Consider the following 72,089-nt stretch of genomic DNA (forward strand, 5'->3'; position numbering starts at 1 on the left):
TCTCTCTCTGTCTCTCAAAAATAAATAAATGTGAAAAAAAAGATATAAATTTTAATTCCAAATACTTTTTTAATAGATAAAAAAATATTATTCCACTGTCTTCTTGCATCCAGTGGTACTGTTGAGAAAGATGAGGTAAATCAGATTTTTCTTACTTTGTAGGAGATTTATTCTTTTTCTCTGGACTCTTTTAAAATATTCCTTCTACCTTTGGTATTCTTAAGTTATGGTGATTTGTCCTACTGTATAATTTTATCTCTAGCTTTTAGTATACTATGAACCCTTTCAAAAGCCATAATTCTATTCAAAATGATTAATGGTGTGACTTATTTTTCTATTCATTAGTAAGAATTTCATTACTGAACAGCTATATAGCTCCATTATACAGTTTTTCTCTTTTTGTGATGTTGGTAGCCACTGGTGGGTATTTGATGACTAGAGTCATTAATCCATTGTGTCCCAAAATGCTGATATTGTAATTGTATAATTTCCTTGTCATTTATCTGCTGGGATACTTTTATTAAGAGAGTCTTCCTCTCAACTATTGTACCAGTAACATTTCATCTAAGAAACACAGGTTATATACTTAATTCTTTAAATTTATTTACTAGTTATCAAACATTAGTGAATTTGTTCTCTGTAACTCTGGTAAGGTGGTTCAATTAATTCTTATAATACCATTATAAACTCCTGGATTTAAATATTTGATGGGTGTCAATACATTGGAATTCTTCTTCATATTAAATCTCAGAGAATATCATTTTTGACAAGAGAAGGACTCTTCAAGTTGACTTCTGAGTATTTGAGACCTGATCCTAGAAGTATTTGATAACTTCCTCGCTATTTGGAATGATTCCAGGTTCCTTTCAGGTTCCTTCCCCCAAACATGAAATCATCCATTTTAATGAGAAACTTGTCTCTCTCTTAGTGGAAAATAGCGTTTCAAGACTACAGCCACCATGTTAAGGAGGGTCAATGCTCAGGGGAAGAAGCTGATTTAAAATTTTGTTAATTTTAATTTTAATGTTTTTATTAAAAAATTTTTTAATGTTTTATTTATTTCTGAGAGAGAGAGAGAGAGTGTGAGCAGGGGAGGGTCACAGAGAGAGGGAGACACAGAATCTGAAACAGGTTCCAGGCTCTGAGCTGGCTGTCAGCACAGAGTCTGACAGGGGGCTCGAACCCACAGACTGCGAGATCATGACCTGAGCCGAAGTCAGACACTTAACCAACTGAGCCACTCAGGGGCCCCCCCAAATTTTTTAATTTTTAAAAATTAATATTTTATGGATACCTACTTTTAAAATTTTTAAATGGCAGGTATCTTTTATTATAGATCACTGCTGATAAATAATATGTGCTTACTAACTACAGACACAAGCCAAATCCCTACTGGATACAAGAAACACTTCCTTTCCCTCTGATGAGCAACATCTTCACTGATGGCCTGAAACCTCGACAATGTCACTATTTTCTGTTGTCATCATTCGGCAATTCTCTCCATTACCTGACAGCTCCTAAAAGTAATTCTAGGCGAGAGAAAAGTAATTTGAAGAGAAAACGGAATCTGTTTAAGGAGTAATCAAAACAGACCGAAAACTTTCAGTGAGGTCATTTATTATTTATTTATTTATTTATTTATTTAGGGAGTGATAAAAACTGAAAACTTTCAGTGGCGACGAACACTACATTTGGCTTTCTTCAAAACAATCGTACCCTATAGCTAAGCTATGAGGTCATACTGTTCGGCCTAATAAAATATTACAGCTTTAAAAAAACTTCCCGTGAGAAGCTGCATCTTTAATAGCTGGAGAAGTTCAAGGAAGACACCGTGTGTCGGTCTCAGAGGGCGGCGGGGGTGGAAGGAGGCTCTCCCGCCCAGTGGCCGCCATGCACCCGTGGTAGGAGGAAACAGGCAAATGTTGAGACAAACCCTCAACGCTGCGCCAAGGACTTGGACTTCGCATGGCTCTCTCAACTCTCTTACGCTTCCAAGTTCAACTATCAGTTGCCAGTATTTGAGGTACAGCCACGTGAGTCTCCCTTCCTGGTTTGGTGGTGTTCTAGGCATCGCCACAATACGCAAGGTGCTTCAGTGTGTCAGGTTGGCCCGCCGGATGTGCGGGTCAGCAGTAACGGGGTCAGCGGAGGCTGCGACCCATAAGTTCTTGATTTCCGGCCTTCTGCCACAAGACAGGAGCAGGCTGCAGTGCATTCTCGGTCTTTTCATAGGGGTGTCAGGCTTTTTGGGGCGCCTGGGTGGCTCAGTGGTGAAGCCTCTGACTTTGGCTCAGGTAATGATCTCAGTTTGTGAGTTCCAGGCCCTCATCAGGGTCTGTGCTGACACCTCGGAGCCTGGTCCTTCAATTCTGTGATCTCCCTCTCTCTCTGCCCCTCCCCTACTCGTGCTCTGTCTCCCTCTCTCAAAAGTAAGCAAACACTTTAAAAAATTAACAACAACAACAAAAAAGAGCATCAGACTCTTTTGGCACAACCTGGCCCTCTTTTGCCAGTTACCTTCCTTTTCCAGGAACCCCAGTAGCCCTTCTCAAGAGGTCCAAGGATCTCTTTTCTTGCATGACCTGAACCGGTTCCTGTTTCAGAAGCTTCTCTTCTTCTACAACTTGCTCCCCTTGAGGTTACCAGCTTCTCGTAACTAGTCGTTCTCGTTTTGTTCCCTTTTCAAGTTCCAAAGACCGGTGAGCCACTGCATGCCTGCTTTCTGAGACCACGACGTGGAACTTGGCTTCAAGACCCTGATGGAGAGTGGCTGCTCACTGACGGTACCCTTCCCTCTCTTTTTCTCTTTCTGGGATTGCCTGGACCGAATCCTACGGACAGCAGCCCATCCAGCACTGACCAAGAGGGAGTAATTCCATCTTCTTCCGTTACCTCTATCAGGCCTGGCATTAGGCCAGATATTCCAATCTGGGGGGTCATTTAAGTTACTCATAGAGATGAACCCTCTGGCCAGGAGTGCCTGCCCTGGGTCCCTTTGTACCACTGTCCCTGGGGTCCTGGATACATACTTTTAACTCAAATTCAGGACTGACTTTGCACTTTAAAATTGTGATGCAAACGTATTTTATTAGCATAGCAATATTAATTCTTTTTTCACACCTTTCTTTCTTATACTAAGCTTATCCAAGACGGGGGTGCTTAAATTGTTTTTTTTTTTAAAAACAATTGATTCATTATTCATGTGTGGGACGGGTTTTCGGTGATTCTGTGCAAAGAGGCTACCAGCAGGTGTAGGACCAAATTTTTTTTCTGGAGCAGTTAAAAATAGTTTATTTTCATTTTCATAGCCACTTTCCTCAAAAAATTAGTTAGTTTGTTTGTTTATCTATTTTGAGGAAGAAAGAGCACAAGCAGGGGAGGGGCAGAGAGAGAGAGGGAGAGAGAGAATCCCAAGCAGGCTCCACACTGTCAGTGCAGAACCCGATATGGGGCTCGAACTCACAAACCGTGAGATCATGACCGGAGCTGAAACCAAGAGTCAGATGCCCAACCAACTGAGCCACTCAAGCATTCCACAAAATGACTTAATACTGCAAAATTAAGTTTATTAAGTAAATTAATTAAATTGGAATGTTTCTATCATTCTATATAGCCCTTTGTTCTTGATGCCATGCAGCCATTCAACTTGGAGCCAGTAAAAACCAAAATTGAAAGCATGATCTCCAGGTGACCCATAGCTAGTGAAGTCTCCTTTATTCCCTAATGAATGGATGGTTTGGGATCCTATCTCCCATCTCTGTACTGAAATTCACAGAGAGTGTGTCAAGTTGAAGAGAGTTGATACAGTTCCAGGTTACAGTACACTGTGGTGAAACTATGGGTGGTGTTTGGTGTTCAGGTTTTTGGGTATCATTTCTGTGAAGAGCTGCTGAAATGGGATCTTTCTTGTCCCAGGAGTCAACGTAATAGATACTAGATACCAAAGTGAGTGTGAAATCGAACACAATGAGTGTTTTCTAAAACGGTAAGATCTTTACATACATTATTTCACTTCAAAGTCACCGCTGTATGAAATGTGAATCATAGTAAGTACATTTTACTATTAAGGAAAAAATATAATGCCAGGTGGCTCAGTGGGTTAAGCGTCTGACTTCGGCTCAGGTCATGATCTCACCAGTCCATGGGTTTGAGCCCCGTGTCGGGTTCTGTGCTGTCAGCTATGAGCATGGAGCCTGCTTTGGATTCTGTGTCTCCCTCTCTGTCTGCCCCTCCCTGCTCATGCTCTCTCTGCCTCTCAAAAATGAATAAATGTTAAAAAAATTTTTTTACATTTTTTTAATAGTCTATTGTCAAGTTGGTTTCCATATAGCACCCAGTGCTCACCCCCACAAGTGCCCTCCTTCATGCCCATCACCCCGTTTCCTCTCTCCCCCACCCTCATCAGCCCTCAGTTTGTTCTCAGCAGTCAAGAGTCTTTCATGGTTTGCCTCCCTCCCTCTCCTCCAATATTTTTCCCTTTCTCTTCCCCTCCTCCCCCATAGTCCTCTGTTAAGTTCCTCCTAATCCTCCTATATGTGCAAACATATGGTATCTGTCCTTCTCTGCTTGACTGAAAAATTTTTGTTTTAAAGAAAGAAAAATATAATGCCGAAGTGTTGGTGTCTTGCCCAATATGTCCAGCAAATTGCTGTATATCTTCAGGCCTTAGCTTAAACACCAGTCTCCATAATTTTATGATGACTGCTATCTTAGACGGGTGCTCATCTGCTATTCTTTATTTATAGCACAAGAGAACAGAAATGGTGTGAACTATGAAGTTAGCATATAAAAGTCATGGAAACATTCCTTGGGGAAGCTGAACTACCACATCTAACACATTATTTTCGTAACTATTACAGTGAAAGGCACGAGAGGCTTGGACTTCAACCTGTTATTTGTACAGGGGTTTAGGGTTTTAAATAAATCAAGATGATTAGAAATCATCAGGATGATTAGGTGATTACATGGCCCTTTTAAGACAGTGTGGTTTCTCTGAGTCATGTGCTCTCATACTACAAGTGACGTTCAGAGTTGTCCAGAGCTTCCTGTTAATTTGTTTTCTGAGAATATAGAAGACGGCTAAAAGTAGAATACGCCTTCAGTTCCCCCTAGGGTCAATCTAGAATATAATGAACAGTGATACGTTTCACTTGAAAGAAATCAGATCACGTGTGGGTGGGAGGAAGTGAACAAATTGTAAAGGTGGTTTTTTGCCTGCATCTCTGGAATATAAATGATCTTGTTGTCATTCTTTCCCCCACAACTTTTACTTAATTACTAAGATGATTGCTTGATTCTTCTTTGTGAATTTCCCAATCAGTTCAGAACGGGCTAGGTCGGTTCTTGAAGCACTGCAACCCTCGGTGGAGTTCAGAGCTGAACTTGCCCAGGGTATCGGTGAGTGCTCACTGCTTGGGAAACTGATGGCCTAACCTGGGCCTATGACCCAAACTCTGGTGGTTTGTTGAAGGCAGCTCTACAGGATGCAATCATCACCAGATATATCAGGAAAAGGTGTTCACTCTTCAAGTTAATTTCAGACTGGTGTCTTCTTCAACTTTAAGATGAATTTATGTAAGAATCTCAGGACCCTTCTTTATGGGGCCAACTGCATCATGCATCTTCAGAGTGAAATAACTGTAGGATGTGCAGGGATTTTCCCAACTAATTTTTGGTGGTACTTCTTTTTATGTGTTTATTTTATTTTTAAATTTACATCCAAGTTACTTAGCATATAGTGCAAAAATGATGTCAGGAGTAGAATCCAGTGATTCATCCTCTACTTATAAGACCCAGTGCTCATCCCAACAAGTGTCCTCCTTAATGCCCCTTGCCCATTTATCCCATCCTGCCCCCCACAACCCCTCCAGAAACCCTCAGTTTGTTCTGTATATTTAGGAGTCTTTTATGTTTTGTCTGCCTCCATGTTTTTGTATTATTTTTGCTTCCCTTCCCTATGGTCATCCGTTTTGTATCTTAAATTCCACATATGATATTTGTCTTTTTCTGACTAATTTCGCTTAGCATAATACCCTCTAGTTCCATCCACGTAGTTGCAAGTGGCAAGATTTCATTCGTTTTGATCGCTGAGTGACACTCCAAGGAAGATACCACGTCTTCCTTATCCATTCACCCATTGATGGACATCTGGGCTCTTTCCATACTTGGGCTATTGTCGATGGTGCCGCTATAAACATTGGGGTGCATGTGCCCCTTCGAAACAGCACACCTGTATCCTTTGGATAAATTAAGTTTTGGTGATACTTCTAAGTAATGGCCACAACAGTATTTTGTGCTGGATCTATTTGGCAAACACTCATGTAGGCTGCAGTGCTTAGACGCTCAAGCTTATATGGCAATACAGAATTTAATGCGTAATTCAGAAAACAAACAAGCATTGTTGATAGAAGGTATGTCTAGCCCAATGCCTCATCAGATACTCATTCAGGAAACCTGCGTTGCAAACCTATTATGGGAACGTTTTTTCCTAGGTGGGGACGAGGTAGCCAAAAATCAGAGCTCCTGTTCACATACATATTAGATTCTAATGGGATGGGAACAGTAAATAAACAAATAAATACATCACGTATCATAGGATAAATGCTTTGGAGAAACATAGAAAGCAGGATGAAGAAACAGAACGTAATGGAGAGATACTGATTTGCACAGGCTGACCTAGGAAGCCTCTCTGTTGAAGTGGCATTTGGGTAGCAAGTTCAAGCAGAGAGAAAAACTGAGCCAGGCAGCTTTCTGAGGGAAGGGTCCAGGCTAAGTCATCTTGAAAACAAAGACTCTGAATCTTGAGAATTGTTTAAAATGAAATGCCAATGGAATGGAGGTGTTTGCAGGGAGAAGGTCCCTGAGGTAGAGGGGCCAGATCACGTGATACCTCGTAGGCCTTGAAAAGGATTTTTACATGTTATTCTGGGCGAGATAGAAAGCCAGCGAAGCCCTTTGAGTTGAGGAATGTCAAGATTTCAATTTACCCCCTTTTTAAAATAAATTTTCCAGGTATGAAGAAACGTGCAACTTAAGACTGTTTCAGATGGGAACCCAAGAGCTCATTTTTGGACATTGTGAGTATGAGTTCCCCATGAAGCTTTCAAGTCGAGATGTTAGGACTTAAGTCTAGAAAATTAAGGCAATGCTCTGCCTTGCAAAAATAAGAACTCAATCTGTATTTCTAGAACGAATAAATGGATAGATGAGTATTATTTCTCTCTTTAAAATCATCAGTGCACATGGCGTTTCCCTCAGGAGGAAAGAAGGCTTCAATATACAAATTTTAGAATAAAATGTATAATGGTTTCTAACAATGACTCTGCTCAAGCCTGGCCCTGCTCCTGGATAGAGATTATGAAATACAGTGATTCCAAGTGGAATAATTTTTATATTGACTAGATGGCCCTTGATGGCAGTGACTATATAGTATTAATCCCAGTGCCTATCTTATAGCCAACACCTAAAACTTTTTGCTAAGTAAATTAATCTTTCTCCTAACTTGTGCTTTTTAAAAATTTTGTATTAATAGTTTATTGTCAAGTTGATTTCCATATAACACCCAATGCTCCTCCCCACAAGTGCCCTCCCCCATCACCCCCCTTCCCCTCTGCCCCACCCCCATCAGCCCTCAGTTTGTTCTCGGCATTCATGAGTCTCTCATGGTTTGCCTCTCTCCCTCTCCCCCACCATTTCCTCCCTTCTTCTCCCCCACGGTCCTCCATTAAGTTCCTCCTAATCCTCTTATACGTGCAAACATATGGTATCTGTCCTTCTTTGCCTGACGTATTTCGCTCAGCATAATACCCTTAAATTCTTGTGCTTTTGAATTCTGCAGAGAAACTTTTAGCATTCTCTAAATATTTTAGTATTCTCTAAAATAATCCCCATTTTATTGGCTTTTCATGAATGAAGCAATTTTTAAAATGTTTAAAATTTATTTTATTTTTTTAAAATTTATTTATTGGGGGAGCATAAGCAGGGGAGGGGGCAGAGAGAGGGAGGAGAGAGAATTTAAAGCAGGCTCTGTGCTGTCAGCATAGAACCCAATGGGAGGCTTGATCTCACCAGCTGTGAGATCATGACCTGAGCCCAAATCAAGAATCAGATGCTTAACTGACTGAGCCCCCCAGGCACCCTGAATCAAATTTTTTTAAATGCAATTTTTTTTTTGTTTTCTAAAATTGAGGTGCTTGTGTAATTTAGTTTGTACCTATGAGGTTCAAAAAGGGGAATATCTGGGTGCAAATCACTGTTTTTGTTCTATGTTATCAAATACAAAACAGAACTTTTAAGGAGAAAGGTGTAACTTGATTAAAGCAAGAATCCTTACTTATTTAAACAGTTTAATGGTCTGGTACAAAGTGATATAATCTAAAGATGTTGAGGTGTCTAGACCATAATGTCAGGGTGGGTACATGTAGGAAACAATGTGTTTTATTAAGATTTTTTCATTTTCTTATAAGTTGGTGTTTACAGTTGTAACATAGAGGGCTTTTTTTTTTTTTTAAATTGAAGTGAATCATAAAGATGAAATTACCTCACTCTGCAGTAAAATCCAATAAGATAAAAGTGCCATACGTTAAAGAGATGTGTGATCCAATGTTTAATTACTCCCTAAATGGTTATATGTTGGGGACATCGGGTGGCTCAGTTGGTTAAGCATCTAACTCTTGATTTCAGCTCCGGTCATGATCCCAGGGTCGTGGGATTCAGCCTGTGACAGGTTCCACACTGGCATGGAGCCTGCTTGAGATTCTCTTTCTCTCTCCCTCACCTTCCTCTACTGCTTGCACGCTCATTCTCTCTCTCTTTAAAAGAAAAAAAAATATTTCATACTGTCCTTTGTCCAGTTGGCTAATAATATGGATGTGCAGGGGGTTAAGCTGAGCCTTTTCATTTAATCTAATTAGTCTTGTCTTTTATAGGAAAGAATAGATTCTGAATATGTAAATATGACATATGTGTCATATTATTGAGTAAAAAACTAATATTCTCTGCTTTAGAATTTTTATATAATTTTCTGCTTTATGATTTTATATATTTTATAATCTCTAACTCCATGGCTTTTGTGAAATGTAGAGTAGAAATGAAGTAGAAATGAAGTCAACCTAACTGGCTAGGCAAGGTAGCAGAGCCTCGGGTGTGTTGAGGATGTTTTCCCAAAGCACTGTTTACTGTAACAATTACATCTCTGAAAAAAAATAAAAAATATTATTATTCTAAATGTTTATTTATTTATTTTGGAGGGGGGGGACAGAGAGAGGGAGAGAGAGAATCTCAAGTGTGCTCCGTATTGTCAGCATGGAGCCCAACCTGGGGCATGAACCCACGAACCGTGAGATCATGACCTGAGCCCAAATCAAGTGTCTGACACTTCCCTGACTGAGTCACCCAGGTGCCCTGCAAATACATTTTTTAATATTCATTCATGCTCAGTTGCTTCTTGTTACTTTCGGCCCACCTAGCTGACCTTTTGGGATTTTGATACCTGATTCTGTCACTTTCTACTCTGCTTTCTGACATCTCAAAAATCTGACTTCTATACACCACAGCAAGTAAATAAGCTAATTGTAAGTTGTGCATATTTTCTAGGAAGATTTTTGCGTAATAGGAAACAGTGAGATGAAATAGGATGTTTAGGGCCATCCTCCTTAGCTCTTCGCTATCTCGTTTCTTTTGGGATTTGTCCACAGAGAGCTTAGTAATCACACTTGTGATTACCTGATTCTCTCTTCTTTTGTCTTTACTTGGTCCAGGCTATCAAATCCAATTCTGTCTCAAGGATTCTGAATATGAACTATGAGACACAGGGCCTGGTTTTAGGAATTGAACCTTGTGGATGGCAGAGCCCTAGGTTTAAGATCCAAATACACTGTGTCTGTACTCCCCCAAGTTGCCTTGGGTCACACTGATGGAAACCTGGTTGTTCATCTCCTTGGATTCTGTGAAATGCATGAGGAGCCATCTTATACACTTATTTTTCTTATAAAATTCTTATTTATTTGGCAAATGAAAAACCTCAACAAAATATACAGGTTATCCAGACAATAAAAAGTAAGAAAAGAACAACCTAGGAAGGATTAGAATGGAATATAAAAATATATAGTGGTTTGGGGGAATAGTTACAACCTTAACATGGAAGTGAAGTATGCACTTGACTGTAAAAGAAATATAAGCGTGTCTAACGTCTGTTTCTTATGGATTTCATCTTCAGTGCATAGACCAGAGCACTTATGGAAAGAAAAGCAGTTTTTACTCTTGGTCTAGACATAGTCACTCATAACCGGTTTTGGTTTACTCTGGCCTGTCCCATCTCGGAGAAGCATGTTGCCTCACATTAGTGCTCTTTACTCGCTTCACTAGAGAGGAAGCTGTGGGTTCCCGTTGAGTCACTGCATTGTTGCTGTACTTTCCATCCTGTTTGCCCATGTAGGTTTCCTCACCATCGTTGTTGGTGCATCTTTCCTCTCTCTGCCTCTTGCACACTCTTTTCTCCTTCTCCTTCTTCTTTTCCTTCTTCTTTCTTTTATCATCACTGTCTGACTTCCATCCTAAACAAGTCCTTATTCCTTGTTAGTCTTTAAAAAAATTTTTTTAATGTTTATTTATTTTTGAGAGAGAGAGAGAGAAAGAGAGAGAGAGAGCAGGGGAGGGGCAGAGAGAGAGGGATACACAGAACCCGAAGCAGGTTCCAGGCTCTGAGCTGTCAGCACAGAGCCTGATGCGGGGCCTGAACTCATGAACCGTGAGATCACGACCTGAGCTGGAGTCAGATGTTCAACCAACTGAGTCACCCAGGTGCCCCTCTTGTTAGCCTTTAAAAAAAAAAAAAACTACACTATTTATTCTATTAGTGGCTTAAAAACAGTGATTGAGTGGTTTTTTTTAAGTTTATTTATTTATTTTGAGAGACAGCACGAGCACGAGTGGGGGAGGGGCAGAGAGAGAAGAAGAGAGAAGGTTCTGTGCTGTCAGCACAAAGCCCGATGTGGGCTTTGATCTCACAAACTGTGAGATCGTGACCTGAGCCAACATCTGGAGTCAGACGCTTAACCAACCGAGCCACCCAGGCACCCCTCTATTTTTTTTTTACCCAATACAATGTCTTTCTCTTCTTAGAGGACTGTACCCTAGTGGATAACAGTATGGGCTTAGGTGCTGTATTACCTAGGTCTGAGTTCCAGTTCTAGCATGTTCTGTGTGGGAGCTCGGGCAAATTTTTAACTTTTCAAAGAGTTGGATATGTTATTTGTAAAGGGGGAGTATAATGGTACTTACTTGATTCTATGAAAAGTAATCAAGTTAATTTCTCTTGAGTACTTAGAACAGTGCCTGGCATTTCAACAAACATTAACTACTGATGTTTTAGAGGTATGTTTTTTTTTTTTAAATTTTAAACGTTTGTTTATTTTTGAGAGGGGAGAGAGAGAGAGAGAGAGAGACAGAGCAGGAGTGGGGGATGGGCAGAGAGAGAGAGGGAGACACAGAATCTGAAGCAGGCTCCAGGCTCTGAGCTGGCAGCACCTTCTTCTCCATGCTGTTCCAGGTGCATCCACCAACGTCAACCTCCTATACACTCGGTCTGGTGTAGTTTCAGAGTCAACCTGAGAAATCCAAAAGACATCAGCTCCTCTAATTTGCAGGCTTGAAATTAATTTTGCTCTTGACAGACCTGATATCCACAGTGCAAAGTACTTTCATTGTCTATAAATGTTGAAATTCTCTACCTACCCTCCTACTGTCTGTAGATGTACCTATTTTTTGACCCATTTAATATAATTGGGTTTCTGCCTTGGTTTTTACACCCACGACTCTGGTTTCCATTTCCTGCTGACTTTTGGGCCCTGGGATAAAACTTTCTTAAGTGACCAGCAATCTTATCCTTTCCAACCCTCTCCTCTAGCTGTTCTCTGTACCTAAAAGCGTGTATTATCAAGACTGTCAAGGGCGCCTGGGTGGCTCAGTTGGCTGAGCATCTGACTTCGGCTCAGGTCATGATCTCATGGTTTATGGGTTCGAACCTTGCATCAGGCTCTGTGCTGACAGCTCAGAGCCTGGAGCCTGCTTTGGATTCTGTGTCTCCCTCTCTCTCTGCCCCTCTCCTGCTTGTACTCTGTGTGTCCCTCTCTCTCAAAGATAAATAAACATTAAAAAAAAAAAAAAAGGCTATCAGTGCTGTTACTTGTCCGAGTTCAACGACAACCATTGGCTTGAACATTCTCCTGCAACTGAGTCTTGACTCCAGAGTGTGACTTCCTCAGAGACTGACAATGTCTTCAACCACGGCTGAGTTAGACGTGCTTTCTGGACATCGTGTACTTGATCCTTCATTCTTATTGCTGTGTTCTAATGCACTCAGAGAGGTCAGTTAGCTTTTGCCAATGTAATACTCTAATCTCTTGAACTGACTTATATACTCTTACCCGTATTGGTAGCATGGAGTAGTAGAAAGAATGCAAACTTTGCAATCATAAGGGTCTATTATCAAATGAAATATGCACAAGATGATAATTCAAATAGTACAAAAGAGTTGATGATGAAAAGCAATAGTCTATCATGTCATCCTTTCCTATCCTGGCTCCACTGTGCAGAGGTAGATTGTTTTAGCTGTTTTCTCTTCCTTCCTTCCTTCCTTCCTTCCTTCCTTCCTTCCTTCCTTCCTTCCTTCCTTCCTTCCTTCCTTCCTTCCTTCCTTCCTTCCTTCCTTTCTGGTGATGTTTTCCATGACTCTAAATATCTCTGTTTTTGAACATTATAATCTAGTACTCTTTGCTCTCCTAATTCTTTTATACTTTCTTTCTATTTTCACTTTTTCTCTCAAATGTTAATGGTTAAGTGATGAGCATCCCTTTGTTATGAATTTATTGGTTACTTTTGCAAGTGTAAATAGTCTTTTTGTCCATTTTTTGGGTATATTCCTACTAAAAGAGAAGAGATGCCCCTGCTCCTCATCTTTCTTCCCATGTTTCCTTCCTGTCTTTTCTCAGTCAATTTGCATTTGCTTGTTTCATTTTGTCGTTTAAGTTTTATTTTAATTCCAGTTAGTTAACATACAGAGTACTATTAGTTTCAGGTGTACGATACAGTGATTCAGTGATTCCATACATCATCCTGTGCTCATCACAAGTGCCCTCCTTAGTCCCCATCATCTATTTCACCCATCCCCTCCCCCAAACTCCCCTCTGGTAACCACATGGTGAGTCACATTTTTAATTTTACCTTGTCAAGGTTGTTGGCTCTCACTTTCTACCACAGCTATGATCAAGTGCCCATGTTCTGTACAGAGGCTAACTCTAGTCAACAGACTTTTACATGATCATGACTCTTTTGGGCCAAAAGATGGGCTAAGAGTATGCTTCCTTCTTTATAGGTCCCACGTCTCGATTGTTCTGTTTGCTTAGATTCCGTTAGGTATTTTTTTAAAGTGTTATTTATTTTGAGAGAGAGTAAATGAGTGGGTGCGCCGAATGAGCAGGTGCAAGAATCCCAAGCAGGATTCATGCTGTGAGCACAGAGCCCGATGTGGGGCTCAACCTCCTGAACCATGAGATCAAGACCTGAGCCAAAATCAAGAGTCAGACCCTTAGTTGACCAAGCCACCCAGCTGCCCCACCGTAAGTTATTTTAACTCAAACTGCATTTTAATTTGCTTCCTAATTGGACTCTACTTTCTCCTGTAGCTTCTCCCCTTGGTATTGCTAATTGCTTTTTCTTGGATAACCTATTTCTGTTATGCCCTTATTTTTCAACTCATCTAATTAGTGTGTCTCTTGCATGGAATTGAGCTTTAATTTGGCTTTCTCAGAGCCCTCCATCTGCTGCCCTGTACAGGAGCCGTACTCTTCACAGCAACCATCCAAGGACTTCCCTTACTGGCTCTCCTGGTTGGAGCTACTGTTTCTTGTATACCGTGCCTTTCTCTTTGTTGCTGTGGGTATAGCTCTCAGTCTGCAAACTTAAATGTGCAAATAATTTCACATTAAACAATTTTTTTAACCTTTATTTATTATTGAGAGACAGAGAGAGACAGAGCATGAGCAGGGTAGGGGCAGAGAAAAGGGGAGACAGAGAATCTGAAACAGGCTCCAGGCTCTGAGCTCTCAGCACAGAGCCCCACGCGGGGCTTGAACTCCCAGCCTACAAGATCATGACCTGAGTCAAAGCCAGACGCTTAACCAACAGAACCACCCAGTTGCCCCAATTTCGCATTTTTAAGTAAAAGTAAATCTGATCCTGAGACTCTGGCGTCCCAGCCTGGTGGGTAGAAAATTCAGTCTCAGTCATGTTGGGGCTTATTTTCCCCTTACTGCAATTACGGGAGGATCCAAGGAGCTTATGTGTTGCCCATTAAAGAGAGAGGAACTCTTAATCTTGGGTGCATCTTCAGTAGGGTCACCACTGCTTGTCCCAGTGTTCAAGTCTGTGTGGGATCTGGGTAGTGGATGGCATCAGATTTTCTGTGACCACAGTCCAGTTTCCCTGGAGGAACTCAACCATTATTCTCTGAGGCCTTTCCAGTTTGGGGATCTTAGTCAGGAGGCAGTGTATACATTCTCAGGGTTACCGGAATTAGACAACTTTTGTTCACATGGAAGTCTTTGGAAAGCTCCCCTCTATCTTTTTATGTTCCCTTTAATCACTCCAAGTATCACCATCTTCTGAAAAACAAAGGGGGAAAAGGGATAGTGTTCATTACGAGGAATTTTCTCTTTGGCCCTGTCCCACAAACCTTCCCTGAGGTGAGAAAACATACTCCTGGTGACCTATGAAGGTATAATATCATTTAATTTTAGTAAACCAGGTACAGTGATAAGAAGTCACATGTCAACTTCATTTCTTTCCTTTGAGGAGTATTTTTTCTCTCTGGAAGAGTTTAGGTTCCTTTCTTTGAGTCTGTGAGCATTAGTTTGTCATTTTTATGTTTTTGCTTTCGTAACATTATCGTAGGACAAAGAATGAGAGAAGTATCTTGTAAAACACTGAGTCTCGGTCACATTTGAAAGGGACCCTGTTTCACCTAATTAATGAGTCATTTACTAACTATGCAACCTCGTATTTTCTTTAAATCTCCGGGCACATGGTAGGGAAGCGAGCGGCAGACAACTCCTACTCAACTTCTGAGTCATCCCTTCCTTCCTCCTCACCCCTGCTCCAGCCCCAGCCTGGGTTATGTTCTCCCATTTTTCTTCATCATTATCCAGTAATTCTTCCGGGGCAATATTAATTAAATATATAAGCATTGGTTGAAAATGTTTTTCCCTAGTGCTGTGTCCACACTAGGAAGGCAGATAATTTGGACCAATTTTGCCCAGTGCTCGGGGAAAGTCCCAGGTATATAACAGGTACATTGTGGAATTAGTGAAAGAAGTAGATGCTTTCTAAATATTTGCAACTAGGGGCACCTGGGTGGCTCAGTTGGTTAAGTGTCAGACTTTATTTTTTAATGTTGTTTTTGAGAGAGAGAGAGAGAGAGAGAGAGAATCCCAAGCAGGATGTCAACTCAGAGACGGCTGCATGGAGCCCCAACCCTTGAAACTGTGAGATCATGTCCTGAGTGGAAATGGAGAGTCAGAGACTTAACCAACTGAGCCATCCAGGCACCCCAAGAGTGGGACTCTTGGTTTCTGCTCAGGTCATGATCTTACAGTTTGTAAGATCGAGCCCCTAAGTCAGGGCTGTGAGGCATGGAGCCTGCTTGGGATTCTCTCTCTCTCCCTTTCTCTCGGCCCTTCCCCAGCTCTCTCTCTTTTTCTCAAAGTAAATTAATTAACTTAAAAAAAGATTTGCGACTAATCGAGTGATTCATTTTGATTTCCATCCCCTTCCTGGCTTCTTCATGAGGAATTTCCCTGGTACATTTATTTCCTATATATATATCTTTTTCAGGTTCCATCATTAGAATGAGTCCAAATACTTTGAAGGCAACAAACTGTTTCTTTGCTAAGTTATGACCCAAGATTTGAGGCTGAAATGTGTCTTTCACTTTAGAGCAATAATTCATCTATGAGATACTGCAGGACAGTATGACAAAAGCCATTAAAAGGAAAATGGCAGAACCGAGAAACCCGTGGTGTGGAGGAGATTGCACAACCCCAAAGAATGCACAGCTCAGAATTTTCTCAACTAACAGGCTTTGCAACAGTGCACTGTGAAGTTTTGAATAGCGCATTATTCTGGATCCTTTACCCTAACAAATCTCTCAGATTTACATTCCATAGACTTATCTCCATTTTGGGCCTGGCTGCTGCACGTTACTTTGCTTATTTGAAAGGATTCTCTGATGAAGATCCTTTTTTTAAAATTTTTGTAAATGTTTATTTATTTTTGAGAGAGAGAGTGAGCAAAAGAGAGCATGAGCGAAGGAGGGGCAGAGAGAGAGGGAGAGACAAAATCCGAAGCAGGCTCTGGGCTCCGAGCTGTCAGCACAGAGCCTGACGCGAGGCTCGAACTCACGACCAGTGAGATCATGACCTGAGCTGACGTGGGACACTTAACCCACTGAGCCACCCAGGCGCCCCATTGGACTCCTGATCCTTTTAATAAAGAACACATATTGGGGCATATGGGTGACTCAGTCGGTTAAGCATCCAAATCCTGATCTTGGCTCAGGTCATACTCTCATGGTTTATAGGTTTGAGCCCCTCATTGGGCTCTGCACTGCCAGTACGGAGCCTGCTTGGGATTCTATCTTTCCCTCTCTCTCTGCCCCTACCCTGCTCACATGCATGCATGTTCTCTCTCTCTTTCAAAATGAATAAAAACCTTTAAAATAGAGAACACATATTACTTTAGACAGTGATCTAGTTTCTAGGGTTGCTTCCAAGGGTTTGTGAGTAAGTACTGTTATTGCTGTGGGAATCCTTTTGGTGGTGAGAGCATTGAAAAATATGTGTTGTCAAATTTATAATTTTACTTCCTTCAACTCCCAACGTAACATAACAAAGTAGTATTTCCTTCAAGATTACTAAATATATATGTGTATGTGTATGTATATATACTAAAGTAATATTGTAGCTTAAGGAAGAATGCCGGCGGATGGCCATGTTTTGGAAGCTAGAATTTAAGAAAGATCTCTAAGCTGCTAGATGCTTGTGTTTGTGATCTCAGGCTGATGTAACAAAATACCGTAGATCGGTGGCTTAAATGACAGACATTTATTTTTCACAGTTCTAGAGGCTGGAACACTTGAGTTCATGGGGCCAGTGTGGGTGGGAGGGGACACAAACATCCAGCCCATGACAGTACTGCAAATGAAGCCAAGGACCCTAATGGAGTCTCTATCACGGAATGTTACATTTCCTTTTCCTTTGCCTTCACGAGCTTATTTCCTGTCACCTAGGAAGATTCGGGGAATTGATCAACAGCTCCACCATCCCTTCTTCGACCCCAGAACAAAAGTTCCTGCGTCTTTACATACCACATGTATACACTGCGTACATTCAAAGTTTTAGCTCGTTGCGCACATTGTCTTTTGCCATCTTGTACACAGCTATCTGAGCTCAGAGAACTTCTTAGGGGAGAATTTACGTCAAACATGTAACTGCCTTGGGAAAAAAAAAGAGACAAGGGAACGTTTATTACATTTTTATAAGACATAATAATGATTCTTTTGGGGGGCATTGCTAAACTTTTTGTTTGAATGAATAAAAACAAATTGAGAAATTCCACAAGACACACTAATCTAGTGATCTCAACATACTTATGGAAATTTCTACTGACTGTTTTTGGGTGTTGCTTTCCTAATTTCCTTTTTGTCTTTGCTGTATGTCCCCCATTTTTGAAAAGACTTCTTCTTTTGACTTACTTTTTTTATATAGGGAGCTTTCTGATCTTACCCGGAATAAGTTAGATTAATGTTTATTCTCAAATATTTCTGAGGGCATACTCCTTTACCCACAGGAATACACCCTTGCAGAAAAATATCAGAGGTTTCTGTTTCTCCCAACCACTGAACAAGAAGAGCGTTAACCACAATGGGCCAAGAACCTCAAAATAAGCGTGAGTACATTCTCTCCTTTCAATTTGAAAGAGACAATGTAATTATGACTAGGATTTTTTTTAAGCTTATTTATTCTGAGAGAGAGAGAGAGAGAGAACACAAGTGAGGGTGGGGCAGAGAGAGAGGGAGAGAGATGGAATCCCAAGCAGGCTCTGTCCTGACAGTTTGAGGGGCTCAAACTCATGAACCATGAGATCATGACCTGAGCCAAGATCAGGAGTCAGACACTTAACTCACTGAGCCACCCAGGTGCCCCAGAATTAAGACAAGGATTTAAAAACATGAATTAACAAAATTATAGTTTTGAAGATTGAAGATGAGGAGGAGGAAGACATTAAACGAAATGACAATGACTTTGGTGAAGAGGAAGGCCATAGATAGATTCGAATATGTTGGGTAAGAGAAACTTTTTTATGAAATGCAAACTCCAGGAGAGAAGATAAAGTAAACAAAAGAAAAAATAAGATGGGAAGAAAGAGAGTAATTCGGGAAGATTCTTTTAAAGGCAAGAGGAAGAAGGAAGATCTACAAAACACGATGACTAAGGCTCGCAGTTTACCTGGGGCTCTTTTTTGCGATTTGGGGGTTTTGTGTCTTGCTTATCAAAAGCCTCTCTTATTCAAAAATATCTTTACATTTTTATGCATGTACATGTGTATCAGTAAGCTCTAAAATGGATTTATTCAGGAAGAAATCTTTAAGCTCTCTGCTAGATCTAAAATATTTTGAGTGATCTCATATTTAGCTTCCTCCTCAGTAGAGTATTTTCCTTAGTTCCTGTGGCTGAGAAGACAATCTATTTATATTTCTTTTTGTCCTTGTAGAAGGAGGCCAGCATTCCCACCTGATCCCTTGGGCCATTGCTATTTTTTTCATCTTACTCCTCAGTGCTTGTTTTATTGCAAATTGCTTGGGTAAGTCATTACTGAAAGTGGAACTCTTTGTGAATTATTTTCGCAAACAACTTTGAAAAAAATGTTTAATGTTTATTTATTTTTGAGAGAGGGGAGGGGCAGAGAGAGAGAGAGGCACAGAATCTGAAGCAGGCTCCAGGCTCCAAACTGTCAGCACAGAGCCTGGGGTCTCAATAGCTCAAACTCATGAATCAAAAGATCATGACCTGAGCCGAGGTTGGACACTGAACTGACTGAGCCACCCAGGTGCCCCTCCCAAACAACTTTCATAAAGTTACTCTAAGCCTTTTGTTTCCTTGGTTTTCCTCTAACATTTCAATTCATAATGTTTTTCAGGGTCTTGAATTTAAGATCCAGGGCTCCGTCCTGTATTTAACCTTCTATTCTTTGCCGGTGCTGTCTTGTGTAAGGAAGTGAAATATGGAAGTTAGACCTTTTCCTATACATGTGAAGGGTGGTGACCAGAGTAACTCAGACCCCATTTTTTACTGAGATTGCAAAGGGCAGTAAAAAATTACCATTAAAGAGTAACCAGGAAAGACCCAACTTTCTGATGGATTGTAGTCTGGCTTTGAAAAGAAGAGTGGTTGAAAGAGTTGTTCTTTCTAATAGTGAGACCTTGTATAAAGTTCTTATAATTATAGTGATATAGCATGGGTGCAAGTATGGACGAACAGAGCAGAGGAAAGGTAAAGAGAGCTTAGTTACAGATCCTGCATGTATGAACTCTATATAAAACAAAAGGGGATATTGCAGTTATAGGGAAAGGACAGATTTGGTCAATTAATGTGCTAGAGGACCATTGATCTTCCTTATTTAAAACAATGAAATCAGTCTCCTGTCTTATATCATGTACAAAACCAACCCAAGGTGGATTATTGGCTAAAATGTGAAAAGCAAATCAATAGTATTTTTCAGAAGGTAAATGGAGAAATGTTCATATCTTAGGCAGGGAATGATTTCTTTTTTATTATTAATTTTTTTAATGTTTACTTTTGAGAGAGAGAGAGACAAAGTATGAGTGGACAAGGGGTAGAAAGGGAGAGGAAGACACAGCATCTGAAGCAGGCTCCAGGCTCTGAGCTGTCAGCACAGAGCCCAACACAGGGCTCGAACTCGCGAACTGTGGGTTCATGACCTGAGCCGAAGTCAGATGCTTACTGACTGAGCCACGCAGGTGCCCCGGGAATGATTTCTTACATAAGTCACAATGCCAGTGACTAGCCAGTGAAGAAAATATTGACCAATTATACTATATTCAAGTAATAATGACCCTACAACAAAAATACCAAAAAAGAAAACAGCCATTGGAGACGGTGTTTTTAATGAATAAAAATTTTGATTAAAAAATTTAGTGTACAGTATATATAAACAATTCTTTCAAATCAATAGGAAAAAATACTGACAATGCAGCAGAAAAGTTGGCAAAATTTTGAATAGACATGATAGAAAAGCCTGAAATGTCTAATGAGCGCATAAAAAAGATCAAACTTAGTTGTTTTCATGGAAATGCAAATTCAACTCACAGTGAGATACCTTTGCGAACAGACCAGGATAGCAACAGTTAAAGAGCCTGGCGCTACTGGCTTTTGATGGTGGGGAGCGACTGGACCTCCAATGAATTGCTGCCCGTGGGAGCGGAGAGCAGTAAAACCACTTAGGAAAAGTTTACCACTGTTACAGTTGGCAATATGCATATGTTATTACCAGTAATTCCATTCCTAGGCATATATCATCCTGCAGAAATGCATGTTTATGTGCTCTAGGATGCATGGTCAAAAATGCTCCAAGTGGTATAGTTCACAGGAGTCAAACACGAGAGGCAGTGCCAATATTTACCAGAAAAAAAATATATAAATATATTTTCGTGCATTAAGACAGCAGATTACTTTATAGCAGTAAGAATTAATCGATTATGGTTGCATGTGACAATATAGACAAATTTCAGAAATAACATTGAGCAAACGAGAGAACGGAAAGAGCTCATATTTTAGGAGTTTCTTTATAGAAAGCTCAAAAAGCAGGCAAATCTGATCTGTATGGTTTAGGGATATGTTATTAAGTGGTGCAGTTGAGAGGCAAAGCACAAAGTGATTACTTTAAGAGTCACAGAGTAGTTACCTTACCACCGAAAGTGAGTTGTATCTGCTGGGATGTGAAGGCCACGTGGGGTGTTGGCAAGGTTGTGTTTCTTAAGCCGGGTTGTTGCGACCTGGAGTGCGCACTTTACATAATGTGATAAAGCCTACATTTGTGTTTTTCGCTTCTTTGCACTTGGTTATGTTTCAAAGTAAAAATATTTAAAAGAGAAATAATGTATAAGGCTCATAAAACTTGGCAGAATGATCCCTGTGTTTACTAAAAAAAAATCTCTATCCTAACACCGATTCTGAGAAAAAACAAAGGCTTGCAGGACTCCTTCCAGAAAGCCCAAAATGGATAATATGATAACAAAAAAATTAATTTTTGGCACCTTCTTTCAGCCAGTTCACCCGGAGCTGGAACAGAGGAGCTGCGTAGTAAGAAAGGGGAGTAGGTACCGGAACTCTTAGGGGAAGAGAAAGGTCAGAGTGGCCCGTCCCCGTTTCCCTAATTAAGTGGTTATACCAGAAAAGAAAACTAACTTATTTTCCCCCTTGACAGTGACTCATCACAACTTTCTACGCTGCAGAAGAGGCACTGGAATGTTCAAGTTACCAGAGTATTACACGAAGATAACATGCGCCAAAGAGGAATCAAAACAGAAAGGTATGAACAGCAGAGGGCATAGGAGAATTTCTTTCTTACTTCCATTTCCATTCAGGTTCATAATCTGATTTAAAATTTTTTTAATGTTTTTTTTTTTTTTTTGAGAGAGAGAGTGTGAGTGCAAGTGGGGGAGGGGTTAAGACAGAGGGAGACACAGAATCTGAAGCCGACCCCAGGCTCAGAGCTGTCAGCACAGAGCCTGAGGCGGGGCTCGAACTCACAAGCTGTGAGGTCATGATCTGAGCTGAAGTCGGATGCTCAACCAACTGAGCCACCCAGGCGCCCCCATAATCTGATTTAAAGGAATCAATAGTAACCAGGAGAGATTAAAAACCAAGAGTAAACTTGACGGAGGACCAAGGGGGAGAAGAAGGGCGGAAATGGTGGGGGAAAGGGAGAGAGGCAAACCATGAGAGACTCTTGAATGCTGACAAAAACTGAGGACTGATGGATGTGGGGGGGAGGGGGGGATGGGCATGAAGGAGGGCACTTTGGGGATGAGCACTGAGTGTTATGTAGAAACTAATTTGACAATAAACTATTTGTAAAAAAAAAAAATAAAAAAAAAAAAAAAAAAAAAAAAAAAAACCAAGAGTATCTGGTGCAAGGATGAACACCAATAAATAGAAATAGATTTCTCATGACTGTAATCAGTTGAATAGAACAATACACTTAGGGTCCATTTTTGGCATCCAAAACAAAGCATTAATTGAATTCCATTTTCTTTCGATTCAGATCTATCTCAACAACTGTTTCCTCCTAGAATATACAGCTTTGCTGAAGGGACTTTCTCTCTTATTATTCTAGAATTTGTAAAATCCCATTTGGGAAAATGGAGAAATGCTTGAAAGTTCTAGTAGGTTCTTTGCCCCTTTAGATAAAATTTTCTGTAAAAGGCTTTGTTCTAGAAGATACACGTAGGAACATGGAAAAATGGTGATATCTTTAAGGGAATATCTTGTAATTTTCTCATAGTCGTTATGTAATTCAGATACTTTTTGTTTAGAGAACATCTAGAATGTAACTTTCTGGATTGTTTTTAAAAGGGGCAATAGGATGATGTTGGCAATCACGGTATTATTGGCAGAAAGGTGATGCAGTCTGTTCCAGATGAAATGCTCCTTGTAAGTAACTTTCATGTCAATTTCCTCAGGCACGAGCACCTGGAATTGCTGTCCTACTGGCTGGAGATCCTTTCAGTCCAGCTGCTACTTAGCTCTTAATGACAACAACACGTGGGCCAAGAGTGAGAGGAACTGCACGGGCATGGGGGCTCATCTGGCCACCATAAGCACGGAAGCTGAGCAGGTACACTGGGAGGCTCCAATCTCACAGCAGTCTCTCTGCTGGTTTGAATCTCTTTGCAGAGAAAGAGGAATTTCTCTGATCTGTCTCCATGCCTTTGCTTCGTCGGTTGTCTCTTTCCTCCTCATTTTTCTTCATCTGGCCAGCTTCTGTGCTTTCCAGATTCGATTCATGGATTATTTCCTCCAGAAAGTGACCCTGACCACCCTCCCTCCTCCAGCCTCCCCGTTCTAGCGTGGAGATACTTCCGTGGTACTTTGTGTATTGTGTGATCATGGCTCTTGCTTCACTGGTGTTAACTGGGAGGCTCTCCATTCACTGTCCCATCTCTTCCCATGACTCTGACTTTGTAGAGGGCAGGGGCCATGCTTTCCTCATCTCTGCATCGCCAAAGTCTTGTACAGCACTAGGCACACTGGGTAGGACCTGATACACGGTTGGTGAGTAAGTGAATCAATGAATGGTTAATCAGGACTGGAATAGCTTCTCAGGATGCAGCATAGGAAGAATAATTCAGCTGTATGGTTGTGATTCTAAATAAAAAACAATTCTTAAGTTTAATTTGGTTTCTTAAAAACGAATTCATTTCCTCATGTAATATACTTCCATAGATGTACCCTAACTCCTACTCTTTATTTGGGAAGGGGGGTTTCCTGGAGAATTCTGTTCCCATGGCTTTGCAATCTACAGGTTCACTGACCCTTTGAATAAACCGGAACTTAATTTCATACACAAGCAATGAAAGAGGCCATTTTAAAAATGAAAGTTAAAAAAAAATCCGATCCCTTTAAGCATTGTGCTAAGAGATTTGCAAGTATGACCTCACTTAAGCTTCACAGTAACTCTGTGAAGTAGTAGAGTTGTCGATTTTGGAGATGAGAAATCTTGAGTTTGGTGAGGGTAAAGCACTTACGAACATTCCGCAATATGTGGCAGAGGCAGGATTGAAAGCAGATCTGTCTGGTGACAGTGCTCCCGTGCTTAGCGAGTAATCCATCTGACCTTGCCTCCCCCTTTCCTACCATGAAACACAGCTATGAAACGACAAATACAAATATACTTACAAAAGTTTACATTTTTTATGCAGAACTTTATCATTCAATTGTTGGATAGTCGCTTTTCGTATTTCGTGGGACTTACAGATGAGAACCATGAGGGCCAGTGGTCCTGGGTGGACGAGACACCGTTTGACCCCAAAATTTCGTAAGTATATGGACTGGGGGTGAAAACTTTCTAGGCAAAGATGAAAAGATAGCAAGGAGAATTCGTTTGGGCCAAAGCATACCAATATAGACATGCTTGCTCAGAGTCGAGCACGATGTATGGAGTAACCTCTCTACTAAGAAACTACAATATTTCTATTAGAGAGGGCAGCTCTAAATTTTTCACCAGAGACATTTTCTCTGCATGTCTCCTGATCTACACACACTCACACACGCATACATGTAAATATAAATACATACCCATGTATATTTTTTTCATTTTAGATTCTGGCATGAAGGCGAACCCAACAACTATCAAGGAGAAAACTGTGTTGTCCTTGTTAATGTCCAAGACAAATGGGCCTGGAATGACTTTCCTTGTAACTTCGAGACAAGAAGGATTTGTAAGTTACCTGGAACAGCCTTCAGCTAGAAGCCTCCAGAAGAGTCCTGGTGATGGTGACAGAAAAGAAGAACCAATTCGACCAGGGCAGCGTGTACCTGCACCAAGGGAAGAGAGACAATGTGCTGAGAAAACAGAACCTTTTTCAGTTACGATGGCCTTATTTATTATCATTCTATTTGTTTGAGACAACGTGTTTTGGTGTGGTTTGGGGGCAGGAGTCATCTTTTCTGTGAGAATCCATTCTCATTAACTTTGCTTTCTTGATAGTGTATCAAAGCTTTTTCTTTTCAGTTGGGGAGCATCGATTATATCTCAAACAGAATGGCTCAAATGAGGTCATCTCTTAGTCATTGTTCTCCTCTACTTGGATTCTTAGCTCTTAAAATTCAAAGGCAAGGTATTCTAAGTGGTAGAGGCATGCCATTTTTTTTCCCCCAAATATGACAAGCCCTTTAAAGTTTTTAAACAACATTTTCATTGTTCAATGCCTCATCCCCAGACTTTTAAAGAGTATCAGTCATTAGATTGACATTCCATGAGCAAAATGTTTTCTGAATGGCAGTGTAGACGTTCTGAATGGTAGTATTGCCAAGATAGAAAAAAAGAAAGTCAATACCTTAAAAAAAAACTTTACTTCTTACTCTACCTTAAATAGCTTCCCAAAGCAGTGGGATCCCAAGCTGACTTAATTTCTTTTCGAGTGGATAAGTCCCTCACAGGCCACCGTAACCAAACTCCTTCAACTCTGTAGATGAAGAAACAGGACCCATGGGAAGCCAGAGAGCTCAACCTGAACACTGCTAGTTCATGAGAGAAGCGGGGCTGTGGCCCAGAACTAACCTTCATGAGAGGCAAACTGTATTACCTTTGGTATTACAGGAAAGTTACCGGGGTGACTTGACTTCTTGACTAATCGATGAAAGTTCTAACATTGTATTAGCGTTTCTACATTTTTAACCTGAATCAGAAAAAACATCATGTTTTCAGCTCATTTATGTTAGCATGTCTTCTTAGAGCTATACAGCTAGAGTCCAACTAGCAAGGAAGTCATTGTCTTAACAACATGAAATGACACTTTTGTCATGTCACTAGTGTTAGCTGTGAAGCAGTCCTATCCAAAATGTGCTGGTCTTTCTTTCTTTATTTTTTTTTTTAATGTTTTATTTATTTCTAGGAGAGAGAGAGAGACAGCGTGAGCAGGGGAGGGTCAGAGAGAGAGGGAGTCACAGACTGAAACAGGCTCCAGGCTCTGAGCTGGCAGTCAGCACAGAGCCCGACGCGGGGCTCGAACCCACGAACCGCGAGATCATGACCTAAGCGAAAGTCGGACGCTTAACCGACTAAGCCACCCAGGCGCCCCTGTGCTGGTCTTTCTTAACATTCTCAGTTTGCTGATGTTTCCTGAATCTAAGCTAAACAATTTCAAGCGATGTTTTTTTAAAGTTTATTTTACTTTGAGAGAGAGAGAGAGAAAGAGCAAGCATGAGCAGAGGAGGGGCAGAGAGAGAGGGAGAGAGAGAATCCCAAGTAGGGTCCATTGTGCCAGCAGCGCAGAGCCCCATATAAGGCTCCATCTTGCAAACATGAAATCATGACCTGAGCCAAAATCAAGAGTCAGATGCTCAACCACTCAACTGACTGAACCATTTAGGTACGTGAAGCAACGACTTTTTTACCTAACTGCTTTAACGCTATTTTTAAAAACAGTATTTAGTTTGTAAATTACTTAGTGATTTTCTGCATTTGGAAGATTAGTGTTTGATTGATTGATTATTGAGTGTGTATGTGCTTATGTGTGTGTGTCTGCTTTTAAAGCTGATACTTTTAACTGAAGTAGTGCTAAGTGATTTTAATTGTTTGCCATAGTCACTAATTACATAGCACAAAATCTACAAAACTTGTAATAATTTTATGTAAATGCTAAAATGTATTGTTAATATTGTCCATTTTTCCTTATATAGGTAGAGATTCAGTTGTCAATAAAATGTGCTCTCTATGTGATTTTATACATCTGTGTCGGCATCTATGTCCTTAATCTATTTTCTCACAGTCTAATTATTTTTCATTACCTCCGTGGTGACTAGCACAGACCATCTTCCTTACCCGGATTATTGCGATGGCCTGCTGACTGGTCTCCCTGTTTCCACCCTTGGGCCCTTTCAATCTATTCCCAACTCTCATGGCACTTCTATTCTTCATAATTTCTTTAAGACACCTGACAGTAATTTTCATAAAAATAAACGCAAAATTTTAAAAGCATTGTGGTAGGCCTAGAAATTTGAAAAACTTAAAAAATTTAAATACTGGTTTTGTCTTTGAAAAAGTAGTATATATATGTGTGTGTGTGTGTGTGTATATATATATATAAAGCAAACAGTAAAGATGTGAATAAAAGTATCAGTTAAATCTTCCACCCTGAACTCCAGTCCCTTAAATGCCTCTTCAGGGTCATTACGATGTTCAGTTTCTTCTATGTATTTCCGTGTATGTTTATATGTGTTATATAAATGTATATACATATATAACCTACTGTTTTTATACTAATAGCAACATTATCTACATTGTCTTAAACATCTTGCAATTTTTTCCCCCACAAATCTAAGGGATTTTTGTTTGTTTGCTTGCTTGTTTTCATCATGATAAGTGTACTCTTTAATCCTCTCAGCTATTTCACCCTGCCCCCCACCCACCTCCCCTCTGGTAACCATCAGTTTGTTCTCTGTAGTTAAGAGTCTATTTCTGTCTCACATTCAGGTCCTTTATCCATTTTGAGTTTATTTTGGTGTATGCTGTGAGAAAATGATCGAGTTTCATTCTTCTGCATGTTGCTGTCCAGTTCTCCCAGCACCATCTGTTAAAGAGGCTGTCTTTCTTCCATTGGATACTCTTTCCCGCTTTGTCAAAGATTAGTTGGCCATACATTTGTGGGTCCAATTCTGTGGAAAACAATGTGGAGTTTCCTCAGAAAATGAACAGTAGAACTCCCCTATGACCCAGCAATAGCACTGCTAGGAATCTACCCAAGGGATACGGGAGTGCTGATGCATAGGGGCACATGTGCCCAAATGTTCATAGCAGCACTCTCAACAATAGCCAAGTCATGGAAAGAGCCTAAGCGTCCATCAACGGACGAATGGATCAAGAAGATGTGGTTTATCTATACAATGGAGTCCTACATGGCAATGAGAAAGAATGAAATCTGGCCATGTGTAGCAACATGGATGGACCTTGAGGGTGTTATGCTGAATGAAATAAGCCAGGCAGAGAAGGACAGATACCATATGTTTGCACATATAGAAGGATTAGGAGGAACTTAATGGAGGACCATGGGGGAGAAGAAGGGGGGTAAAATAGTGGGGGAGAGGGAGGGAGGCAAACCATGAGAGACTCTTGAATGCTGAGAACAAACAGGACAGATAGGGGTAGGGGGGAGGGGAAGGGGAGAGATGGGTATGGAGGAGGACACTTGTTGGGATGAGCACTGGGTGTTATATGGAAACCAACTTGACAAATTATTTAAGAAAAAAAAAGAGTCTATTTCTTGGTTTGTGTCTCTCTGTTTTTTTCCTTTGCTCCTTTGTTTTGTTTCCTAAATTCCACCTATGAGTGGTATCATGTGGTATTTGTCTTTCTCTGATTGACTTATTTCACTTAGCATTATACTCTCTAGCTCCATCCATGTTGTTGCAAATGGCAAGATTTCATTCTTTTATATGATTGAATAATATTCCATTGTATATACACCACATCTTCTTTAAGCTTCCATCATTTGGCTATTGTAGATAATGCTGCTATACACATTGGGATGCATGTATTCCTTTGAATTAGTGTTTTTGTACGCTTGGAGTAAATACTTTGTAGTGCAGTTACTGGATCATAGGGTATTTCTATTTTTAACTTTTTGAAGAACCTCCATATTATCTTCCACAGTGGCTGCACCTGTTTTCATTCCCACTAATGAATGCAGGAGGGGTCCCTTTTCTCCACATCCTCCCCAACACTTGTTTCTTGTGTGTGTGTGTGTGTGTGTGTGTTTATTTTAACCATTCTGACAGGTATGAGGTTTTGATTGTGGTTTTGATTTGCACTTCTCTGATGATTAGTGATGTTGAGCATCTTTTCATGTGCCTGTTGGCCATCTGGATGCCTTTGGAGAAATGTCTGTTAATGTCTTCTGCCCATTTTTAAATTGGATTATTTGCTTTTTGGGGAAAACATCTTACATTTTTTACCTAAAAATATAGTTTGGAAAATGTTTATATATTGTTCCATATAAGTAAATAGTATTTCATTATATTGGTTTATCATAATCTGAAATAATTTTTAAGTGAGAAATGTTTCCTTTATATAATAAAAATAAAGAAAACTACATATTGTCACATATATCTAAGAGGAATAAACATTTTAAGGAAAACTAATATAGCGAAACCTTGGGTTGCGAGCATAATTCGTTTCAGAAACATGCTTGTAATCCAAAGCACTTGTATATCAAAGTGAATTTCCCTATAAAAAATAATGGAGACTCAGATGATTCATTCCACATCCCCAAAATATTCATATAAAAATGATTACAATACTGTAATATAATACAAAATAACAAAGAAAATATAAAATATAAAGAAAAATAAAGCCAATTAACCTGCCCTTAGCTTTGAATACGTTCATGGCTGGTGTGAGGGAGACCAGAGAGAGGAAGGTTATTGTGTAGGACGACTTTCACTATCACTAACAGAATCACTGCTATCTGTTGGCTCAATAAAACCTTTTTCTGCACAGGGGCCATTGTATACACTCACACGAATGTTGACTTCAGTATAGTGTCGATAAACTCTTGGCATATACTATATTTAATGTAACTGGCAATACGGCAACAGAGGAAAGGGTCTATATCTGCAGGCAGCCTGACCTAGAATGAAGTAAAACATTTCTAAACTTACTCTTGTACAGAAAAGCAAAGGACTGTCCATAGGTGCTTTGCAGTGACAAAAAATACACTAGTGCCAGTTGTGGGCATCTTCCAATGTTCTGAAAAATCATTGATTTCTGCCAAACGTTGCAGTCTGAGACTGAGCATCTGAACATGGGAAGTGATCACCCATAATCCCGCAGCAAAAGAGAGAGAGAGAGAGAAGAACCATTGGCTCAGTTGTGATCCTATGACATTCAGTGTCACATACTACTCATATTGCAAGACATCGTCCATTTATCAAGTTAAAATTTATTGGAAATGCTTGCTTGTCTATAGAACACTCGCAGAACAAGTTACTCTCAATCCAAGGCTTTACCATATACTATAGTCACCCAGTTGAATTTTCCCATCTAATGATTACACATTAATTTCAGTGTATGAATTTTGAGGGTCTCTCTATGGTGCTGTGTGCAAGAAGTGTGGTTCTTATAGGTGCCACGTTATTTAAGTATTCTTGAATCACCTTATAAGCACTGATTAAAATATTATGCAGTTCGTGGATAGGCTTGAGATAGGAAATTATCAAGTTGAGTGTTCTCTTAGAACAACTTGGCTGTTGAACCCTGGCCCTAACTGAGCGATAGCCACAAATCCAAGTGAAGTTCAGTTATTCAGTGGAAGAGAATAAAGAGTAAAAGGAGTCCTTGGGATGAACAGACAAAACCACAGTCTGTTTGGAGTTGAAGGTTATAACCTGGCGTTTCCCTAGCTAGGTGCAGTAAAAGACTTTAGCCAGAAAGGCTCCACATGTGTTTGGAGTAAGAATAAGTTTCATGACTTGAGGAGGTTTCTTATTGGTTGTATGAGAGCATAGTGAGGATACATGCTCTGGCAGGGATGAAAACAGTAAGAAATCAAGAAGAGAAGGCAGACTTTCCAGGAGCCAGAAAGGAGAAGAATTGACACAGAGCCTGAATTCAGAAGATTGTTCAAAGGTGCTTTGAAAAGCCTCTTCTTTATGTGGTATATCTATACAATGGAGTATTACTCAGCCATCAAAAAGAATGAAATCTTGTCGTTGGCAATGACGTGGAGGGAGCTAGAGTGTATCATGCTAAGCAAAACAAGTCAAAGACAAATATATGATTTCATTCATATGTGGCATTGAAGAAACAACACAAATGAACATGGGGGAAAGGAAGCAAAAATAATATAAAAACAGAGAGGGAGTCAACCCATAAAAGACTCTTAAACACAGAGAACAAATTGAGGGTTGCTGGCAGGGTATTATGAGCTAAGTGAGTGATGGGCAATATGGAGGACACCAGTTGGGATGAGCACTGGGTATTATATGTAAGTGATGAATCACTAAATTCCATTCTTGAAATCATTATTACACTATATGGGAACTAACTTGGATTTAAATTTTTAAAAAATCTTCTGTATAGTTATTTTGAGTTTTATTCCTAGTAGGGCTATTTTTCTCAAGATGCTAATGAAATTATAAACCCTTTTTGATTTATTTATATCAGTATTTATATGTATTTATATATTTTTATATTTATATTTTGATATCCTGAAGGAAAATATAAAGGTGTTTTTGCTTCACTGCAAATTTATGATCTATTTTATAAAAGTTATTAATATTGTTTCTTGGAGATTTCATATATATCCACTTAACAATATAGCACTGGATAGCTTCTATAGAGGTGAGTCCAGTGAGGTAGGTTTTAAAATCAACGGTTCGTCTATATCTTAAAAATAAATTGGTTCATTGGGTTGATCTCTGTGACAAGCTTTGCCAGCATTATGCCAGCTATTGGGTTAATGATAACCAGCAAATGTAATGGATTAGTTGATGGGATTCTTAGTCACTCCTATCTGACCTATGGATATATGGCTTTGTTAGTTGGAATTACTTTTTAAGCCTCTGTTATAATTAATCTTTGACATACAAAATAAACACAATAAAATTTTTAAAAAATGAAAGACAATTAAAAAAGAAAATCCTCCATGCTCAGCATCCCTCCTCATCAGGGAAATACAAATCAAAACCACACTGAGATACCACCTCACGCCAGTCAGAGTGGCTAAAATGAGCAAATCAGAGAACTCTAGATGCTGGCGAGGATGTGGAGAAACGGGCACCCTCCTGCACTGTTGGTGGGAATGTAAACTGGTACAGCCCCTCTGGAAAACAGTGTGGAGGTTCCTCAGGAAACTAACAATAGAACTCCCTTATGACCCAGCAATAGCACTGCTAGGAATTTACCCAAGGGATACAGAAATGCTGAGGCATAGGAGCACATGTACCCCAATGTTCATAGCAGCACTCTCAACAATAGCTAAAACATGGAAAGAGCCTAAGTGTCCATCAACAGATGAATGGATCAAGAAGATGTGGTTTATCTATACCATGGAATACTACATGGCAATGAGAAACAATGAAATCTGGCCATGTGTAGCAACATGGATGGACCTTGAGGGTGTTATGCTGAGCGAAATAAGTCAGGCAGAGAAGGACAAATATAATATGTTTGCACGTATAGGAGGATTAGGAGGAACTTGACGGAGGAACAAGCGGGAGAAGAAGGGCGGAAATGGTGGGGGAAAGGGAGAGAGGCAAACCATGAGAGACTCTTGAATGCTGACAAAAACTGAGGACTGATGGATGTGGGGGGGAGGGGGGGATGGGCATGGAGGAGGGCACTTTGGGGATGAGCACTGAGTGTTATGTAGAAACTAATTTGACAATAAACTATTTGTAAAAAAAAAAAAAAAAAAAAAAAAGAAAATCCTCTTCATTGTTGGGCTCTGTACTGGATGTATATCTCTATATTTTCAAATAAATATTCACAAAGCAAATGTACCAAAAGGAGTATTCTTTACTTTTCCCAGCATTGGTTAGAGAATTGTTTGGTAAATTTAGAGAAGTCCTGAGACTAAAATAGAGAAAAATGCATGTCAATCAGGATCACAAATTATAACATTCAAAACGACTTATTTTATTTAAAATCTTTAAAAAAAACTTTTCTTTAATGTTTATTTATTTTTGAGAGAGACAGAGAGAGATTGTGATCAGAGGAGGGGCAGAGAGAGAGGGAGACACAGAATCCCAAGCAGGCTCCAGGCTCTGAGCTGTCAGCACAGAACCTGATGTGGGGCTCGAACTCATGAATTGTGAGATCTTGACCTGAGCCGAATGAAGTCCGGGGCTTAACCGACTGAGCCACCCAGGTGCCCCCAAACTACTTATTTGTTTATATCAAGAGCAACAAAGTCCTGATGAAGTCCCTGTGTAGTTCTTAATAAGTGCGGTGCACACTTTTCTCATGTTGGTGTTGTGTTCATGCTCTTGTTCCTCTGTATTTAAGCATTTCAGTTGTGCTTTCTGTTCTTAAAGGATTTTTTGGTTATTTAAAGCACTTATTTCAGGCATTTCACAAATCCGAAACATATTGAGGAAACAGGGCACATCATTCCAATTTTTCCTCGGATTTGAAGAATCTCGGATAGTGGCACAATCCTCCACTGTTACTATATTATTGGGCTCCCCTTCATCCCAGAAGCTGAAAGAGAGCAAATATGGGGGACTTAAAATCTCAGCGACAGGAAGCCATGTGACCTAAGATTCTAGGCCAATGACATTTGTGTTGGGTGACTTCGCAACCATTTTGTGAGTCAGGCATTATAAACTCCATTTTATTGATGAATGAATGGGATCCTGGAAAAGCCAAACCATTAGTCCACGTCTCAGAGTTCATGGGTGGTGAAGCCCAACTGGATATTCCTGATTTTCTAGTCTGTGCTTCCTCATGGCTGTAGACCCAGAATGAGAAGTTATGGGAAGCACCGATACTCGTGAATTTGTTTCCTTCACCTCGTGTCTCAACTTACATTTGGGTCCCTTTATTCCGCACTGAGTTTGTATTAATGTAGATGCATCCTTTGTGGTGTTATAATGCTATAGTGAAGCAACTTTCTAAAATCTCTCAGTGCATGGCGGTTGTGCTTTTAGAATTGATTTAATCTTCCTGACCTTTGGTTTCCTCAAATGTTAAATGAAGATTAATGATATCGATGTGTCTCGGAAAGGTGTAATTTACATGAAATGAAATAATTAGTGAGAGAAAAACTATGAAACCTCCAAAGGATTGTGCTCTGATGACGTAAGGTCACCATCAAAGAGAAAAGAGACATTATCAAGGGAGTCCCCGCTTTCACTCCCTAAATCGGCTTTCTCAAATCACTGTTTCTGGTCACATTTACTAGTTTGGGGGTACAAGACTCTGAATTTCACTCCTTGCTTCCGCTGCATTTCCAATGAATTGGTCTTCGGTTCTAATGCCCTCCTCACTTTCGTCTGTTATTTCCCCTTTATTCTTCGGATGGTCTCAGGAAGTGGGAGCATGAGGTTCACATGCTTCCTTCGACTATCTTCTTGCATGTAAAATTACCAAGGATTGACCTGAAAATATCTCATGGGATAGAAGGAGGCTCTGAGAACTCCCCTCAACAATGGTCTAACTTTGAGACTTGAGACAGCATTAAAATTGTCCTGCAAGAAGGAAATTACCTCAGAGATTCTGTGAAAGGTGTGCCATCTACCCATTGCCACTGCCCCTCAGTCACCTGGTCCGTCAGTCCAATATAAAACTCTCTCCTTTTAGGTTTTGCGTAGAAAAGGAATTCCTAGAGGAGAAACACAATGAAAAAAACCAGTAGAAGATCAATCATTTCCATTCTGAACAAATGTCAAAGGTAATTCTTATTAAAAGAGAGAAAGTAGGATATTGATTATAGGTGCCAGATAAATGGCTCTGACATTGTAAGATCGTGGAGGAGTATCTCCTGATTTTTTTATCATGGTAAAAATATACTGAACATAGAATTAAACCAACAAAAAAGAACCTTTAACAGAGAAGGAGTTTCTCAATAACTCACTAAAGTTGATCTACTGTTATTTGTAGCAAGAGCTACTGTATATGTCCAGCATGAAAGATTATTAATCACAGCTTAAAGAGAACGAATATATCTTTGGCATATCTGACATAATCGTATGATGCGTTCAACAGTACAATAGTCATTCTAAAATGAACTCTCAGCGTCCCCTCCCCCCCCACTTTTCCTGTCTTGGTAATAAAGGTATTGAACATGGAAATTTCTCTTTTTCCCCTTTAGGTTCTTCCAGTGATGACAATAAATTAGAGTAGGTATCGACTTATAGACATAGTAGGAACAACATGCATTTTAATACATTCATTTAACAAATAGTCATTGTGGACCAAACAGCATATACATGTATGGGAAGAGGGATAAATCCTGTGAAGATGTTACACTGATGTTGGAGGTGACTGTGCTCCGATTACCTGTTCCTCCTGTGTGTTGATAACAACCAGATGCGCTCCCATGTTTGAGCAGTTTTTTACACTTGACGCCCAGGTCATGGTGTTAGTAGAAAATAAGTAGCAGCTAGATTGAAAATGGACCCAGTTCGATGGACAGCAATTCTTGACTGAACCTAGAAGGAGAGAAGTTTCCCTGAGTGTCATGTATCAACTAAGTAAGAAAACAGCTTCATCTGGCCTCACAAAGTTCATCATTACTAGTCTCACTGGTACCTTGGAGCCCCTGGTCCTTACTCACTTCCTATCTTACTATCTAAGACTCTAGAGAATTCCTACATCAATAAACACAATTAGCAATTCTCTTGTCTTTTGAGACATAATCCTTATTTTCTAAATTAAAAAAATTGTGTTAACATTTACTTATTTTTGAGAGACAGAGTATGAGTGAGGAAGGGGCAGAAAGAGAGGGAGACACAGAATCCGAAGCAGGCTCCAGGTTCCGAGCTGTCAGCACAGAGCCCGATGTGGGGCTCACACCCAAGAACCACAAGGTCATGACCTGAGACGAAGTGAGGTGCTTAACTGACTGAGCCATCCAGGTGCCCTGAGACATAATCCTTGTTTTCTAAATGTGTCAGAAAATGCAGTCATACATACAATTTATCTCAGTTATGCTACTGATATAGAGTTCTATTAACTGTTCTTAGAATGCCAAGGTCAGAGAAAGTTATGCATCTTATCTGAGTGACTTCTAAGCAAACATCTCTCATGTTGCCTAAGCAATATGCCCTCAATAAAATCTCCAAACTGGTTGTAGAGATGGGCTACTTTTCTTAGAATATTTACAGAATATAAGTCTTTGAACTTTATTAAAAAGAAATAGTTCAGTGTTTCTCGATTTAATGGTGAGGAAATTAAGGTCCAGAGGAGCATCATGTAGCATTTTGCTAAGACTTGGAACAAATCTATATACATGAGACCATAGGGAATGTATTTCTGAGCTATCTCCAAATTCCCTAGTCTCTATATCTTTTTCTCCTTCATCTCATTGGGAAGCAAGTGAGGAATGAAAAGAAAGAGCACTCCTTCCACTTCTAGATCTTCTGTTCACACATACCTCAAATTTCTTCTAAAAGTTTGCTATCACGTGCCCAGGCTTTCCTGTCCAATGCTAATCGCATTTTCAAAGTTCTAGACCTGTCTTCTTACCAATTCCTCATCAGTCTCTCCTAGTACAGGCAAGATTTTACATTTTGTTTTTGAGAAACAGGACATCATCCAACTACTTTACTTGTCCCCAAATCAAGCTAGAAGCCAAAAAGTGTTGATATGTAAATATTGATGTTCAAATTTGAGGACTATTATACCTGATCTATCTTTGTAGCAGGAGAAGTCCATTAAATCCTCGTATGGCTGGAACTTTTTCTCATCACAGAGTTGAAAGCTATGATACGTTACTGTAAGGAAAAGTGCAGAGTTTATGTTTATTATTCTTGCTAAAAAATTAAGTTTATCATTTTTGTAAAATTTAAAAAAATTTTTTTAAGGTTTATTTATTATTGAGACAGAGAGAAACAGAGCATGAATGGGGGAGGAGCAGAGAGAGAGGGAGACACAGAATCTGAAGCAGGCTCCAGGCTCCGAGCTGTCAGCACAGAGCCCGACGCGGGGCTCGAACCCACAAATTGTGAGATCATGACCTGAGTCAAAGTCGGGTGTTTAACCGACTGAGCCACCTAAGCGCCCCAAGTTTATCATTCTTGTATTTGTAACAAAAGTACCAACAATCATCATGATATCTTTTTTTACTCTCTATTTGTCCTTTTACATGGAGAGGTACCAAGCTTTACTTCCTCAAGGAAAGAGAGGGCATTCACATTTCACAGTTTTCCTGATTCATGAAGATGAATGTACTTTATTTCAGGTCCAAAGGCCCAGAGAAAACAAATACGCTTTCACTTTCTCTTATGCCAGCCCTCCCTACCCTTGTTCCAAAAAGCAATTTGTCATGTCTCTGGCTAGGTTCCCACGGAGAAGTTCCCACTAATGATAGAAGTACGAAGGCAAAGACTCAAGGCCACCAACGAAATGAAAAATGTCTATCATGAAAAACATGTCAGAGGTCGCTGAAATTTGGTAACCATTCTGTACTTAGTTGGGGTTCTAATTGAGGAATAACCTGGAGATCAAAAGGGAAGAAAGCGGAACAGGAATGAGTACCCTTTGGGGGAGAACAGAACCCGCAGGTAACAAGAAAGATTTAACTATTAAGATTCACCAGGGAGATTAAACTTGACCTTTAGAACTCACCAACGCATCTGGTGATAAAACAGACACTGAGCAGCAGAATGGAGGCCCCAGCAACTGTCCACAAGAGCCTTTGGGAAGAGAAGCACCCTTTCTCTGTAGAAAGAAATAAGCAAACATGGCCAGTCTTCCCTAAGCAAGCCACGAAAGAGATTCTTCTTCGACCTTACTTATTTCCTTCACTAGCGCTGTCGCTATGGAGTAATTCTCAGACGTCAGCATGCATCAGAAGCATTTGGAGAGTTTGTTTAAACACCGATAATGGGGCCTCACCTCTAGAGTTCACAGTTCATTAGAACTGTTGTGGAGTCGCCAAGTGCCTGGTCTGGGAATCAGCTTTTAGAAGCCCTAGAAGAAGCCATTGCTGATCCTAAGACTCGTGAACTGAGATAGATGTTCTGTTTTTCCTTCTTAAGTCTCCCAGGCTTTTTCCCCCTTCTTTTTCCTGTCTTTGTCTTTCCCTTCCTCCCTCTCAGCCTCTCTGCTTTCCTTGTCTCGCTCCTGCCCTCCTCATTCTGGCCTCTCATTTCGCTTGCAAGCCCTTTGTAAACCCATTCATGTAAAACGTGGGCAGTCATCTCGTAGTTCCTCCTCTTCCCACCCGATAAACATTTCACAGACAGGGAAAGTGGGTTCCGGAGAAGTGAGGTGACTTGCCCAATGCAACACAGGGAAAGGGTGGAACAGCAATCTGATTCGGTTCTCCCTATAATCTGGCTCAGCAATCCTCAGGCCAACACAGTGTCTCCTCACCACTGTCGGTTCTTTCCCTTGCATTCTGTCTCCGTCTCCCTTCTTTTACTTTAGTGGACACGTTTCTATTGTCCTATCCCTCAACATATTTATCACTGCTTCCCCCATTCCCCCAAGAAAGAGAGAGTTACAAATTTTACCTGTGCCTTGTGTTGTAGATGGTTGGGACGAATTCATTCTCTCTCTCTCTCTCTCTCCTTCTCTCATCAGTTTCTGAGTCCAGGAGTATTTTGCTGCTAAGATCCAAGGAAAATGAATCCTTTTCTGTTTTTTTTAGAAAGTTCAGCCCTAAGACATAATAACATTAATTTGTTCTGTGGCTTTGTGTTTCAGTCAGGGTTTCCTTTCTTGCATAAGGAGGGCAAGGGAGTTTACCAGGCAACGAGTCTCCTCATCTTAGGAAACAACAAAATGGGGAAATGATGAATTGGTAAGTATCAACAGAAATGGGCTGACTGTGGGGAAATATCAGGGGCTTAAACATATTGTTTTCTTTTGGTGGATAAGATACTTTTATTTGGGGCACTCAGGTGGCTCAGTCGGTTAAGTGTCCAACTCTTGAAATCAGCTCAAAGGGCTGATATCTCACTGTGGGGAGTTCAAGCCCCGCATTGGGCTTCGTGCTGGATGTGAAGCCTGCTTTAAAAAAATTGTCTACTTTCTTCCAGACCTCACTCATCCCTCAGTCTGTCTCTGATATTTGTGGGGCCCACTTCTGTACTCCCAGTTTCACTTCTGAGCTTACTGTCACACATTTGTCGGTGGGAAAGAAGACAAACTAAATCTTCACACTTGGCACAGATAACTCAGCCATGTGAGTTTCTTTTCATAGTTCATGTTTGTTTCTTCCTCCTTTGCTTGCATCTCTTGATCATTTTGCATTTATGTTGTGCTGAGTATGTTGTATTGTGGGTTTATATCCCTTCTGTCAAAGTGATCTCATACTTCTGCCCCAGTTGAGACCCCTTTACGCCTTACATGGTAGGACTACTTTGCAATTCAGCTCCATTCCTTCTGTTACAATACAGCTTCTGGAACCTTCGAAACTCAGTGGGTAATTTCATTCTCTTTTTCCTAATTATGTGGGAATTTTTGTTTTATAAGGTGACCTATATAAGGAGAAATGAATTTGAACGTCAGAAGAAGCAATTTCAATTAGACTTTAAAATAAAAATGCAGAGTTCTCTGGAAGGTTAGCGACTTGTAATAATGTTCCACTCTGTTCCTTAAAAATACTTAAGAACAGGATCCAGCTGGCCTCTATTGATTAAAAGCCTCAGGTGTCAGGAGGCATTATATATATGTGTATACATATATATATATATATATGACTTGGTAATCCCCACACCAATGACTCACAGACTTTTCACATGTTAGAAAAATATCCTTGTTCTCAAAGGGACTTTTTATTGTTTCAATGTATTGCTCAACTTCCTCTGCACCTTCTATTTTACAGTTATATAGATTTATAGAAGAATGTTTAAAAATTATACATGTATATATTATAAAATATATATGTATTTAGCACGTGTCTTATCAGCAAATGACTTTTGACTTATAAAAAGAAATTACATAATGGATGAGTTAAATGAATTATTAAATGATGAATCATAATGACTATATTCAGTTATTTATTAATTATGATCGATCAGCAATAATCAATATCCATAAACAATTATGTTTATAATTTTATGAATACACAATTTGTGACTATTAAGTTAATGATTAGCATCTTACCAGCCAAAATATGTATATGTTTTTATCCTTTGTTTTATTACTTTTTCCAAATTATAGAAGTAATATTTTTATGGTTAACAATATGAGAAGAATATGGCAAGTAAAAGACCTTGCATCTGTCCTTGGTGTGTCTCTCTAAAGTCAACCATGCTTGATGATTTTTTTAAACGTTTTTATTTATTTTTGAGAGACAGAGTGAGAATGAGAATGAGCTGGGGAGGGGAGAGAGAGAGGGAGACACAGAATCTGAAACAGGCTCCAGGCTCTGAGCTGTCCGCACAGAGCTCGATGCAGGGCTCAAACCCACAGACTGTGAGATCACGATCTGAGCCAAAGTCGCCCGCTCAACCGACTGAGCTACCCAGGCGCCCCTTTGATGATTTCTTATATATACTTTGAGACATTTTCCAAGCTTATATAAGTGGAGTTTATATAATAGCGTTTTATTCATTTTTTTCTCAAATAAGATCATACCTGCAATACTTTCATGTTTTAAAAATTACTTTTATATTCATCATTGTATTTGGGTATCTATTTTCTTAACTCTGCTGTTTAAACTTTTCCATAATTTATAAACCAGGCACAAATAATTTCTAGTTTTCCTTCCTCTAATGCATGAGGTACTGACTCCCTTTATACATATTTGCAAGTGCACATTTTTGGCTCACTGATACATCCCAAATGTTTTAAAAAATTCAATATTAGGCTTAAGCTTTCATCACAGAATAACATTCTGGGACATAAACATAAATATAAAATTTTGTCTGAGAGCAATTTTCATTGCAATTCTTTAAAAAGATTTCTTTTTTTTTTTTTTTTAAAGTACTGCCTACCCCCATGTGGGGCTCAAACTCACAACCCCAAGATCAGAAGTTGCATGCTTCACTGACTGAGCCAGCCAGGCTCCCCTCACTTTGCTTTAATATTGAAACCGTATTAGGTAGGGGCACCTGGGTGGCTTAGTCGGTTAAGCATCCGACTCTTGGTTTCGGCTCAGGTCATAATCTCAAGGTTTGTGAGTTTGGGCCCGGCACTGGGCTCTGTGCTGACAGCTCAGAGCCTGAAGCCTGCTTCGGATTTTAAAAATTGTTTTATTTTAAACAATTTTTAAAATGTTTATTCATTTTGCCAGAGAGAGCAGTTTTGTGTTTCTCACACATCTCAATAAAGGATAGTGTCATTTCTATAATGAATTCAATTATTATCTTTTCTATCAGTTTATAGTCAACAGTGGCCTTTCACGTTCGAGAAGATTTGCTATGTGAGCTCTGTGATATTTGTAAAAAGAAAGACAAATGCACAGAGAATGGGGAGGAGGAGAATGTTAGATAGAGCTCAACTCAGTGAGCTAATTTGACATATTCATCCACAAATAAGATACTGTGTCCCAAACCAGATATATTGTTTGTTGGGGATCGTATAGCTATGGAGTAGCAAAACAAGGTCTAAAACCCAGATCTGAGGTCTCAGTGGTTAGGGCTTTTTTTTCCTATTTCATGTTTGCCTCCTTATAGCAAGTCATCTTTCTCCCAAAGGCAGTTGAGAAAATAAAGTTGCCTTGACACCGTCTGCATTAAAAGACCACCAACCCTGGAGTTAAAGAGCAGTCACTGAATTCTGACAGCCTATTCTCTGAATGTACAAAGCAGAGCTGAGGAAAATGCACCTCCTCTAACATTTGTAATTCCCCAAAGGAGGTAAAGAATTCATAAATTTTTATTGAGATACAATTTACATATAGCATTGTAAAAGTTAAAGGTAGACAGCATGTTGATTTGATACATTTATCCATTGCAACATGATTAACCCTGTCGCATTAGCTAACAGCTCTATCATATCTCATAATTATTTCTTTTTTGCATTGAGTATGAGTAAGATTCAGTTTGGTAGCAACTTTGAAGTTTATAATACAATATTGTTGACTATAATCTCTATGCTGTGCATTAAGTCTTCGGGAGTTATTTCTCACTGGTTGGCTAGTTTGTGTCCTTATGTAACGTCTCCCCAAATATTTAAGAGAGCATCAGCCGTGTGGACGGGATGGGTGGTACCTCTTTATGAGGGTGTTATCATAGTAATTCAAGCAGGAAAAAGACACAGTAGTGTAACAAATCCCCCCTGACTGCCCTCTGTCTATACGAGTTACTTGTTATTTTCCGTATGTCACTCCCTGTGTTAAGCTGTTTACACAAATCTCTTCCAGTGATTACAACAATCAATAATGAGGTCCTATTATTAATCTCGTTTGAATGGTGAGTAAACTGATGGAGAAGTTAAAGGACATGCTCCATTTCATTAAGATGTAAGAAATAAAGTCAAAATATGGAGCCATAAAAAATTAAAAAAAAACTTTTTATTTTATTTATTTATTTATTTTTAAATGTTTATTTATTTCTAGGAGACAGAGAGAGAGACAGCGTGAGCAGGGGAGGGTCAGAGAGAGAGGGAGTCACAGACTGAAACAGGCTCCAGGCTCTGAGCTGGCAGTCAGCACAGAGCCAGACGCGGGGCTCGAACCCACGAACCGTGAGATCATGACCTAAGCGAAAGTCGGACGCTTAACCGACTAAGCCACCCAGGCACCCCTAAAAAAAACTTTTTAAAAACATTGTTTGAAAGTTTATTCTGAGAGAGAGAAAGTGTGAGTGGGGGAGGGGCAGAGAGAGAGAGAATCCCCAAGCAGGCTCTGAGCCATCAACACGGACCCCGAGATGGGGCTCGAACCCACAAAACTGTCAGATCAGGACGTGAGCCGAAGCCAAAAGCCAGACGCTCAGCTGACTGAGCCACCCAGACACCCCCAAATAAAGAACTTTTTAATAACTATTTAACATTACCTAACTAACGTTTTATTGGTTAAATAATTTTTAAATGAAATGCTTGATATTCGACTTTGTATACAAATTCAATAGCTTTTTCAAAGCTATTACCGTAGCATTTTATTTTTGATAATATGTACAGATTTGCATCTCATCACATCAAAAGGAGTTTCAATACACAGATCGTGTAGAGATTTTTAAAATTCAATTTTGATGCCCAACGATTGATGAAACGTAAATAAAGATATAAACATTAACAATAAATCCAAAGCAAAGCAAACGTGGTATTGACATTGATTAAATAAGATGATTACCTGTGTGGTTAGCCCAACGATGATCACACACAAGGCAAGGAGTTCGGGAAATGACCTACAGGAAGCTCGGGCCTCTGTGAAAATGCACATTCTGGCTGATACAGGAGCCTAGGGCCACAGGCACGTCCCTTCCCTTGGTCAATCTGATTACAGCCACTGGGATAAATGGCATTTGGGAGAGGGCCTCGAAGAGAGGTGACCTCCATTGTCCCGAGTGCTGGACCCAGGCACTCGGAGCCTCCCCATCCCTCCCCTACCTTAGAATATGGGCTCTACTCGGTTTTCCTGCTCCCAGAGGCCGCTCCAAGGACGCGGCCCTGAGAGTGACATGGTGCAGGGAACATCGACGACAGGCCGAAGCCAGCTAAGGCCTCGTTGCACTAAGGTTTGGCGGTGGGTGGGGGATCCGTTCGGTCCACGGCCGTCCAGGGCAAGCTTCGGGCACGAATTCCTTTGTTTATTAAACCTGCCAGCTAGCAACCTGCCTCCCTGTTTGGTCTCTCCCTGCCGTCCACGTGGAGGGGTGCGGAGGCAGGTTCGGATCTCACCTGCGAAGCTCCCGAGAGGGCTGCGAACCCGCACCTGGCCAGCCAGCCAGGAGGCGGAAGAAACGAGCCTTGGCCAGCGGGCCAACGACCTCTGTGGGGGAGGGGCGGCTTACACGGCAGAGGCTTGTGGACCGCAGCACGTGCACGGGAAGCCCCCCAAATTCCAGCCGGTCTAACGCGCTTGCTGGCGGAACGGCACGGAGCACCCCGCGGAGGAGGGGACGCACGTGGTGGGCACCGCGCCAGAGGCTGAACTCGGGTTAGAAAGTTAGAGGAGCTGAGGTTAGAGCAGGGCGTGTGGACGGCGGAGCTGGCAGACAGGGTGGGAGACAGCAGGATGGTGGGTCGGGGCCCTTGGCGTGCTGTGTGCAGAGCCGGGAGGGGGCAAGTGGCCACCGGTTAAGACCCGGGCATTAGTGGCAAAGCCTGATTCGGACGCTAAGAGGTGGAATTCCTGAGAAAGTGCTGGAGACAAGAAGCAGGATGTTACGGTAATGGATGAGCAAACCGACAAAATGCCCCACTGTCCCCAGACCCCTAATACGAAAGAAAATTGTAAATAGCAGTTACCCCCAAAACTGCTAGGAAAAGACTTGCAGTCTTTCTCTGTCCCTCATATCTTATGTCTTTTAAATGTAAACACGCAAGAGGTAACCAAAACAATGCCCACAGAGGGAAAAAAGGCGGGGGACGGGGGCCTTTCTAAAATACAGACTGTTGTAGGGGCGCCTGGGTGGCTTAGTCGGTTAAGCGTCCGACTTTCGCTTAGGTCATGATCTCGCGGTTCGTGGGTTCGAGCCCCGCGTCGGGCTCTGTGCTGACTGCCAGCTCTCAGAGCCTGGAGCCTGTTTCAGTCTGTGACTCCCTCTCTCTCTGGCCCTCCCCTGCTCACGCTGTCTCTCTCTCTCCTAGAAATAAATAAAAAACATTAAAAAAAAAATACAGACTGTTGTAGAAATTCCCTTGTCAGGAATTTAAAAAAATTTTTTAAAAGTGTTTACTATTTATTTGTAAGAGAGAGACAGAGCATGAGCGGGGGAGGGGCAGAGAGAGAGGGAGACACGGAATCTGAAACAGGCTCCAGGCTCTGAGCTGTCAGCACAGAGCCCAACTGGAACTCACAAACCAAGAGATCATGACCTAAGCCAAAGTCGGATGCTTTACCGACTGAGCCCCCCAGACACCCCAAGGATGAATATTTCGATAGGGACGCCTTGTCACCATAGGTAGAGGCAGATGTAAGGCTGTGCATGGCTCTTAAAGAAACATGCCTACACACACATTGTATATTATGTAGACGAGGCTTGTGCTCCTGGGAGGAGATTTTAGCATTTTAATGAGGTAAAGGTAATTGTTGGTCATTCTAGAGGTCACTCCGTGGACCATCTGCGAGGCATGAGTTGGAGGGGTTACGCTCAGACTTGGGCTGGGTGGCCTGGGCTGGCTGGAGGTCTGGTCAGAGTGTTACCATTGCTTGAAGGATGGTTTTGGTTTCCATTCGCCTGAGTTAAGAGCTAAAGTGTAAGGAAGAGCTTAAAGAAGACTGTGGGATGAAGGTTGCTGGGTACAAGCAGGTGGGCAGTAAAGGTCAGGTCTTGGGGTCCAGCTGGCGACACCGTGTTGTCCCAGAAGCTGTGATCAATAAGACGCAAGCCTTTCCAATCCGTCAGAATGTGAAAGAGGTGTAAGCCTTTGTAGGGATTTGGGGATTTGGGAGGACTCTATTCCTCACCTTGCATGGTGCCCTCATCCCTAATTCTGACTGGCACGTGTGGGACTGGGGGTCAGAGCAGCAAGCCGCCTTTGAGAAGTCTCAGGCCCAGTGGGACAGATGAAAGCTCTGGGCACCTGCCAAGGCAGGCAGCGTTTGAGTTAGAGGTGTCTGTGAGTCCGGAAGGGACGGGACAGAGACAACAGAAGGAGAGCGGGCTCCGAGGGATTTGGTCCCGGCTCTGGCAGGGGCAGAAAGCCAGTGTATTCCCGTGGCGCAGCAGCTGGGGTACACAGTCTTCCTCCAGGTAGAGCCTCTCACGAAGGCACAGCATGGTGTGGTGAGAACGTCTCTACGTGTTACGGGGTGGATTGCGAACATGTTCCATCGACCCGCCTCGGCCAGGGCTCAGACCGCTGCTTTGAATAAGTGACACGTCCCTTTGCAGCGGAGGGGCACCCTGTCCGCCAGCCCACTGTCTTCAGCAAGGTGGGCACTGCTAAGCCTTGTGGGATATGTCGATCCTCCAGGTGCCCCGCCCCCATTTCTATGGCAACCCCTGCAGCCTGCAAAGAGGGTCACAGGTAGGTCTCACCTGTCTGGTGTGTAGATGGGTCTAGTCAAGGAGACCCGTCCACGTGGACTGCTGTCGCTATTCCACCCCATGACGGACCCCGTCTGGATGCAAACAGGGACAAACCGTAGCAGCCAGTGGGCTGAGCTCAGAGAGGTCTGAATGGTGGTCACCATGTGCTCCGGCTGTTAACCCTCTGCATTAATAACTGTAATGCTCTAAAGGGATGAGCCCTATGGCTTGGATAATGGGAAACCAAGGGGTGGATGATTATGAAGAAGCCTTTAGGGGGTCAGGATATGTGGAAAGGCATTTGGGTCCATCTGCAAAAGCCTAAGTGGCCCTCACTGTTTTTCATGTCCCAGCCCAGAAAGCACTGACACCCCCTGGAAATCAGGACTCTGATACCTTAGCTCAGGAGTGAAGCTTAGCTACTGACTCTTCAGGAAATACAGTAGACTGGATGCACAGGAAGAGTGGCCGTTACAGTGTCATCAGATCCCCAGGCTGGCCTGTGGCCCAGAGTGTTAGATTGCCCTTGAAGTACGGTGACTTGGTTAATGCAGCAACAGCATGTGCTGTGTATTCTAGACAGTGCCCAAGGCAACTGCCAGAAGATTCTGGGGCTGTTTCCCAGAATTCCCAGCTGGCAAGGGACTGCAAATGGATTATATTGGTCCCCTCCCCCTGAACAAGCATTCTAAGTATACCCTAAATTGTGTGGACACTGCATCTGGCCTAATCCATGCCTTCCCCTGCCACCATGCCAACCAGATGGTCACCATCAGAGACTGAAGAAACCGAGTGTCACACCCTCATTGAATAATGATTGGGGGTCACCTTTCAAAGGTCATGATAGGTAAGACTGGGCAAAATAATGATGTTGAATGGATCTTCCAACCCATTTATAACCCACAAGCACCAGGGTTGATAGCAAGATTTTACAAAAATGCAAATCTGATATTAGCTTTCCACACACCTTTTTTAAAAATTGTTTAATGTTTATTTATTTTTGAGAGAGAGAGAGAGACTACATGAGTGGGTGAGGGGCAGAGAGAGAGGGAGACACAGAATCCAAAGAAGGCTCCAAGCTCTGAGCTGTCAGCAAAGAGCCTGATTTGGGGCTCAAACTCACGAACTGTGAGATCATGACCTGAGCCAAAGTCAGACGCTTAACCGACTGAGCCAGCCAGGCGCCCCTCCACACATCTTTTAAAATAAAGTTCAGACTTGTTATTAAGGGCTCTAGGCTTCTCTTTAGCAGCTTATCATTTCAATATGCTTATTCAAACATTTCCACATATGATTGTAATAGTCTGTTCAGTGATCCCACTTCTCCTTCTTCCAACTAGAAGTTAGATTTCCTGTGTTCTTTCTCTTGGAATCCTCAGTGCTTAGATATTCATGTTGAAAGGGGCACCTGGGTGGCTCAGTCGGTTAAGCATCTGACTTCTGCTCTGGTCGTGATCTCACAGTCTGTGGGTTTGAGCCCTGCATGGGGCTCTGTGCTGACAACTCAGAACCTGCTTCAGTTCTGTGTCTCCATCTCTCTCTGCCCCTCCACCACTCGTGCTCTGTCTCTCTCTGTCTCAATAATAAATAAACATGAAAAATTTAAAAAATTATCGTTTATTTATTTTTGAGACAGAATATGAGAGGGGGAGGGGCAGAGAGAGAGGGAGACACAGAATCTGAAGCAGGTTCCAGGCTCTGAGCTGTCAGCACAGAGTCCACCGCGGGGCTTGAATTCATGAACTGTGAGATCATGACCTGAGCCAAAGTCGGACACTCAACTGACTAAGACACCCAGACGCCCCTGTAATTGTTTTTCTTTTTCTTTTTTTTTTTAATAAGAGCAGCCATTTTTCTGTTTTTTTTTCTTTTTTTTTTCTTTTAAATGTTTTATTTATTTCTAGGAGACAGAGAGAGAGACAGCATGAGCAGGGGAGGGTCAGAGAGAGAGGGAGTCACAGACTGAAACAGGCTCCAGGCTCTGAGCTGGCAGTCAGCACAGAGCCTGACGCGGGGCTCAAACCCACGAACCGTGAGATCATGACCTAAGCGAAAGTCGGACGCTTAACCGACTAAGCCACCCAGGCGCCCCCCCCTTTTTTTTTTTTGTAATTGTTTTTCTAATATAAATTGTGCCATATGTAATTGTTCTGAGTGAATAAAGTCACACCTTAATGGAGGAAACTTCACACTTCATTGTGCTTGTTTTGAAGTTTCTTCAAAACATTTACCTCTAAAGTTTCTTCCTTTCATTGTTATTTTTATTGTAAGCACTAATGATAAAAAAGCACTCTTGAAAATTGCTGTCACAAACAAATAACTTTAAAGAAAGCACTTACCATAAAGATACTCCATAAACATCAGGACTACATATTTCCTGGGTTCTCCATGATTAAAATCCAGAATTGTCAGACTGTGTTCCCTTTTCCTTTCAAACTTTACCAAATACATTTTTTATACAGTCTGTGTTTTTATCTCAATATCAGAGTTATTTTCTAAATTTTTGCCCTCTCGTTGTTCAATTCAACTTACTCTTTCTGGATATTTTGAATTCAAACATATAATAGTTGCTTTCTGTCCCATTAAGGAAGGTCTTTATTTTTCAGGGTTATGGTCTAAGGAATGTAATTGGGTATATTTACTTCAGAATTCATGCATATATTTGGGGAATGACTGATGTGCTATAATCAATCAAGCTGTATCCCTTCCAGATACGTATGAAATGTCAAGGGTCCTGAAGACCATATCCAAGTAAACAGAGAAATCAGTTCCTCCTTAAAATTATGACTTTTTTGTCCTATGAAGATCCTCTAGGGTCTGTTATGGCCTTCTGGGCATTGTTTTTTCTGTCCTTACTCCTCTGATTTTAGGACTATTTATCAAATATAGAGACATATTGAGGCTCCTGGGTGGCTCAGTTGGTTAAGCATCCAACTTCAGCTCAGGTCATTATCTCATGGTCCATGGGTTCAGGCCCCACATCGGGCTCTGTGCTGACAGCTCAGAGCCTGGAGTCTGTTTCAGATTCTGTATCTCCCTCTCTCTCTGCCCCTCCCCTGTTCCCGTTCTGTCTCGGTCTCTCTTTCTCAAAAATAAATATTTAAAAATTAAAAAAATATATGGATACATATCTATTGTCAGAGCAAATAATTGAAATCTCAGTTATATCCTCCTTGTTTCCGTAATGCTTTGCTTCCTCTGTTCTTTGCCTATTGGTTGGCCTAGCCCGGTCTCCTTCATCTTTAGGTAAACATTCTTTGGAGTTATATTTTCTATAGTCATTTCTGCTATTTTAGCAAAGACCTTCCCTGTGGTTGTGGCCTCCAATGCCATAAAACCAGGAAACACTACAAATGTGGATGGTGACCCAATTCTCCAACGTGATCGTTGATAGTGTCTCCTTCATGTATATATCTGCCAATCCGGCTGGGACCTTCTCCCTCCTTTGCTACCATTGGCACACAATCGGTTTGGCAAAATCATCCTTCAGTGTAACAAGGGGTCCATCACTTCCTTCTACTGTGCTCTGGGTTACATGGACACTCTAGCACTTTTGACCTTTACTATTACTTTTATGACTTTATGGCTACCAGACAGTTCCAATAAGCCCAAAACAATCACATTCAGCATGGTGATTTTCTGTAGTATGTGGATTTCTTTCATACCCACCTATCTGAGAACCAAAAGTAAAGCCATGGTGGTTTTTGAAACCTTTTGATCTTGGCTTCCAGTACTGGTTTATTGGGTTGGATATTTCTTCCATAGTGTTTAGTGATCCTACTAAGATCAGATAGGAATTGAGGAAAAAATTATTTGAATATTTTCCTCCCAGAAGGTAAAAGGAATTAGTGTATAAGTGACATCACTGTTATGAAATGAACAATAATATGAAACTAAAGGTTCCAAAGTATGGCATGAAAGAAATGCTTTTTATCAAAACAATGACAATTGCTTTTTAATCAAGTGACACTGTCATCATCGTGGCAGTGAGTCATGGCAAAAACAGCGCTGGAGGCAGATAGAGGAATGTTCAAATTCAACACCCCCACTGGCTGACTTTGACTTTCAGTGTATGCAGTTGACATTTCTCTGAATCAGTTTTATCCTCTTTAAACAACATGTAGCAGGTTAACAAGGGTTAGAGTGAAAATTAAATAAAAGCATGTATATGAAAATGTAATGGGTGCTCAAAAATGTGCTTCCTTTCTGTTAGAGATCTTTTTCCTCTTCTTTCAATAAAAATTAAATTTTAAGGCATTTTAAGTTCTGGTGATAGAAAGCCAGTGATCTCTAGTTGTCTCTCATTAAACTATTCATAAACACAAAACAATATGGAATTTGAACTTTAGACAGTCTAGATAGCATTCTGTATGCTTCGGTATGCCTGGCTGAAATATGGATCAAATCTTATGTAAAACACTGAAGGAACGAGGGAAGCCTGGGTGACTCAGTTGGTTAAGGTCTGATCAGGCTCAGGTCATGATCTTGCAATTTGTGGGTTCGAGCCCCACATTGTGCTCTGTGCTGACAGTTCAGAGCCTGAGCCTGCTTCGGATTCTGTCTTCCTCTCTCTCTGCCCCTCCCCTGTTCATGCTCTGTCTGTCTCTCTCTCTCAAAAATAAATAATAAACATTAAAGAAAAAAAAAGAAAACCACTGAAGGAACCAGAAGAAGCCACTCAGGGAAAAAGGCAGTGCTATATTGCTGATCCCTCTAACATGTAAGTGGAGAAACATGACCTACTGAAAGAGAGAGAGAGAGAAAGAGAGAGAGAGAGGAGATCATCCTTTAAGGAAGAGGGTTGCTTTTGAATGCTCTCAGAACTTTCAAACATTTTCTCGTTCCTCTCTTTCCCACTGACATCCAATATCATTTACAATTTCTTAAGCTATATTTCCAGTAGCGACATGTTAAGGGCTTAGATGTGAATCAAGGAATGAGGTTTGGGGTCACCTGGGTGGCTCATTCAGTTAAGCATCTGACTCTTGATTTTGATTCAGGTCATGATCTCAAGGTTTGTGAGGTTTGAGCTCCACATCGGGCTCTGCGCTGAAGGTGCAGGGCCTGCTTGGGATCCTCTCTCTTCTCTCTGTCCCTCCTCTGTTCTTGTGATGCTCTCTCTCTCTCTTTCTCTCTCTCCTTCAAAATAAATATTTTTTTAAAAAAGAAATGAGGCTTATTTATTTACCTAGTTTTAAGTTTTTATTTATTTATCTTTAGAGAGAGCACAAGCAAGGGGTGGGGGTGCAGAGAGAGAAAGAGAGAGAGAAAATCCCAAGCAGGCTCTGCACTGTCAGCATGAAGCCCCACGTGGGGCTCAAACTCCCAAACTATGAGATCATGACCTGAGCTGAAATCCGGAGTTGGACACTCAACCGACTGAGCCACCCAGGTGCCCCAAGAAATGAGGTTCAAATCCAGAAATGTGAGGTACATAACAACTGAAATTAAAAGCACCTGGATGAACTATAGAATGATTTCAGTTAATTGTTTTCTGGCAAAGGAATTCTTTTGTAGAGACCATTGCTCATTATGCAATGATAGATCAGTCTTTCATGTGAGTCTTAAAAGGCAAAAGGCCAAGTGGACCGGGAAAGGAGAATTCTGGTCTTCCTCCTCTAGTAGCTCTCCTCAATGGCCAGGTCGTCATTTGTGTGTACACATGATAAGTGCCACATACTTGATTTCTGGAGCTTAAGCTGGAGTTTGTATGGTGGTAACCGTCCCTGCTGGAGCATGGCGGCCATGCCTCAAATAATAGAAGCATTGACAATAACTGATGCTCAGAAATTGTCACATCAAGTAAATCTTGGGTTTCTTTTTGTTTTTTGTTTGTTTTGTTTGTTTGTTTGGTTGGATGGTTTGTTTTTTAAGAGTAGGAGTTATGTTATTCAAAGTGAGAGAAATTGTGTCTGTACATAATATTGAACACAGTACAACTGTGAGACTAAGGAACACTGAGTTAAGGATATTCTTAGCCTAACTCCATTCTTGAGAATCACTTAACTTTCTTCTTTCTGTAACACAATAGATTTCTAAGTAAAATTAAGATGTACTTTACCATTTGGCTATATGGAACTTTCTCTTTGGCCATAAAATTTGTAGAAAAGGGAATGCATATTCCATTGGAATCTGCTTTGGTGTGAAGAAGCCAAATTATACTCACAGTCTATTACCTGATGACAGTGGAAAAGATTGTGTTGTAGAAATTGTGTAGGAAAGTTTCTACAGCTATATCCTGCATTCATTCACTGGAACTTACCACTGAAAAATGGATAAGTTTAATTTTTAAAAACTGGAAGGAAGATCAGCACCATTATGACAATGTAAGGCCATGTTTTCTAGAGTAAATTTCTAGAGTAAATCTTTCTGTGTTGACGTTGTGTCTGAAACACTGAAATGCAAGGAATTGATAGAGGGAATAAGTGTCTTCAGAAACGTTTCTGTGTACATGGTAGAAATTTGACCTTCTTGCAGGAGCCTAACCAAGTGTTTGAGTGGACATTAACCAAATATATATTTCATCTTTTAAATTTTATTATTATTTATTTATTTTTAATTTACATCCAAGTTAGTTAACATTGATTTCAGGAATAGAATTTAGTGATTCATCACTCCATATAACACCCAGTGCTCATCCCAACAAGTGTCCTCCTTAATGCGCCTTGCCCATCCCCCCACCCAACACCCTTCCAACAACCCTCAGCTTGTTCTCTACATTTAAGTCTCTTATGGTTTGTCTCCCTCTCTGTTTTTATATTATTTTTGCTTCCCATCCATTATGTTCATCTGTTTTGTATCTTAAATTCCACATATGAGTGAAGTCAAATGATATTTGTCTTTCTCTGATGGACTTATTTCACTTAGCATAATACCCTCTAGTTCCATCCATGTTGTTGCAAATGGCAACATTTTATTATTTTTGATCACCGAGTGATAATAGCATCTGATTTATCCATTCATCAACTGATGGACATTTTTTCCACACTTTGGCTATTGCTGATAGTGCTGCTATAAACATCGGGGGTACATGTGCTCCTTGGAAACACCACACCTGTATCTCTTGGATAAATACCTAAATAGTGCAGTTGCTGGGCTGTAGGGTAGTTCTATTTTTAATTTTTTTAGGAACCTCCATACTGTTTTCCAGAGTGGCTGCACCAGTTTGCATTCCCACCAGCAGTGCAAAAGGGTTCCCTTTCTTTGTATCCTCACCAACATCTGTTGTTGCTTGAGTTGTTAATTATAGCCATTCTGACTATATGAGGTCGTGTGTGGTATCTCACTATGATTTTGATTTGTATTTCTGATGTTTAGCATATTTTCATGCATCTATTAGCCATCTGGATGTCTTTTTTGGAGAAGTGTCTATTCATGTCTTCTGCCCATTTCTTCACTGAATTATTTGTTTTTTGTGTTGAGTTTTATAAGTTCTTTATAGATGTTGGATACTAACCCTTTATCTGATATGTCATTTGCAAAATATCTTCTCCCATTCCATTTGTTGCCTTTTAGTTTTGCTGATTGTTTCTTTCGCTGTGCAGAAGATTTTTATCTTGATGAGGTCCCAATAGTTCATGTTTGCTTTTGTTTTCCTTGCCTCTGGAGACATGTTAAGTAAGAAGTTGCTGCAGCCGAGGTCAAAGAGGATGTTGCCTGTTTTCTTTTCTAGGATTTTGATGGCTTCCTGTCTTAGGTTTAGGTCTTTAATCCATTTTGAATTTATTTTTTGTGTGTAGTGTAAGAAAGTGGTCCAGGTTCATTTTTCTGCTTCTCGCTGTCCAGTTTTCGCAGCACTTCTTGCTGAAGAGACTGTGTTTATTCCATTGGATTCTCTTTTCTGTTATGTCAAAGATTAGTTGGCCATATGTTTGTGGGTCCATATCTGGGTTCTCTATTCTGTTCCATTGATCTATTTGTCTGGTTTTGTGCCAGAACCATAGTGTCCTCATGATTAAAGCTTTGTAATATAGCTTGAAGTCCAGGATTGTGATGCTTTGGTTTTCTTCTTCGGGATTGTTTTGGCTAGTTGGGATCTTTTGTGGTTCCATACAAATTTAGGATGCTAGTTCTAGCTCTGTGAAGAATACTGGTGTTATTTTGATAGGGATTGCATTGAATATTAGATTGCTTTGGGTAGTATAAACATTTTAACAATATTTGTTCTTCTAGCCCATGAGCATGGAGTGTTTTCCCTTTTTTGGGGGGGGACTTCTTCAATTTTTTTCATAACTTTTTCTATGCTTTTCAGCATATAGATTTTTTAAACTTCTTTGGTTGGGTTTATTCTTAGGTATTGTGGGTTTTGGTGCTCAAATATGTATTTCAAACCAAATGTTCACAAGCCGCAATGGACTGTAAGGAACTTACCATCCAACAATCCTTTACAAAGTACCTAAATTTATTATTTTATAATATAGTACATCTAAAATTATAGCTAATGTCCATGTACTCTTCAAAGAATTTTTATTATATAAACTCCTTTTTCATGACCACCCTGCTTAAGAAGTATCCATACCTATGAAGGACCCAGATATCGTTTCCTGAGCACATTCTGCCCCCTGCAGTTCTCTAGAGGGAAGCTTTATTCTAAATTAGGGTTCATCATTTCCTTGCTTTGTTTTAAAATAGCTTTCCATCCCCAAATAAGATATTGTTGGACTTTGGAAGTTTTTCAACTTTATGTAAATGTATTATATTGTATATATTCTTCTGCATTTGCTACATTTTAAAAGCCTATTTTAAGGATTTATACACGTAGCCATATGTAACAGGTTCTATTTCATTCTTTGTCATGGCTGGATATTATATCTAACTAATTAAGAATATAATATAAATTAGAAAATTCTCTTCAAAACAGATATTTGAATTATTTCTTTCTTTTTTCCTATTACAAGTGATGTTGTTTTCTATTCTTGTATAAATCTGTTCATATGTGTACTATTTTTCTGGAAGTGGACTTTCTGTGTCATAGGGTAGTTCCTTGCTGGAAAATATCGTTTTTAAATTCTATTTCTAAATTCTAAATTTGAACTTTCAGCAGCTGTTTGTATAAGTTCTCCTTGCTCCACATCTTTTTTTTTTATTTTTTTTAATTTTTTTTACAAATAGTTTATTGTCAAATTAGTTTCTGCATAACACTCAGTGCTCATCCCCAAAGTACCCTCCTTCATGCCCATCCCCCCTCCCCCCCACATCCATCAGTCCTCAGTATTTGTCAGCATTCAAGAGTCTCTCATGGTTTGCCTCTCTCCCTTTCCCCCACCATCTCCCCCCTTCTTCTCCCGCTTGTTCCTCCGTCAAGTTCCTCCTAATCCTCCTATACGTGCAAACATATGGTATTTGTCCTTCTCTGCCTGACTTATTTCGCTCAGCATAACACCCTCAAGGTCCATCCATGTTGCTACACATGGCCAGATTTCATTGTTTCTCATTGCCATGTAGTATTCCATGGTATAGATAAACCACATCTTCTTGATCCATTCATCTGTTGATGGACACTTAGGCTCTTTCCATGTTTTAGCTATTGTGGAGAGTGCTGCTATGAACATTGGGGTACATGTGCTCCTATGCATCAGCATTTCTGTATCCCTTGGGTAAATTCCTAGCAGTGCTATTGCTGGGTCATAAGGGAGTTCTATTGTTAGTTTCCTGAGGAACCTCCACACTGTTTTCCAGAGGGGCTGTACCAGTTTACATTCCCACCAACAGTGCAGGAGGGTGCCCGTTTCTCCACATCCTCGCCAGCATCTAGAGTTCTCTGATTTGCTCATTTTAGCCACTCTGACTGGCGTGAGGTGCACCGCAGCAACTTCTTACTTGACACATCCCCAAAAGCAAGGGAATCGAGAGCAAAAATAAACTGTTGGGACCTCATCAAGATTAAAAGCTTCTGCACAGCCAAGGAAACAACCCAGAAAATTAATAGGCAACCAACGGAATGGGAAAAGATAGTTGCAAATGACATATCAGATAAAGGGTTAATATCCAGAATCTATAAGGAACTCACCAAACTCCACGCCCGAAAAACAAACAACCCAGTGAAGAAATGGGCAGAAGACATGAACAGACACTTCTCCAAAGAGGACATCCAGATGGCCAACAGACACATGAAACGATGCTCAGCATCCCTCCTCATCAGGGAAATACAAATCAAAACCACACTGAGATACCACCTCCTTGCTCCACATCTTTACCAACATTTGGTCATTGTCAGGCTTTTAATTTTGTCACTTTGAGATTGTGAAATGGTATTTCATTTTGTTTTATCTTATTCATAATGAAATTGTCATTTTACTTCCTCTGCTTTGGAATTCAACAATGTCACAATGACATGACTGAGTGCTGGATTTCTTTTTTAAAATCATGTCTAGGATATTCTGGTCTTTCTATATACGTAAAGTAACTTTTACTATTTTAGGAAAATTCTCAGACATTTATAAAAGTATTTTATCTCCCTTCATCTCTATCTCCTCTCCTTAGGGATATATTGTAGTCTTATTCTAGGCTTCTTAAACTCCATTTCATATTTTAAATTGTCCCTTAAACTCCATTTTATATTTTTCATCAGAGAAAAAAGTATTTACCTCTATAAATTGCCTTCAGCATTCAAGGATCTTGACAAAATTTAATATCCATTCCTAACAAAAACACTTGGAAAAGTATAAACTGATTATTCCTTAAATCAGCTTCTGACTTAGTAGGGGAACATTATGAAGTTCTCATTAAGGTCAAGAACAAGGTGAGAAGTCTCCCTTATTTCTATTACTATTCAGTACTATGCTGGAAGTATTGCCCAATGCAATTTTTCTTTTAAAGGAAAATAACTAGAAACCCAGCAGCTGGGAAAGAAGATACAAAACTATCTCTACTAGCAAATAACATGGTAATGTATCTGAAAGATCTAAGAGAATCAAGGATGCAGAGAGTAAAGCAAGTTTAGTGAAAGAGTAGAATGGAAAATGAGTATACAGGGCACCTGGGTAGCTCAGTCAGTTAAGTGTCCAACTTCGGCTCAGGGCATGATCTCATGGTTTGTGGGTTCGAGCCCCGCGCCAGGCTCTGTACTGACAGCTAGCTCAGAGCCTGGAGCCTGCTTCAGATTCTGTGTCTCCCTCTCTCTCTGACCCTCCTCTGCTCATGCTGTCTCTCTCTCTCTCTCTCTCTCAGAAATAATAATAATTTTTAAAAAAAGAAAATGAGTATACAAAATCAATGTGGATACAAACACAGCCAGTTGGAAGAGAAAACCCCATGTGCCATAGCAACAGATAAGATACAAGTCCTGGGAATAAACAAGGTATACAAAAAAACAAAACAAACAAACAAACAAACAAACAAACAAAACCAATGTGGAAAAGACTTTAGCACATTTCTGAAAGTGGAGGTGAACAAATGTGAAGCTACCCCTTGTCTGTGGATGTCAATCTTTCTTAAGTTAACATAGAAATTTAGCCCAATCCCAACACAAATAGTAAAATTTTTTCTTCAAGCCAAAAAAAATCCCTCTGAAATTCATATTGCAAAAAACATTAGAATACACAGGGTATTCAAAAAACATACAGAATACTGAGTAGAAAGGGAAAAACCATGAATGGGAAATAGTCTTTTCAGATATTAAAGCAAATTATGAAGCCTATGTATGTATGTATAGATGTATTTTTAAAAACTTATTTGTTTCGAGAGAGAGAGCATGCATGTGGTGGGGAGAGTCAGCAAATGAGAGAGAGAGAGGGAGAGAGAGAATCCCAAGCAGGCTCCCAGCCATCAGCGCTGAGCCCCTCATGGCGCTGAGTCTCACAAAGCATGAGATCATGACCTGAGCTGAATTCAAGAGTCTAACGCTCAACCAACTGAGCCGCCCAGGTGCCCCATAAAAGCCTCTGTATTTGAAATGCTGTAGTTTGGGCACAAAAGTAGACACAAAAATGGAATAAACAAAAATTCAGAAATAGACAACTACTTAAAAATATGAAAGTGGTGGGGCACCTGGGTGGCTTAGTTGGTTAAGCATCTGACTTCTGCTCAGGTCATGATCTCATGGTTCATGGGTTCAAGTTCCATGTCGGGCTCTGTGCTGACAGCTCAGAGCCTGGAGCCTGCTTCGGATTCTGTGTATCCCTCTCTCTCTGACCCTCCCCTGCTTGCACTCTGTCTGTCTCTCTCTCTCAAAAATAAATAAACATTTAAAAATATATATACATATAAATGCCATCTCAAAATGGAGTTTTAAATTGATAAAATTGGGACAACTAACTAGACATTTGGGGAATAATGAACTTGGATCCATATGTCAAATATCAGAATAAGTTCCAAATAGAGAAGAAATCTATGTATAAAAAATTAAAGTCACACAAATACAAGAAGAATGCAGATGGAGTTTTATACAACCCAAGTCTGAGAGCTTAACCATGACTATTTGTGACAAGTCAAAATCCAGATAACTGCATTGAAACACTATAAGCAGCGACAAAAGACAAAGGAGGAAATAAGAGAAATATTTGCAAAATATATCATGGATAAAGAAGTAATATAAAGAGTTTTTAAGAGTAAAGAAATAAACCCAGGGACACCCTGATGGCTAGAGCATTGACTCCTTAGATAGTGGCTCTGAGGCACCATTTCTCACTAAAGTGAACTAGAGGTTCTTGGAGAAATGGCTGTTTGCAGGTCTGACACAGAGAATGCACATGGCAAGCTTAGTGCATCTTTTTTTTTGGGCAGAAAGCAAAGCAGTGCTCAGAAACAGATGGAGAATTAACAAAGGGACAAGAATCAAGTCGAAGAGAGTTGTGCTGGCCAAATTGGGGAAAACTTAAGCACAAAAAAAGCCAACAACGAATTATAAAACATTACATCAAAAACAGAATCTAGCGTCCATAATGTTACTCAAAATATGGGCAAGAGGTCTCTTCTTTATGGGAGATGCCTGCTGATATGACAGAATTATAAAATCATGGCTTGGCATCAATCTCTACTTTTAACAACTGTTTCAGTCCGGAATCAGCAATGGATTTTGCAATCCGTGGTATAACGTTGTTGTGGAATTAGCCTAACGAATATATTGGGAACAGTATTACCCACAGAGGGACTAACGATGGTTATGTTAAGCAGGAGTAAGTAGGATACGAATATACCAAAGAGGCCAGAGAGGAGGAGGAGAGCGAGGGGAAGAGGGAGGAGGAGAGGAGGAATCAGCTGGCTAGATCATCTGGAGACTTGAAGGCAATTATAAGGACTGGCTTTTGTCACAAGGAAATGCAGAACAGTTACAGGGTTTTGAGCAAAAGAGTGGTATAATCCGACTTAAATTTCAAAAAACGGTCACTCTCTGAATAGTCTGGAGGGGACAGGGAGAAAAGAAGAGACACCTGCCAGGATGTCTCACTGTCATAAGCACGGGGAATCTCAACAGAGTATGAACACAGTGTGAACGCTAATTGTTTGTATCAACTTGATGGCATCATGGGGTATCCGGATATTTAGCTCACTGCGATTTCTGGGGGTGTCTGTGAGAGTTTCTCCCAGTGACAGTTGAATCAGTGGTCTCAGCAAAGCAGATTGCCTTCTCTAGTGTGGGTGGACGTTATCCAATCTGTTGATTGGGAGTGAAAAAAACAAAAGGTAGAGAAAGATAGAACGTGACCCTTTTCAGCCTAATTGCTTGAGCTGAGACATTGTTCTTCTCCTGTACTTACCTGAGAAGTACACCGTCAGCTCCCCTGTCTCAGACCTTTGGACTTGGACACTACCAGCTTTCCTGGGTGTCCAGCTTGTAGAGAGAAGACGGTGAGACTTCTTAGCCTCCCCGACTGCATGAACCAATTCCTTTTAATAAACCTCAGCGTTCCCCCGGAAGGCCCTGTCTAATACACAAAGAGACAATGAATGGCAAAGAACTTATTTTCTTTATACAATTTGTGACGAGTGCACACATTGAGAATAAAAAACAAAGTATAAATTTTGGAAAATCGTGCAATCTTTTAACCATTTCAATAACGAGCAGACATTAAATCTTCAGGTGTGAGTAGAATTTAAAAAATAAATCAACTTGCTTTGTATCAATGGGAATCTTTTTTTTTTTGTTATCACAAACTTTCTATATTAGAATATTATAGTGAATGTATTTTTTTTAAATTTATTTCTAGGAGAGAGAGAGAGACAAAGTGAGCAGGGGAGGGTCAGAGAGAGAGGGAGTCACAGACTGAAACAGGCTCCAGGCTCTGAGCTGGCAGTCAGCACAGAGCCTGATGCGGGGCTCGAACCCACCAACCACGAGATCATGACCTAAGCGAAAGTCGGACGCTTAACTGACTAAGCCACCCAGGCGCCCCAGTGAATGTATTTTTTTTACAAATAGTTTATTGTCAAGTTGGTTTCCATATAACACCCAGTGCTCATCCCCACAAGTGCCCTCCTCCATGCCCATCTCCCCCCTCACCCCCCACACCCATCAGTCCTCAGTTTTTTCTCAGCATTCAAGAGTCTCTCATGGTTTGCCTCTCTCCCTTACCCCCACCATTTCCTCCCTTCTTCTCCTCCAATGGCAATCTTAATAATATTCGTTGTATTTCAAATACATCACTACACTTAGGACAGAATGGTGGTTGTTTTTCTTTTTAACTTATTTTTGAGAGAAAGAGAGTGATTATGAGCGGGTGAGGGGCAGAGAGAGAAGGAGAAAGAGAATCCCAATAATCTCATGCTATTAGCACAGAGCCTGACACAGAGCTCCAACTCAGAACCGTGAGATCATGACTTGAGCCAATGTCGCAAGTTAGATGCTTAGCTGACTGAGCCACCCAGGCGGCCTGAGAATGTTTTATAGGAATTAAGATAGACAAATAAAATGGCATTTCATAGAGGACTACCATGAGAAAAAAAAAATCAATGTAATATAACACTTTCCCAAGATGTCCCAAGCAATCAGGACGTGCAAAGTGAAATTCTAGTGGGAGGCCACTGACGTTACCGCCAATGAATTTATGAACATTTTAAAAAATGCTTTCTTTTTCTTTTTTTGGACAGTGAGGATACAGTTTATTTATTTGTAGTTTTTGCATTTCATTAGTAGGAGAATAAAATGACAACTTTAGTAATAAATTTATATTTCCGGCACATCCAATAGCTCCCTTGGAAATAACTGAAATGGGCTTTGAAGACTTGATGGGTACAGATTGTAAAAGAAAAGGATGCACAGAGGGCAGGGAGAAATAAAACATGTTTTGGCACAGTAAGGTAAATTGTTGAGAAATAGTTAGGAATCATTATCTTGGTAGCTAGAGCCCTTATTTAGAATTCTATTCCAGGGATGTCTGGGTGGCTCAGTCAGTCAGTTAGGCCTCTGACTTCAGTTCAAGTCATGATCTCACCCCTTGTGGGTTTGATCCCTGCATCAGGCTCTGTGCTGATGGCTCAGAGCCTGCTTCAGATTCTGTGTCTCTCTTTCTCTCTCTCTCTCTCTCTCTCTCTCTGCGCCCTTCCCCTGCTTGCACTCTGTCTCTCTCTCTCAAAAATAAACATTAAAATTTTAAAAAAACAAAAAGAATTCTATTCCAAAACCAAACACGTCTGCTTTTTTTCTTTAACACTAAGACCTGAACGCTCCAATCGTTTTTCAACAAACTTCCACCCAACAATGTATTATGTGAAACAATTTTCCAATCCACTGTGTTGTGATTAGTGTGTCTGTGTGTGTTGGTTTGTTTTACCTTTTTATTACCCAAGTTTAAATTTACATAAAACACCTAGAAAATTCACACAGTTAAGAAAAATAATCTCAAAGGTAAACATTACAAAACACAAAATGGCGCTGTTTCTCCCAGCTGCACACATTTTATTTGTGAGGAGAGCACATAATAGGCCATTAGAGAAGAAGAAGAAATCACTGGAAGAGCTAAAACAATTCTATAATGTAATGGCTTCATTATCAGCATTTCAGGAGGTCACTGAAATTGTCATCTGTGACAATACTGAATCTGCTACTAATTAAATAGGGTCATCACAGGAAATAAACATCTGGACCCAAATCATGGCTGAGATAACCATCAGAAACATGACCTAGCCTTCATGCTTTCTTTTCACTTGACAAGGCTTTCTGAAGGGAACTTTTTTCCTTAAATATTTCTGAAACAAGAGTATTACCATAAATATCTATGCTATCCATCTCCTTCTACAATGGGATATAATAATATAGATAAATAATCCCAGACTAGTCCAGTTAAAATCTTTTTTCCGCTGATAATCTAGAAAATTAATCTTGTTTCGTATGGGGGGGCAACTTTGAGTTTTTTTTCATTTTGTAATTCTTCCAGTTCTTTTTTTTTTTTCTTTTTTTAATGTTTATTTATTTTTGAGAGAGAGAAAGAGACAGGGTGTGAGCAGGGGAGGGGCAGAGAGAGACACACACAAAATCAGAAGCAGACTCCAGGCTCTGAAATGTCAGCACATAGCTCCGCGCAGGTCTTGAACTCATGAACTGTGAGATGATGACCTGAGACGAAGTCGGAGGCTTAATTGACTGAGGCACCCTGGCGCCCCAGTTCTTTCATTCTTTTCTTCTCTTTTCTTTTCTTTTCTTCTTACTCTCTCTCTCTCTTTTTTCTTTCCTCTCCTTTTCTTTTGTGGGGAGAGAGGGGGCGAGAGCAGGGGAGACAGGCAGAGGGAGACAGAGAGAATCTTAGGCAGGCTGTATGCTCAGCGCGGAGCCCAACTCGGGGCCCTATCCCACAACCTTGTTATCATAACCTGAGCTGAAATCAGGAGGTAGTCGCTCAACCAACTGAATCACCCCAGGGGGCTCCCACCCCCCATAATTCTTACCACGATATTTTTAAGGAGTTTCTTCCTGTCTCATTTATTCGGCAGCCTAGTGATATAAATATCTTACAACATCCTCCTTCGGAGTTTTGAAATCATCTTTACCTGGCGTTAACACTATAGAATGGAGTCAAGTTCTATGTTAGTGTTCAAGAATAACAGACAAACAAATAAACTCTTCAGGGTAAAAATAAAAAAGCATAGTTTTTTATTTTGTTTTGGGAGAGGGTTCATAAATGGAAAAGAACTTGAGACACATTATGGTGGGGGGTGGGCGCGGAGCTACAGGATTCTGACCTGAAGCCCAAATCATTCAACATAATTCAGAAGTGTCACCATCTTTCAGGAATGATCTAATTCTTCCTCTCTTTCCCATAGTCATCCAAAGAGGAAATTGGGACCTCTGCTGTCATTATCTTCAGCCAGGCTTTTCACGGTATGAGTTGCCTCCACATTATTTCAGCTAAATATTAGCTTTTATCTATTCACTGAAAACGCCTGGGTGCCCAAGTCCTGGTGTTTTCCTGGGTGTACATTCAACATTAGTCTGCCCTGCCTTAGTCTCATGAACAACCAAATACATTCGGAGTTTTTTTGTTGTGTCATTCTGTTTGAAAATAAGAAAGTTTAAGGGTGAATAAAATAAAATAAAATAGGTACTTATGTAGTTCACATTCAGCTGAGAAGAAGGCTAACTAATAAAAAGTTAAGTTGATATGATCCAAGGAGAGAGAGGAGCTTCCTTTGTGTTATTTTTCAGAGACTGGTGGTTTATTTTGAATTTCGATATAATTATGCATTTATATTTGTATGTAATCATTAAATAAATATTTAGAAGGAATGGCAGATAATATAAATGTGTTTGTTACCCTTTGAGCTGTTACCTTTGGTTTCCACCCAGAGCTTCAAGTTTTTTTTGTCTTGTTTTGTTTTTCCCTAGAAACATAATATTTCCCCCAACTTTACTGAGGTATGATTGACAAATAAAACTCACGTGGGTGCCTGGGTGGTTCAGTCAGTTGAGTGTCTGACTCTTGGTTTTGGCTCAGGTCGTGATCTAACAGTTCATGGGTTTGAGCCCCCACATCGGGCATTGAGCTGACAGCACAAGTTTTTGAGGAACCTCCACACTGTTTTCCAGAGGGGTGTACCAGTTTACATTCTGCAACTATCTTTTCCCATTCCGTTGGTTGCCTATTAGTTTTCTGGGTTGTTTCCTTGGCTGTGCAGAAGCTTTTAATCTTGATGAGGTCCCAATCATTTATTTTTGCTCTTGATTCCCTTGCTTTTGGAGATGTGTCAAGTAAGAAGTTGCTGCGGTGGAGGTCAAGGAGGTTGTTTCCTGCTTTCTCCTCTAGGGTGTTGATAGTTTCCTGTCTCACGTTCAGGTCCTTTATCCATTTTGAGTTGATTTTTGTGCATGGTGTGAGAAAATGATCTAGTTTCATTCTTCTGCATGTTGCTGTCCAGTTCTCCCAGCACCATCTGTTAAAAAGGCTGTCTTTTTTCCATTGAATATTCTTTCCTGCTTTGTAAAAGATCAGTTGGCTGTATACTTCTGGGGCCACTTCTGAGTTCTCAATTCTGTTCCATTGGACTATGTGTCTGTTTTTGTGCCAATACCATACTGTCTTGATGATGACAGCTTTGTAGTAGAGGCTAAAGTCTGGGATGGTGATACCTCCCGTTTTGGTTTTATTTTTCAGTATTACTTTGGCTATTCGGGGTCTTTTGTGGTTCCATATAAATTTTTGGATAGTTTGTTCTAGTTTTGAGAAGTATGCTGGTGCAATTTTGATTGGAATTGCATTGAATGTGTAGAGTGCATTAGGTAGTAATGACATCTTAACTATATTTATTCTTCCTATCCATGAGCATGGAATGTTTTTCCATTTCTTTGTGTCTTCTTCAATTTCCTTCATAAGTTTTCTATAGTTTTCATCATACAGATCTCTTGTATCCTTGGTTAGGTTTATTCCGAGGTATTTTATGGTTTTTTGTGCAACATTTTGTTGATCTTAATGTTAGGACTACTGTAGCATGGTTGGATTTTATTTATAATTATTATTGTTTTAGTTTCCTTTTAACCAACATATTTCCATCTCATCTGTAATAGTTTTCAAATAGATCAGTGTGTTCTTAGGACATACTCTTTTATCTCTATGCCTTTGTGCATCAAGTGTGGGTGGGTAATTTTCACAGTTGTAATTAAATATTTAATTGCATAAGTATTGCTTGTTTCCCTTGCTAGAATGTGTAATTCGTGAGTGCAGGGCAATGTCTATTTGTTCATTGCTCTATGCCCACATTTATCACACTGCCTGATTTATAATTGTTTCTTAATAAATGTTGAAATTCCAAATGCATGCATAAATTATATAGGTATTTTAGTGGGCCAGTGTTGTGCACTGCTTGGGGGAAAAAGGCAGTGAAATTTTCATTTCGATCAAACTTACCTCATTTATTCTCTAAGAACATAACCTCATTTTGGTTCTCATTATTTAAAAATGTTTTTAAATGTTTATTTATTTTTGAGAAAGAATGTGAGCAGGGGAAGGGCAGAGAGAGAGGGAGACACAAAATCTGAAGCAGGCTCCAGGCTTTGAGCTGTCAGCATAGAGCCTAAAGCAGGGCTCAAACCCAGAAACCACAAGATCATGACCTGAGCCAAAGTCAGATGCTTTCCCACTAAGCCATCCAGGCACACCTGGTACTCATTATTAATGGGTACTAGTTGTTCTTTTCAGTTTGAGATTTTAATTGTTCTGGTGCTCTGCTTTCCTATCCCCAAGTTAACTAACATGTAGCATGAAGAGGCTTCACTTTCTTCTTTTCTCAGTTCTTACCCTAATGAAGGCAGCACCTTAAAGGTAGTTGTGATGGTAGGGTTAGCAGACAGAATGCAGGATACACAGTTGCATTTGAATTTCAGTTAAACAATGGGTGTCATGTATTTGTAACTGTTAAATCTGGCAGCTCTCTGTGATGGTGATGCCTATGTTTCTGCTCATGATGGTTTTTTTAGTCTCACTCTAAGAGTTCACAGAGAAACAAATAGTTTCCTGACGGCTTACCTCTTGTGAGCCCCTACAGAACCTGGCATGGAAACATTTAGAAAAATCAACCTCATTGACTATAAAATGAGCCTCCGCTCACTCTTCTTCTTCTTCTTTTTTTTTTTTTTTTTTTTACATTTATTTATGAGAGAAACAGAGCATGAGCAGGGGAGGGGCAGAGAGAAGGGGAGACACAGAATTTGAAGCATCGGCTCACTCTTCTTAAATGGACATGAAAATTTGAATTTGACTCATAAATGCACTAGGGTACCGTCTCCATATTTTAGATTTGCATGGTTACATGAGCTTTCCTGCCAGAATAAACTTCGTTGTGATTTTTCGGACAGAGTCCTGTCTGCAACGATCAAGGAAATCCAGTATTCTGGGGTCGTGGTGCCCTCTAATGGAGATCTCCATTTTTACGAGGTCACTAACACCTCAGTTTGCCCTGAATTAACACCATTTTCCTTTCACGGTTGTCTGGTTGAGCTACATTTCCTATCTACTTAAGGAGACAGGATTTAGGATATCTAAATTTCATAGACCAACGTTAATTCTTCGTTCGATATTTTAAACTCCACACAATTTTGAACCCATGAATTATTCACGGAGTCAATAAATATTTATTGGGTGGCTACCATGTGCCAACTAATGATTTAAGAATTACGAATGCTATGTGATAGAACAAGGTAAAGTAATCGATGCAGGTAAAATATTTTCTTATAAATTATTTGGTGTATCAAGTCTCATTCCTGGAGTAATGATGCCCTCTTGTGGCTCTAAATTACTGCCAAAGCATTTCTTCTCCATTTCTTCTGAAATGCAAGGTGCTTATTAGGAAATGCCATCATATCCTTGTATGTTAATATTAAATTATACACTTTATCTTAGCCAAAAGGCCAAGAAGCGATGTGTTAGTATTAAATTATAACAGAGAAACTCACATTAACTCAAGTTTCAACTCACTCTATGTCTTAGGACCTATATTTCCAAGAAAAAAATTTTACCTTGAATTCAATTTTTTTTTCTTGTCTGTTGGTTTCAAAAGTAACATCATTAATTCAGTGACAGAACATCTGTGTGTTTGTGTGTGAGTGTGTGAGTGTGTTTGTGTGTAGTTAATTCGTGGTACTTACATTGTGTGAAGTCACTAAGAACAGGAATTAGTGACAACTGAACTGTTGATTTTAGAGACAATATGGAGTTAGGTGTCTGTGAATCTCTAATTGCATTTTTTGGTCAACTGATCAGTATATCTGTTTTATGTATTTTCTGGTTAAAGACACTGAATGAAGTATCTAGACTTGGTTCATCAACATTTTAAGATTCATTAACAGCCAACAGCACTACAGCTCGCGCCTGAAGGAAGTTTATGGAACTCATGTATTTTCTCTAGTAGGCATATCACAGCCTTCACACCCCACCAGACACTGAGGGACAGCACATAACCACTGCGCTTGAGTGCGTTTTAGACAGTGACCTCACCAGCAAAGAAGCACAAAAAATGCACACAAAATACCCCTTGTACTAAATAAACCACAAAAAGCACATTTGTTTCTTTTTATGGGAGTGGAATCAAGAAAGGAGAGCATCGGCTTGCTAGCCCTCAGCTGGGAACGTGTGGCTTAGGCGACTCTAGTTTTTGTTACTCTGTGCATGTCCACGAATGACCATGAAAGTGTCACAAGTATTGATTTTAAGTTTGCAAGTACGTTGTAGCAAATAAGTGAATTTGGAAATACGGAATTTGTGAATAATGAAGATCACTTGTATATGCGATACTTTCTGAGGGATTTAGGGATGTTTAGGTTAGGAAAAAGCTCGGGGATAACTATGGTTCTTTTTTTTTCTCCCCTACCAAAGAAAACAATATAAAACAAACCAAAAAAAGTTACAATCTCATTCTTAAAAATAAAGAGACAAAGGGCCAGCTAAAGTGATAACTGCCTCCATCTCTCCTTGGAAGGAAAGAGCATACTTTAAGTATTATATCTGACTCATCTCTCTACACTTTCAGAAGAATATTGGCCAGGATGGATGTCCCTATTATATTGTTAATTCAAAAAAATGCAAGTTGAAGGTAAAGATAATCCAACTGTAATAAATTTGAGGAAAAAAAAAGTATGTTGGTGTTAGCACATTGAAGGAATCACTTATAACAATATATTAATATTTGTTATTTTAAATGGGTTAAGAACGGAAGAGGATATCTTGAGCCAAATGCTCTAAATTGGAATCCCGGGTCAGCCATTAAGTAACATGTGTGACTGTTCCAATAATCTAACCTCTCTGTGCCTTAATATCTCCATCTATAAAGTGAGTATAATAGTGTCTATCTCCATAGCCAGTTTCCTCTTGAAACATTTGGCAAATTTGGGGCACATGGGTGGCTCAGTAGGTTAAGCCTCTGATGTCAGCTCAAGTCATGATCTCAAGGCTTGTGAGTTCAAGCCTCACATCAGGCTCGGGGCTGACAGCTCAGAGCCTGGAGCCTGCTTCAGATTCTAAGCATCCTCTCTTTCTCTGCCCCTCCCTTGCTCATGATCTGTCTGTCTCTCTCACTCTCTCAAAAATAAATAAACATTAAAAAAAAATTTTAAATATTAGGCAAATTCTGAACCTTGCCAGGGCAAAATACTATAAGCCAAAGACTTCTGAAAAATAGAACAGACTTTTTGTAGCCTAGTGATGTTTTAAGAGACAAAGATTTGATTTTAGAGCTCACTAAAGAGGGTTCTAGAGAGCATACCAACGTAGAAACCCCTGGAGGACTATCTCAGGAACAGGGCAAGTAGAGGTAGGCTGTTCCTCAGCAAAAATGAAACCTACACTCAACTCAGCATCTTGTTAGGATTGAAGTGATCTAACTCCACTACATCTTTTTAAAGTTTTCATTTATTTTGAGAGCGAGAGTGTGTGTGAGCAGGGGAGGGGCAGAGAGAGAGAATCCCAAGCAGGCTCCACATTGTCAGTGCAGAGCCACATATGGGGATCGAACTCACGAACTGCGGGATCATGACCTGAGCCAAAATCAAGAGTTGCTGCTTAACCAACTGAGCCACTTCAGGGTGCCCTATCTAGCCCTACTCTATTTTGCCCATCAGAGGAAAAATATATGGAGACTTCCTAGTTTTGATTATGGCTGAAATGACTGAAAACCAAAATTAAAAGTCCAATAAATGCAGGTGATCAGAGTATTGGAGTTAACAGATAAAGACCTAAAATCGGCATGATCTAGTTACATGAATCAAAGAAAAGAGGGGAAAATAGAAAACATTTCCCTGGAGAGACAGAAATTCGAGTACTAGAACACAGGACTTCAAATGTGGGACTCAAAGCCTGGTTTTAGGAAGAAATTAGACGCAGTAAAAGACCAGGCCAAAACAACATAAAGGGCAGAGAGAGAAGAAAAGAAGCAAGCGTGGAAAGAAGCTTGAGAGGCACACAAGGCGTAGTGAAAAGGGATATCCTACCTTACTTTGGAGTTCTAGAGGTAAAAAAGAGAGAAAGTCAGGGAAAAGCAATTTTTGTAAACAAAATGGTGAAGAATTTCCTCCAGAGTGTGAAGTAAACTAGCTTATGGATAAACTCAAGAAGTTTTAAAATTCCCAAGCAGGATAAACAAAAATAAAACTTCCCTTAGCTATACCTTAATTGATGAAAATTGAAGCAAAATGGGTACCTGGCTGGAGTAGAGTCTGAGACTCTTGATCTGGGGATTATGAATGTGAACCTCACGTTGGGTGTAGAGATTACTTAAAAACAAAATGTTTAGGGGCGCCCGGGTGGCGTAGTTGGTTAAGCGTCCGACTTTCGCTCGGGTCATGATCTCGCGGTTCGTGGGTTCGAGCCCCGCCTCGGGCTCTGTGCTGACTGCCAGCTCGGAGCCTGGAGCCTGTTTCAGTCTGTGACTCCCTCTCTCTCTGACCCTCCCCTGCTCACGCTGTCTCTCTCTATCTCAAAAAAAAAAATAAAACATTAAAAAAAAAATGTTTAAAAAAAGGAGGGAAACCTGGGTGGCTCAGTCAGTTGAGCATCTCACTCTTGATTTTGGCTCAGGTCATGATCCCAGGGTTGTGGGATCGAGCCCCACATCAGGCTTGGCATTGAGTGTGAGCCTGTTTAGGATTTTCTCCTCTCTCTCTCTTTCTTTCTGTCCCTTCTCTCCCACTCGCCTCTCTCTCTCTCTCTCTCAAAAGAAATAAAAATGAAGAAAAAAGAAAATTGAAGCAAAAAAATCTTAAAAACATCTAAAAGAAAATAATGCACATTTTCTTTTCTTTTCTTTCTTTACATTTTTAATTTATTTTTGAGAGACAGAGTGAGACAGAACATGAGCAGGGGAGGGGCAGAGAGAGAAGGAGACACAGAATCCGAAGCAGGCTCCAGGCTCTGAGCAAGACCGTTCAGCACAGAGCCTGATGGCGGGGCTTGAACCCAAGAACTGTGAGATCATAACCTGAGCGAAGTCGGACACGTAACTGACTGAGGCACCCAGGCCTCCCAAGAAAATAATACATATTTTCTTTTTTTAATATTTTTATTTATTTCTAGGAGAGAGAGAGAGCGTGAGCAGGGGAGGGTCAGAGAGAGAGGGAGACACAGACTCCGAAATAGGCTCCAGGCTCTGAGCTGGCAGTCAGCACAGAGCCCGGCGCGGGGCTCAAACCCACGAACCGCGAGATCATGACCTAAGCGAAAGTCGGACGCTCAACCGACTAAGCCACCCAGGCGCCCCAATAATACATATTTTCTTAAAGGAGCAAAACTAAGACTGAAACCGATTTCTTAGCAGAAGACAAATAGGCACTCGAAATAGAAGGATACACATTGTTTATGGATTACGCGGTATATTAAAAATCAATACTCAAAATATGTTAAAAATATTGACTTCCCACAAATTCATTTATGATTTCAAAATATTCTCAGGGAAAATTCCAGCAAAGTTGTGTGTGTGTGTGTGTGTGTGTGTGTGTGTAATTAACAAAGTTACTCCAAAACATGTATGTAACTGTGAATGGTGAAAAACAGACAAGGTGATCTCAGGGCATAAGGGCATACGAGGGCACTTACACTGTTAGATACCAGACCTATTATAAAATCACAGTAATCTAGTCAGTATAGTATTCACCTCTGTCCAGATATTGAAACCAATAGATAGATTATACAATCCAGAAAAAAAACTCCCACACTTATCTGATTTATGAGAAAAGTGCCACTGCCATGCAGTAAGGGTGAACTTCTCAGTGTATGGTCTTTTGGTTATCCCTATGGAAAAAAAGGATCTGTCCATGGATGAATGAATGAAGAAAAAGTGGTATGCATATATACAATGGAATATTACTCAGCAATAAAAAAGAAGGAAATCTTGCTATTTCTGACAACATGGATGGACCTTGAGGGCATGATGCTAAGTGGCATAAGTCAGATGGAGAAGGATAAACACTGAATGATCTTACTTATGTGTGGAATCTAAAAAGGGAGGGTGCGCCTGGGTGGCTCAGTCTGTTAGGCGTCTAACTGTGACTTAGGTCATGATCTTGTGGTGCGTGGGTTTGAGCCCCGTTTTGGCTCTGTGCTGATAGCCCAGAGCCTGGAGCCTGCTTTGGATCTGTGTCTCCCTCTCTCTCTGCCCCTCCCTGCTTGCTCTCGCTCTCTCAAAATTAAATAAACATTAAAAAAAATTTTTTTAATTAAAACAAAAATAAGATTTTTAAAAAGTCAATATTGCAAAAACAAAAACAAACCTAATTTCATGAATACAGAGAAGAGATTGGTGGTTGTTTGGGAAGGGGGAGTTGGTGTGTGCATGGGGGTGAAATGGGGAGAGTTAAAAAGTACAAATTTCCAGCCATAAATAAACAAGCCCTGGGGATGTAATGTATAGCATGGTGACTATAGTTAATAACACTGCATTTTACATTTGAAAGTTGCCAAGAGAGTAGACCTTAAAAATTTTCATCATAAGAAAACAGAATTTGTAACTGTGTAGTGATGAATGTGAAGGAGACTTATTGTGGTGATCTTTTAGCAATTTGTACAAATATTAAATCATTATGCTGCACACATGAAACTAAAATGATGTTATATGTCAATTTTATCTACATTAAAAAATAAAATGTATATTATGTTAAAAAAAATCCTTATGCCTAAATTCTGCTATCTGATAAACCTTAATGTAAAAGTATACCAGCCATGCTCTTAGACAAAAGATTAGATGGTAACTTCATAAACTTGGCATACAAAAAGTTGTTTTTAAAAGACACAAAAATCACTTACCATAAAAAACAATATTGAGTAATAGAACTATATTAAAATTTTAAATTTCTGTTCGTCAAAACATACTTTAAAAATTTTTTTAATTTAAAAAATTTTTAATGTTTTTTTATTTTTGAGAGGAGAGAGAAAGACTGAGTGTGAACAGGGGAGGGGAAGAGAGAGAGGGAGACACAGAATCTGAAGCAGGCTCCAGGCTCTGAGCTGTCAGCACACAGTTGATGCGGGGCTCAAACTCATGCACCATGAGATTATGACCTAAGCCGAAGTCATATTGTAGTAGGGTCCCCTCTTTAAGGAAAGAAAAGAAACTTCAAGGCAACCTGACTAT

At 40.3% G+C, this 72,089-nt stretch overlaps 2 protein-coding genes and 1 pseudogene across 2 annotated transcripts; 1 reads left to right on the forward strand and 2 right to left on the reverse strand.

Annotated features, from left to right (window-relative positions):
• Positions 1–2,092: 2,092 nt before the first annotated feature.
• Positions 2,093–2,953, reverse strand: LOC120220444 (annotated as a pseudogene).
• CLEC4D (C-type lectin domain family 4 member D) lies at positions 2,585–25,702 on the forward strand. Its single transcript, XM_039217578.1, has 8 exons — positions 2,585–2,783; positions 7,012–7,076; positions 17,902–18,000; positions 18,826–18,915; positions 21,559–21,663; positions 22,817–22,971; positions 24,056–24,171; positions 24,456–25,702. Exons 3-8 carry the CDS (start codon positions 17,976–17,978, stop codon positions 24,601–24,603), a joined length of 639 nt encoding a protein of 212 aa, XP_039073509.1. The 5' UTR covers positions 2,585–2,783; positions 7,012–7,076; positions 17,902–17,975; the 3' UTR covers positions 24,604–25,702.
• Positions 25,703–32,698: 6,996 nt separating this feature from the next.
• CLEC4E (C-type lectin domain family 4 member E) lies at positions 32,699–38,244 on the reverse strand. Its single transcript, XM_039217562.1, has 6 exons — positions 38,034–38,244; positions 37,144–37,236; positions 36,201–36,290; positions 34,855–35,006; positions 34,062–34,177; positions 32,699–33,054 (listed from the first exon to the last, which is right to left on the reverse strand). The coding sequence occupies exons 1-6, from the start codon at positions 38,098–38,100 to the stop codon at positions 32,883–32,885; spliced, it is 690 nt and encodes a 229-aa protein (XP_039073493.1). The 5' UTR covers positions 38,101–38,244; the 3' UTR covers positions 32,699–32,882.
• Positions 38,245–72,089: the final 33,845 nt, after the last annotated feature.

Source organism: Hyaena hyaena, unplaced genomic scaffold, assembly GCF_003009895.1.
Source record: "Hyaena hyaena isolate Hyena2069 unplaced genomic scaffold, ASM300989v1 scaffold_700, whole genome shotgun sequence".
In the NCBI taxonomy this organism is placed as follows: domain Eukaryota; kingdom Metazoa; phylum Chordata; class Mammalia; order Carnivora; family Hyaenidae; genus Hyaena; species Hyaena hyaena.

Excerpts from the sequence above, each read along its gene's own strand:
- CLEC4E (XM_039217562.1), bottom strand. The coding sequence starts at position 38,100 with ATGAGAGAAGGAGAGAGAGAGAGAGAGAGAATGAATTCGTCCCAACCA. Across the intron at positions 37,237-38,033 it reads ATCTACAACACAAGGCACAG|AGAAAGGGTGCTTCTCTTCC; the intron begins GTAAAATTTGTA and ends TTCTTTCTACAG. Across the intron at positions 36,291-37,143 it reads TTTTATCACCAGATGCGTTG|TAACGTATCATAGCTTTCAA; the intron begins GTGAGTTCTAAA and ends TTTTCCTTACAG.
- CLEC4D (XM_039217578.1), top strand. The coding sequence starts at position 17,976 with ATGGGCCAAGAACCTCAAAATAAGC. Across the intron at positions 18,001-18,825 it reads CCAAGAACCTCAAAATAAGC|AAGGAGGCCAGCATTCCCAC; the intron begins GTGAGTACATTC and ends TTGTCCTTGTAG. Across the intron at positions 22,972-24,055 it reads TAAGCACGGAAGCTGAGCAG|AACTTTATCATTCAATTGTT; the intron begins GTACACTGGGAG and ends TTTTTTATGCAG.